The sequence below is a fragment of the Medicago sativa genome, chromosome 4, assembly GCF_051527215.1.
Source record: "Medicago sativa cultivar Bolivia chromosome 4, Bolivia_mono, whole genome shotgun sequence".
Lineage (NCBI taxonomy): Eukaryota > Viridiplantae > Streptophyta > Magnoliopsida > Fabales > Fabaceae > Medicago > Medicago sativa.
In genome coordinates this window covers 38175986-38234300 of record NC_140752.1, presented here as the reverse complement: position 1 = coordinate 38234300, position 58315 = coordinate 38175986, and the positions used below count along the sequence as shown (strand labels likewise).

General features: G+C 36.3%; 1 protein-coding gene, 1 long non-coding RNA gene and 1 other non-coding gene across 3 annotated transcripts; all 3 read right to left on the bottom strand.

The window, feature by feature from the left end:
* Positions 1–10478: 10478 nt before the first annotated feature.
* Positions 10479–12972, bottom strand: LOC146929231 (uncharacterized). Its single transcript, XR_015008246.1, has 2 exons — positions 12834–12972; positions 10479–10758 (listed from the first exon to the last, which is right to left on the bottom strand). It is a non-coding gene; the product is annotated as an uncharacterized LOC146929231 (long non-coding RNA).
* A 21642-nt stretch (positions 12973–34614) lies between these two features.
* On the bottom strand, positions 34615–35430 carry LOC146929230 (uncharacterized). Its single transcript, XM_085707255.1, has one exon. The coding sequence runs from the start codon at positions 35428–35430 to the stop codon at positions 34615–34617; it is 816 nt and encodes a 271-aa protein (XP_085563381.1).
* A 2915-nt stretch (positions 35431–38345) lies between these two features.
* Positions 38346–38453, bottom strand: LOC146929229 (small nucleolar RNA R71). Its single transcript, XR_015009152.1, has one exon. It is a non-coding gene; the product is annotated as a small nucleolar RNA R71 (small nucleolar RNA).
* Between the last annotated feature and the right edge of the window lie 19862 nt (positions 38454–58315).

Here is a 58315-nt window from a genome sequence, read left to right as displayed (position 1 = left end):
CTTCCCTCTCCGGCGGTAATTCGGTAATGTCGTCCGGAAAAACTTCTAGAAACTCTTGCACTACCGGCAAATCACCAACTCCTTTCTCACTACTCTCCTTCAAGGAAGCAAACATCATGAACACACTAGCTTCACCATCCAAGGACTTCTTCACTTGCTCCGCGGTCAAGAACTTCCCACCTTCCTCAGCTACAGGCTTAGAAAACGTTATACTCTTGGTCAAACAATTAATGTTAACACCAAAAGTCAACATCCAATCCATACCAAAAATCACGTCCATATGCTTCAATGAAAGACACACAAGATCCAACTCAAAATCAACGAGAACCTTAACACAAACCACAAACAATTGAGCTTCTGCAGCCAAAGATACATTCCCTTGCCAGACTAACACACCTGAAGCAACCTGCTACTCCCCCACTACGCTCAAACCCACCTAAAAGAATGAAACAACATAACAAGTACCTACAGTACTCTCGTACATGTCGCATACCAACAGGAAAATTCAACGAATACTAGTCTGGACAAGACTGACCACGACTCTGATACCAACTTGTAACACCCTACTTCTAATAAGCGGTAAAACGCGCGAATATACAAATATATTCTAGAAATAGATGCTACGTCATCAAAACAAAAACAACATACATGCATGTATAAATTGTCAAATCTCATAAACATAGCAGCGGAACACATATATAACATCTCCAAATCTCATGACAATAAAAACATCTCAATGATCTCATATACAACCAATATCTCAACTCCAGCTACATAATCAAAAAAAAAAAAAAATCCAACATGCAAGAACTACCCTAGATCAGAGCCCTAATCTAGACACTTGCATATAAAAAGAGGAACTCCACTCCTCGGAAACATCAAGCAAACAGTCTAAGCATCCTGCACTCCACCTACCCGTCCATAGGGAAAGGCAGGTGGTAAACCACTGAGGGTTAGCATTACATTATCATAATCCATATAAGAAGACAGAGCATTCACGGATTCATACATATCACATATACATAACCATCCCTCCTAGAACACTAACATCACATGATTATTATTCCCCATTACTTACATTTCAAGCTATCACATTATTAACATCGCATAGCAAGTATATCCAATCTCTAAACAAATCATTGACATAAGTTCATCAATTATCAATCAATGAAGGATTACTCACCTTATTCTTCACTTAGCATACTTAACTCAACAAGTACAATTCATCATTTCAAAGTTATAAGCAAGCAATCATCATTATCAAGAAATCACCACATCTCATGTATATACACATACAATTCTCACCTCATCATTATTATCAAATTAATTATCATCAATAGGTTCATCAAGTGTATAAGCACGAACAAGTAAGACATGCAATTATAGTATGATTCAATTACTCACAACCATCAATAAAATCCACCAATGTACATATACACCAATCCACATAATCACAACATTCACCAAATTTCACCGTTACACAAATTCACCAAGTCACATATTCAATCATGACACGACTCATCAATTATTCAAATGCATGCAATGTTCTAGACTCTTCTAGATGCATGTGGTACCATATCATCTCAAGGTCGTCACCTTCGATGCAACAAAAACATCGTAATCACCTCAATCGGATATAAAATCCACCACCATCAGTCATGAATGCATGAACATATGACTCGACTCAATGCATATGTTCACACAAACAATAATCACCTCAACATCACCAATACTTGTATGTATGAAATCAACAACAATTCACCACCACTTAACATATATACAATCACCAACAATATCCACAAGTCAATCAACATATAGTTGCCACATATATACATCATCAATCACCTCCACATAAATCGACATATAGTTGCCACATTTCCACATAATTCCTTATAATCCAAATAAAGGAATAAATACAACATATGATCACAAACATCATATACATAACTCAACAAACATTCATACATCGTCTCATAATCATACTAATCTATTCATAAAGGGTTCATAAGCAATTGGCTCTCAAAAATCATTTTCTACCAAGTTCGTCTCCAAAAATCACAACATTGAAAATAATTGAGCTTTTAAGTCAAAACCAAGTAAACAAGTTCCAATACCTCAACTAAGTATATCTCTAGGCCACATATAAGTGCAATAGAGTATACATTTACGTTTCACCAGCTAAATACAACGAAATCATAGGATTCACCAAGTTCATCTCTTAGTTAATTCATTTCAATGCCAAGCAACATAAAAACTCAATAGACCCCTTAAAACAAAGTTATTTCCTTCATAAAAACACCCCTAGATGGTTAGGGTAAAGCCCCTACACTTTGGAACAAGTTTGGAAACAATTGGATTGAAGAAAAATGCATTTTTAAGGTTTCTTGTCAGACAGGATCGTGGCACGTGGGTCTCCCATCGTGGCATGATTTTTCCAGAGTCAAAAATACTGAAATTTCTGGTCACCATCGTGGCACATTGGCCCCGCATCGTCGCACGTTCTTAGTTTGACAGACAACACCAGATTTTCAACCTTCACGTTTTCGCGCATAAAAATCAAACCGTTAATCCGTTTTCGATGCCGTTTTCGCCTACATTCTCCTAACACTTAGCTCTATCATAATGTACAGAAAAATTCAAGTTTCAACCATCCAAAAATCATTTTCCAAAACCTCACATCACACTCATTTTTCAAAACGGTTAACACTCAAATTTTCACACGAAAATCCCGTTTTCTCCCAAACGACTCGACTAACAAAATCACAACATGAAAACAGAAATTCTACCAAGTTCAATTCATCCATCAACATCAAAAACTCAGCCAACAACTTCATATATCAAAATTTCATTTTGGTCCTTCACATGAACAACTTAACACAACTTCACAAGTTTGAACAACAACAACAACAACAACTCTCATCATAATTCTCAATTCATGATACCCAATGCATCAATTCATCAACAACACATCTAACAACAACAACAACATCTAATCATGAAATCATCCACAATTTAACAACCACAACTTCACTCTTCATCAATTTCACACAAAAACATATCATATTCATATATACCCATTTTGACATACAAATTCAACAACAACAACAACACAATTATCATACAACTCATGTTCTCAAACATAACAACAACAATCATGCACGAATTTACACCAATTAAAATCAATTCATCGATTTCATAAAAATGGATAAAAGGGAAAAGTTATGAAATTATGAGTGAAGTCTAACCCTCTTACCTCTACCACCAAGAATCTCTAACCCAAACTTCAATTTAGCTCCTAGATGATGAATTCCTCTTCTAGCTCTAGCCTCCAACCCCATTCTCTTGTTCTTCTTCTTCAACCCTTATCTTCTCTCTATCTCAATCTTTCTCTATTGTAAAATGTTGGTGAAAAACCCTATTTTCTCTACTAACAAGAGTATATATAGGTCCTATTTAATTGGGCTTAATCCGCAATACCTTAATGGGCCTAACCCATTTCTATTCCAACCCCAAAATGTTACTACTCACTTAACGGTAAAAAGTAATACTAACGGTCACCTACCGGTAAATAAAATAAATTACTAAAACTCCTTAGCACTTAGTAAAATAACAACTCTCAGTAAGCACTAAAATTAACCCTCAACAAATTTACTAAATTACCCTTGCTCACAAAATGACCAAAATACCCCTAAGTCCAAAATGACTAAAATACCCTTCTAACACCGAATTCTACAATTCCCAACCAAAAATACACACAGAGGAAAATAATCACATATGAGCACATGTAACACACATAATAAATAATAAAATAAATCTAACGAAAATCGGGCTGTTACATCGACACCCGTGCCAAGCACGGGCTAGAATTTCGTCATTCTCAATGGAGAGAATATTGTGCTGTATCAAGTGTCACATAAATCTCAACATTGGATAAAATATTGGAGGTTGAAGAACAAATAAGTGAAAAATAAATCATATATTTAAGTCTTAAAATTTTGGATGAAAATGTAACATCATTTTCACTTGTGTGATTGCTCTTTCTGCAATGCGTCGATTCACACAAGTGTTGGCTCCCCATAAGTTCCAATGGTGATATCATATCCACTTCCACATTTTTGGGGAGCATAAGTGGTTTGTGGTGGTGGATCGCATACACAGAGAGTCTCATACTTAATGGAGAGATGTTAATGTGTTAAGTGTGAGTTAAAATAACACATCGAATGCAATAGTAAATGTTGAGCAACATATAAGTGAGATGACTCATATATCTAATGTCTTAAAAATTTGGGTGAAGTTGTGATGTCAATCTTACTTGTGAGTTTGCTTTTAACCTAATGTTATGATACAACCGAATAAAGGTTTCCACGAAAGTCTCAACATTATGATGATATGTTTTGTTAGTTTTTTGGTGTCATTTGTCTCGTGCACAAATTATTTTTTCATCTTATTTCTTTTAGGGTCAAATTTCAAGTGATTAACAATTGCAAGGAAAAAATGGGAGGATTAGTAAGTACAGGGACTAAAATTCAACCAAGGCCTATTTGCAGGGACAATAGACATATTTAAGCCATAATTAAAAATCTCCAACTTATTTGACTCGCTTTATTCTTTATAACCTCATGGACAATACACACTTTTTTTTTTGCGGTGTCATTTATTTCAATTTCAAATTTATTTTGCATCTTCTTTCTTTTTCTAATTTTCTTTCTCTTTTCTCATGAAAGAAAGGAACATAAATCTCCCTTCATTAAATCACCACCAACCCACCTTTTTTTATCTGTTGTGCCTTCATTTGACCTTATTTGACTATGTGATATAATTACGGACACAAAGAGTCGCACACTTGGGGATAGATGTTTATGTCAAGTATGAGTTAAAGTTCTACAATTGATAGAATAGTAGATGTTGAATATCATATATGGGAGATGACCCATATATACATGCCTAGATATTTTGAATGAAGATGTAATTAATATTCTTACTTGTGTGGTTTCTCATATAGACTAATACGATGATACAGCCCAATATAAGCTCCATGAGAAGTACCAACATTATAATGATTTGTTTTGTTATTTTTTGGGTGTAATTTGTTTAACTTTTTTTTATCTTAAATTTTATATTTTTGATTTCATTCACTTTTGTGCAATTTGTTTCGTCAATACAATATTTCAAATTTCTTTGCCTTTTTTAGAGTATGGGCGAAGGAGAAAGTTAGTTATCAAGTGCCAACCTAGTTGAGACGTCATGTCTTTCTCTTTATGCTTTTGCATTCTATTCATTTATTAAAAAAATCTTCACCCTTGGTCTTTTGTGGGATCTCACAAAAGGAAAACATAGATGTGTTATACTAATTTAAAAAAAAATACATGTTTATTAGACATTTAAAATTGATATTTTTTTTTTAATAAGTGTAATATTTTGGTAGTATAGTTATTCATTAATCTCCAACTCCTTCAACAAACCCAAAAAACTAACAGCAAGTTATTATTTTCCCTTATTATTTCTCTATGTTCAAACTCCTTTTTCATCTTTCTTTTTCTAATTTACTTTCTCTCTTCTCATAAAAGAAATAAAAAAACACCCCTCTTTGAAACTGCTATCAACCCACATTTATTACGATGTTCTGCCTCTGATCTTATTAAGCTATATCACCAAGTCACAAATACAAAGAATCTCACACTGAAAATGGAGAAGTTAATGTGTCATGTGTGAGTTAAACATCTATGTTGGATCATGTACCTAATGTCTTAAGGTTTTAGGTCAAAATATGGTGTTATGCCATTTGTGGGGATTCTCTTAGCCAAATGTGATGATCCAACTCATTGTATACTCCCGCAGAACTCTGAACATTATGATGAATTGCTTTCTTAGCTTTTTTTATGTCATTTGTTTAATTTTTTTATATTAATTAAAAAATTCAATTTTATATTTTATTTCAAATTCCTTCACTTTTGGTCTTTGGTGGGTAACAAACCATGGAATCCTTCACTTTTGGTCTTTGGTGGGGAACAAACCATGGAAAAACGCCAATGTGTTATGATGAGTTGACAAAATAAAAATAAAAGCACCTTCTAGTTCGAAAAAATAAATTAGAAAATCTAGTCTCTATCTCACTATGGTTAAAAATAATTTTGTGAGGACATCAATTTTTTTTAATGATTGTCGAAGATATAATTGTATTCCTTTTTACTAATTACATTCAAAGACATAATTATCAATTTTTTTTATTACTGTCAAGACATTGTTGGGTATTTGGGTATTGGCTTCATTGTTGCTAAAACAAATACTCATGTATGTTGGATACGATGTTTCAACATCTTGACACGGTTCAGCGTGCCTTGTTCATGTGGCTTGGTTTACGCAATCTTTATCTCAGTAAGGAAACCACGCCCTATTTCTTGTTCACCAAGCAGCGCGTTATTGCCCAGAATCAGCTGGAAGATTTGTTTCTAAAATATAAACAATATTTTAGGATTCCTTGGTGGTGTGCTTGGTGGTTCCTAAAAATGCTCCTACTTTTTAGGAGTTACCATAATTGTAAAATATATTTTCAAAAGAGATTTTGGAAAATATATTTTCTATAGAATATTTGTTTCAATATATTTCTGAAGAGAATATTTGATACAAATATATGTTTAGCATATGACGAAAATGCCCATGCTGTGAAAGGCTATATAAGGAAGAATTGTACCTAGTTTTATTCACCAATTCAAGAATATTGGATTGATTCTTTTAGGGTTTCAACTCGTGCTTTATTTGTGAGCCTCTCTTTGTATCACCTTGATTCATCGAGATGGACCTTTACTTGAGTTGTAATGTATCGAAACCATAGATTGTCAAAAGAATAGATTTTTAGGGTTTTGAGTCGTCCTCCCTATGTGTTCTTCTCTTGTATCGTTTGTGATGCAAGTCTAGGACTGGTTGACATGTTCACTTCTCCGAAGCTGTGAAGCAAGGAGCTAGGTAGATTGTGTACTACACCAAAGTTATGAAACAATGTGTTAGGTAGATTGTGTTGGAAGGTAACTTCTACTTTTGTTTTGATTGAGGTCTGATAAGGTCACTGGGGCAGTGACTGACCATTAGGATAGTGAGATGGGATCTCAGATCTAGGAGTTCCTAGGTTGAAGTTTAGACGGGTAAGTCCTAGGTCATATAGTATAAACGAGGAGTTTCCTGAGAGCTATTGAATAAGGACTACACTAGTGGATTTCCTTCCTGGCTTGGTAGCCCCTAGATGTAAGCGTGTTGTGCTGAACTGGGTGAACAAACTCTCTGTGCCTTTTACTTTTTTGTCGTTTATTTTGCTGTTTGTTTATGCTTACTGCTAGCATGATGTTGGAACATTAAACAGAACATCTGCTTTCTGCGCATCTGGAATTGAAACATCACATAAAAACAGCTTCTAACTAACGCACTAATATTCTACATCTGTTATATTTGCTTTGATCTGTCTGTTTTTTGCTAGCTCGATGTTAAAGAAACTTACTTAACATTCTGTTCGTAACATCGTATAAAACACATGAAAGCTAGCCTGCCGGAATTTCAATTGGTATCAGAGCAGGCACCCGACCTGCTACTGGGTGAGCTCCAGGGGAGATAAATTCTGGACTCATAGACAAATTCAAGGAACAAGGTATTTGAGTTGTTCTTTTATTCATATATATGCCTATTAAAGGGGAGTAGTATGTTTTGTTTTGAAAATCTGCCATTGAGGGGGAGCATTATTCTTAACTAGCCTGATGATGTCATGATACTGGTTTATTGAAGTATGGCTGGATGTGGGTATGTGTATTCTGGTAAACTGATGTCGTACCATATGTTCTAACATCCTGTTGTGAGAATTTATTTTTCTCTGAAATTGGTTGCTTGTGGGAGTTTATTTCTCCCTGGGTTTCTCTGTGAGGGTGGGTTCTATCTCTATTCCGCTGTATATGCCTCTGATGTTTTTGAAAATGCTTCAACATGTCAAACTATGCATTACTATTATTTTTGAAGATGTTCTTTGGAAGTGATGCTGGAGTTTGTTACTTTCTTTCAAGATGAGTTCTTGTGTTTAACTGGAAGATGGTATGATTGTATCCCACTAGTTTGTCTATATGATCTCATATTGTTCTATTCAAGAAATAATCAAATCTCTTTGTCTGTGAGAATCATTTTTGTGTGTCTTAATCTACTCATGGATCTGAGTACTCAGCAGCCGGTGGCAGTTTTACTAACCTTGTGTGGATGAAGGAAAATATAATGTTGAACAAGGTGTTCCAACATTACGTTGGGTCAATTTGAGTACAATTGATATTCTCAAGAATATTATCCTGTATAGTGGGACGCTAGCCCTGGAAAGAAAGCTGATGAAGGAATTTCTGGTGTATATCTTTTATGTTTGTGACTATCCTCTTAGTAAGGAGTTCCAAAAAGCATATGTTAGAAGAGAATGTGTCAACTTCTCTCACAACACCATCAACAAGTTTCTTGGGGTTGAAGAGATCAATATACATAAGCTAGAAGTGACTAATAATCAGGTGTGCAAGGAGATCACTGCCAATCAAGTCAAAGTGTTGCCTAAGAAGAAAAAGATTTCCTCTACAAATTGTTGGTAAACTATGCTATTCCCAACAGGATTGCTGCAGCAAACTGGTTCCCTACCACTTATTCCACTGATATTGCCACATGGTTGGGTAAGTTTATTTATGTTATAGGTTCTAAGGCTAAAATGGATTTTTGTGCTTATATCTTTGAACAAATTGTTAAGCATGCCGAACCTAATGTTGTTCTGTTCTGTCATTTCTGCAGTTATGTTGCATAGTAGTATTCTATTTGTGTGCACTCTGGAACGTTCATGTTTTTCCTGATGCCATGTTGATGTGCCCGATGATGTTGAAACATCTCATCTATCTAAATGTCGTTTTGACTCATGAAGTTCTTCCTGTAGCATGTCGTTGGTCTGTAATCCGTATGGTATTCTGTACTGTGATTGGCCTTCTGGTTCTATACATTTTGTTTGGACAATATGGTATTATGCTAATTTGTGGTCTTCTGGTACCTCCTGAAGTATATATGCATGAAGAATTTAAGAAAGACTTATAGGATACAGAAAAGGAGGGACAGACAAGACTTTAGTTGTCAAAGAAGAAAAGGGAAGACTTATGATAGCCCAGATATATGTAGATGATATTATGTTTTGAGGGATGTCGAATCAGATGGTCCAACATATTGTTCATCAAATGCAATCTGAATTTGGAATGAGTCTTATGGGAGAGCTGACTTACTTTCTTGGTCTACAAGTCAAACAGATGGAAGACACCATATTTCCCAGAGTAAGTATGCAAAGAACATAATAAAAGGTTTGGCATGGACAATACTAGTCACAAGAGAACACCAGCCGCCATTCACTTGAAGTTGTCAAAAAGATGTAAAAGGGGTTGATGTTGATCAAATCATGTACTGAAGCATGATTGGAAGTCTGTTATATCTTACTGCAAGCATACCTGATATACCTTTGTTGTAGGGGTTTGTTCCAGATATCAAGCTGAGCGAAAAGATGAGTCATCTGACTTAAGTGAAAAGGATTCTGAAGTACATCAATGGGACTAGTGACTATGACATTCTATACTCACACAGTGAAAATTCCAAATTAATTGGATATTATGATGCTGACTGGGCATGTAGTGCAGATGATATAAAAAGTACTCCTGGTGGTTGCTTCTTCCTTGGGAATAATCTTATTTCTTGGTTCAGCAAGAAACAAAATTCTGTGTCTCCAACAACAACATAAGCAGAATATATAGCAGCTGGTAGTAGCTGTTCTCAGCTAGTGTGGATGAAGCAAATGCTGGAAGAGTATGATGTTAAACAAGGGATCTTGTTGAAGAGAACGTAGTAACTCTTGAGCATGTGACTACTGAAGAACAATTGCCTGATTTTTTTTACAAAGGCTTTGGATGTCAAACAATTTGAGAAGTTAAGGAGCAAGCTAGGTATCTGCTTACATGAGGACTTATAGCAATTAATGAATCAAGACTCTGGTATTGTTGCTTTCTCCTACTGTTCTGAGAGTTTAACCTTTAGTACTTCATTTTCTTGTTGGCATATTTTGTGGCTAAAAAGGGGGAGAAAAATGGTATGGTTGTATGCCTGTATATGTGCTATTTTGCATGTATCTATGTCTGCATTTATTTTGCAGATTTTCCTATTATGAATGTATTCTCTGGTGTTGCAACATCTTGATGGTCTTAATGATAATCTGAGAATCTGTTCTCAATATTTTATGTATGTGTTCCTTGCTGATGTTCTCTGGAATATTGGGATGTGTCTATAGAAGACTGGTGTAGATGTTAGCACTTGTGCTAGAACATCTCTATGATGCTTCTGAGATTCTGGTTTTCTCAGATGATGTACATGTTGTAACACCCTATTTCTAATAAGCGGTGAAATGCGCGAATATACAACAAACATATTCTAGAAATAGATGCTACGTCTTCGAATAAACCACAATACATACATGCATAAAGATCATGTCACATCACATAGCAGCGGAACATATACATATAATCCATAAACAACTCCCAAACTCAATATAATAAAAATATATCCTCCATATCTCAAATACAACAATATCTCAACTCCAAAATACATAGTCAATAAAGCAACATGCAAGAACTATCCTAGATTAGAGCCCTAATCCAGACACTTGCAAATAAAGAGGAACTCCACTCCTCGGCATCATCAAGCAAACAAACTAAGCATCCTGCACTCCATCTACCCGTCCATACGGAAAGGTAGGTGGTAAACCACTGAGGGTTAGCATTACATCATCATAATCCATATAAGATTAAAAAGAACTTTGAAAATGAAAGATATAATCAAGGATAAAGAATGACAATTCATACATAGTTCCTCAATATTCACAACATATAAGCAATCCAAGATCATTCAATATCATTATATCAAGTTCATATCCACAAGTGTATCATACACATATCACAACCTCACCTTGTTAATCATCAATTAACAATTCAATCTGCAAGTACAATTAGCAATAATCAACCATCAAACACATCTTAATGCAATTCAATCCACCAACAGTTTATGCAATGTCTCTAGATTCATCTAGATGCATGTGGTACCAAAACACCTCAAGGTCGTCATCTTCGATGCAACAAAAACATCGTATTCACCTCAATTGGATATAAAATCCGCCACCATCAGTCATGTATGCATGAACATATGACTCAACTACAAATGCATATGTTCACACAAACAATAATCACCTCACCATCACCAATACTTGTATATATGCAATCATTAACAATTCACCACCACATATCATATATACAATCACCAACAATATCCAAAATCCCACAACATGTAGTTGTCACATAAATACACCACCAATCATCTTCACATAACATATAATAACTCTCCATAAAGGATTCACCATCAATTGATTCTCAAAAGTCATCTTTAGTTAAGTTCGTCTCTCAAAATCACAACATTGAGTTAATTTGAACATTTGAGTCAAAACCAAGTAAACAAGCTCAATTGCCTATGCCATGTATTCTCACAAGTCACATATGCGTGTAATAGAGATTACATAAGCAATTCATCGGCCAAACACGACAAATTCAATAAAAACTCAAAGTTCGTCTCACTTTATCATTTTTCACAAAAACTCTCATTTTCAAGCAAAACAAGTTAAGACTTGGTGGAACCAATCACAACTACTTTTTAAAATCATATGAACAAGAGTCTAGGCCAATTACAAGCAATCAAGCCTTAGTTCAAAAATTAACCTATGTTCGTTTGAGAAAATCCCAAGTTCACGTATTCCACAATTCCACACAAAAGTCAAGTTAAACATGATTAAGACATTGCACCGACTTTACAAGCCTTGCCTAAGCCTATATGACTTGTAGACTAAGCTTGCAATCCCTTATGCTCACAAAAGGTCACTTTTCAACATTTTTCCAAAAACCGAAACGTCACACATCCAAGTTTCAAACCATTTGAAAATTCGAACATTCAATAAAGCCAAGTATGTTCCAGTTGAAAAGTAAGTGAAAACAGTACAAGAACACCTTCAAACGGTCGCTACGGACCCCTACACGACTGCCCCCGACCCCCCGAACACTGAACAACGGGCACGTTGCCCTGTGCAGGGCGCCTGGCCCCAGGAGTGTAGCGCCTAGCGCTAGCTCTTGTGTGTGGACGCCTAGCGCCCTAGCTCAGGCGCAGCGCTCCGCAACGTGCGTTTCCGCGCGTTTCGGCCGCGGGTTTATGCCGTTTTCGCCCCAAAATCGGATGTTTAAAACCCTTCAATGTCAAAAGTGATCCGAGGCATAACCCGAGGCTCCAACACATCAAACTCACACGTTTCATGGCGTTTGAATAAGTTATACAAACCTTTGAAAATTCATTTTCTCAAAACAACAAGTTTTCTTCTCTAATCAAAACCAATTTTCACAACAACCAATTTCAACAACAACCTAACAATTCTCATCACCAATTCATAATTAATGATACCCAATGTATAAATTCAACAACAACATGATTCATATCATCAACAACAACAATTGAACATGAATCCATTCATAATTCAACAACCACAACTTCACAATTCATCAATTTCATCCAAAAACATACTATGCTCATTTCTACTCATTTTGACATACAAATTCAACAACAACAACACAATTATCATACTAATCATGTTCTTAAACATAACGACAACAATTATGCACGAATTTACATCAATTAAAACCAATTCATCAATTTCATGAAAAAGGGTAAAAGAGAAAAGTTATGAAATTATGAGTGAAGTCTAACCCTCTTACCTTAATTCTCCACAATCACTAGCTAGTGCCTCACTTGAGCTCCAACCCTTGATTCTCTAGCCTCTTCTAGCTCTCTCTAGATCCTTCTCTTCAAAACCCTTTTTCTCCTCTTGTGTTTTCTCTCTAACTCTCTCTAATTGTGAAATGAAATGAAATGAAATGTTTGTAAGACCCCAATTTCACTACCAAATAGTGTTTATATAATCTCTACTCAATTGGGCTCAACTCACAATGTTTTAATGGGCCTAACCCATTTCTATTCTAATCCAAAATGTTACTACTCACTTAACGGTAAAATACAACACTAACGGTCACTTAACGGTAATCTAAATAATTACCCCACTCTCCAACACTTAGTAAAATAAAACCCTCACTAAGCACTAAAAATAACCTTCATCAAAATTACAAAATTACCCCTGCCCTCAAAATGACCAAAATACCCCTGAGTCCAAAATGACTAAAATACCCTTCTAACACCGAATTCTACGAATCCCAACCAAAAATACACACAGAGGCAAATAATCACATAAGAGCACATAGAACACACATAAATAAATAATAAAATAAATCAAGCGAAAAATCGGGCTGTTACAACTCTCCCCCACTAAAAAGAATTTTCGCCCTCGAAAATTACCTGAAGGAAACAACTCCGGATACGAAACCTTCATTCTACTCTCCGATTCCCAAGTGGCACTCTCACCAGTCGGTCCAACCCAAATCACTTTAACCAAAACGATCTCCTTCTTCATTCCAGGCCACCAAAACAACCTCTTCAAATCTTGGTACATCTTAGTCGCTCCTGGATGAATACTCAAACTACTTCTGTGACCTTCTTCCAAAATCTGTCTCTTAAGCTCAAGAACACTTGGCACACAAACACGATCACGAAACATCAAAACACCGTTCTCATCCAATCTAAAGTCTCCACCTTTCCAGGATGATAGCTCAACTGGAAGTCAAAATCCTTAAGATACTCCAACCATCTCCTCTGCCTCATATTCAACTCTTTCTGTCAAACAAATACTTCAAACTCTTATGGTCACTGAACACATCAAACTTAGAACCATACAGATAATGCCTCCAAATCTTCAACACATACACGACAGCCACTAATTCCAACTCATGAGTCAGATAATTCTTCTCATGCACTTTCAACTGCCTTGAAACATAAGCCACAACCTGACGATTCTGCATAAGCACACCACCAAGACCCATCTTAGAAGCATCACAATACACAACAAAAGATTCCTTCGGATTCGGCAAAATCAACACTGGAGCTGACGTCAACCTCTTCTTCAACTCTTGGAAACTCTTTTCACACTTAGCATCCCAAACATAAGCTTGTCCTTTCTGAGTCAACTGCGTCAATGGCAACGCCAACTTAGAGAATTCCTCAATGAACCTCCGATAGTAACCTGCCAATCCAAGAAAGCTTCTAACCTCCAAAACAGACTTAGGTGATTCCCACTGCAACACTGCCTCAACCTTCGACGGATCCACGGCAATACCACCTTTAGAAATCACATGACCAAGGAAACTCACTTCCCGCAACCAAAACTCACACTTCGATAACTTAGCAAACAACTTATTCTCCTTCAAGACCCCCAACACAATCCTCAAATGCTCGGCATGCTCTTCTTCAGACTTCGAATACACCAAGATATCATCTATGAACACCACCACAAAACGGTCCAGAAAAGGATGAAATATCCTATTCATATATTCCATGAAGACACCTGGCGCATTAGACACTCCAAATGGCATCACAGAATACTCATAGTGTCCATACCTCATTCTGAACGCAGTTTTGGATACATCTTCCGCCTTCACTCTACTCTGATGATATCCTGATCTCAAATCAATCTTGCTAAACACTTCCGCACCAACCAACTGATCCATCAAATCATCAATCCTCGGAAGCGGATACCGATTCTTGATTGTCACCTTGTTCAACTGCCGATAATCCACGCACAACCTCATGCTTCCATCTTTCTTCTTAACCAACAACACAAGAGCTCCCCACGGAGAAACACTTGGTCTGATAAACTATTTCCCGAGCAACTCTTCCAACTGTTTCTTCAACTCACCCAATTCTGATGCAGACATCCGATAAGGCGCAATCGAAATAGGACTCGTTCTAGGCACCAAATCAATTGCAAACTCAACCTCTCTCTCCGGTGGTAACTCGGTAATGTCGTCCGAAAAAACTTCTGGAAACTCTTGCACTACCGGAAAATCACCAACCCCTTTCTCACTACTCTCCTTCAAGGAACCAAACATCATGAACACACAAGCTTCGCCATCCAAAGACTTCTTCACTTGCTCCGCGGTTAAGAACCTTCCACCTTCTTCAGCTACCGGTTTAGAAAACGATATATTCTTGGTTAAACAATTAATGTTAACACCAAAAGTCAACATCCAATCCATACCAAAAATTACGTCCATATGCTTCAACGGAAGACACACAAGATCCGACTCAAAATCAACATTACCAAAACTAACAGGACACTTAGTACACCCTAAAGAAGTAGTCACTGAACCACTAGTCGGGGTATCGATGACCATCCCTCGAGATAACAGAGTCATAACCAAACCCAAACGCTCAACACAACTCGCCGTGATAAAAGAATGAGTAGCACCAGTATCAATAATTGCAATCAAAGGAGTATTATTGATAAAACACATACCTCGGATGAGATTATCAGGATGCTCCACCTCTTCCGCATTCAATGCAAACACCTTCCCCGCCGCCTTCTTCGGCTTGGTACACTTAGTACTGATATGCCCCTTCTCACCACAATTGTAGCAAGTGATCTCCTTCTTGCACTCAAAAGCCTTGTGACCTGCTTCCGCACACTTGTAGCACTTCTCACCACTCTTGCAATCATTAGCAAAATGACCCAATGTGCCACACTTGTAGCACCTTACCTCAGCAACATTCACCTTAGAGCCTCCACCAGATTCTCTCTTCTTGCCTTTGTCTTTGTTGTACGGCTTTCCAAATCCATGCCCCTTTCCTTTCTTCTCATTCTGAGCCTTGTAGTGATTAACCTTAGCCCTTCCAGCATCATCAAACATGCGACACTTATGCACCAAAGTATCAAAATCACGGATCTCCTGAATACACATATACTGGTAGATGTCGGGCCTCAAGCCACTCTCAAACTTTACACACTTAGAGACCATAGCATCCTCCGCATTGATGTACGGGCAAAACCTCGAAAGCTCCTCAAACTTTGCCGCATACTCAACCACTGAACGGTTCTCTTGCTTCAAGTTCAAGAATTCCACTTCCTTCTTAGTCCTCAAATCCTCAGGAAAGTACTTCCTCAAAAACTCAGTCTTGAACCTAGCCCAAGTCACAGCTCCACCAGCCTCAACCCTTCCCTTAGCATTGGTCCACCAATACTCTGCCTCCTCTGCAAGCATATGAGTAGCCAACCTGACCTTCTGGTCCTCACTAGTCACCATAGCATGGAAGATCCTCTCCATGGCCTGCACCCAACTCTGAGCTCCATTCGGGTCATATCTACCCTTGAACGTCGACGGACTGTTTCGCAAGAAACGATCCAACCTTCGCTCCTCCGCCTCACCAGGATCACGACGACCAACTGCCGCCTGCTCATTAGCCTGAGCCAACACCTGAGCCATCGAAGCCAAAGCCTAAGCAATCGCCGCATCATCTCTACCACTAGCCATCTCACTTCTACACAAAACCAACCAACAGATAAGAACAACAGCACAACTAACAAGTATCGAAGGTAGCTCATTACCATTCGTATACTAACAGGGTAAATCAACAAACACTAGTCTACTAGTCTGGACAAGACTGACCACGGTTGTGATACCAACTTGTAACACCCTATTTCTAATAAGCGGTAAAACGCGCGAATATACAAACATATTCTAGAAATAGATGCTACGTCTTCGAATAAACCACAATACATACATGCATAAAGATCATGTCACATCACATAGCAGCGGAACATATACATTTAATCCATAAACAACTCCCAAACTCAATATAATAAAAATATATCCTCCATATCTCAAATACAACAATATCTCAACTCCAAAATACATAGTCAATAAAGCAACATGCAAGAACTATCCTAGATCAGAGCCCTAATCTAGACACTTGCAAATAAAGAGGAACTTCACTCCTCGGCATCATCAAGCAAACAAACTAAGCATCATGCACTCCATCTACCCGTCCATACAGAAAGGTAGGTGGTAAACCACTGAGAGTTAGCATTACATCATCATAATCCATATAAGATTAATAAGAACTTTGAAAATGAAAGATATAATCAAGGATAAAGAATGACAATTCATACATAGTTCCTCAATATTCACAACATATAAGCAATCCAAGATCATTCAATATCATTATATCAAGTTCATATCCACAAGTGTATCATACACATATCACAACCTCACCTTGTCAATCATCAATTAACAATTCAATCCGCAAGTACAATTAGCAATAATCAACCATCGAACACATCTTAATGCAATTCAATCCACCAACAATTTATGCAATGTCTCTAGATTCATCTAGATGCATGTGGTACCAAAACACCTCAAGGTCGTCATCTTCGATGCAACAAAAACATCGTATTCACCTCAATTGGATATAAAATCCGCCACCATCAGTCATGTATGCATGAACATATGACTCAACTACAAATGCATATGTTCACACAAACAATAATCACCTCACCATCACCAATACTTGTATATATGCAATCATTAACAATTCACCACCACATATCATATATACAATCACCAACAATATCCAAAATCCCACAACAGGTAGTTGTCACATAAATACACCACCAATCATCTTCACATAACATATAATAACTCTCCATAAAGGATTCACTATCAATTGATTCTCAAAAGTCATCTTTAGTTAAGTTCGTCTCTCAAAATCACAACATTGAGTTAATTTGAACATTTGAGTCAAAACCAAGTAAACAAGCTCAATTGCCTATGCCATGTATTCTCACAAGTCACATATGCGTGTAATAGAGATTACATAAGCAATTCATCGGCCAAACACGACAAATTCAATAAAAACTCAAAGTTCGTCTCACTTTATCATTTTTCACAAAAACTCTCATTTTTAAGCAAAACAAGTTAAGACTTGGTGGAACCAATCACAACTACTTTTTAAAATCATATGAACAAGAGTCTAGGCCAATTACAAGCAATCAAGCCTTAGTTCAAAAATTAGCCTATGTTCGTTTGAGAAAATCCCAAGTTCACGTATTCCACAATTCCACCCAAAAGTCAAGTTAAACATGATTAAGACATTGCACCGACTTTACAAGCCTTGCCTAAGCCTATATGACTTGTAGACTAAGCTTGCAATCCCTTATGCTCACAAAAGGTCACTTTTCAACATTTTTCCAAAAACCGAAACGTCACACATCCAAGTTTCAAACCATTTGAAAATTCGAACATTCAATAAAGCCAAGTATGTTCCAGTTGAAAAGTAAGTGAAAACAGTACAAGAACACCTTCAAACGGTCGCTACGGACCCCTACACGATTGCCCCCGACCCCCCGAACACTGAACAACGGGCACGTTGCCCTGTGCAGGGCGCCTGGCGCCAGGAGTGTAGCGCCTAGCGCTAGCTCTTGTGTGTGGACGCCTAGCGCCCTAGCTCAGGCGCAGCGCTCCGCAACGTGCGTTTCCGCGCGTTTCGGCCGCGGGTTTATGCCGTTTTCGCCCCAAAATCGGATGTTTAAAACCCTTCAATGTCAAAAGTGATCCGAGGCATAACCCGAGGCTCCAACACATCAAACTCACACGTTTCATGGCGTTTGAATAAGTTATACAAACCTTTGAAAATTCATTTTCTCAAAACAACAAGTTTTCTTCTCTAATCAAAACCAATTTTCACAACAACCAATTTCAACAACAACCTAACAATTCTCATCACCAATTCATAATTAATGATACCCAATGTATCAATTCAACAACAACATGATTCAAATCATCAACAACAACAATTGAACATGAATCCATTCATAATTCAACAACCACAACTTCACAATTCATCAATTTCATCCAAAAACATACTATGCTCATTTCTACTCATTTTGACATACAAATTCAACAACAACAACACAATTATCATACTAATCATGTTCTCAAACATAACGACAACAATTATGCACGAATTTACATCAATTAAAACCAATTCATCAATTTCATGAAAATGGGTAAAAGAGAAAAGTTATGAAATTATGAGTGAAGTCTAACCCTCTTACCTTAATTCTCCACAATCACTAGCTAGTGCCTCACTTTAGCTCCAACCCTTGATTCTCTAGCCTCTTCTAGCTCTCTCTAGATCCTTCTCTTCAAAACCCTTTTTCTCCTCTTGTGTTTTCTCTCTAACTCTCTCTAATTGTGAAATGAAATGAAATGAAATGTTTGTAAGACCCCAATTTCACTACCAACTAGTGTTTATATAATCTCTACTCAATTGGGCTCAACTCACAATGTTTTAATGGGCCTAACCCATTTCTATTCTAACCTAAAATGTTACTACTCACTTAACGGTAAAATACAACACAAACGGTCACTTAACGGTAAACTAAACAATTACCCCACTCTCCAACACTTAGTAAAATAAAACCCTCACTAAGCACTAAAAATAACCTTCATCAAAATTACAAAATTACCCCTGCCCTCAAAATGACCAAAATACCCCTGAGTCCAAAATGACTAAAATACCCTTCTAACACCGAATTCTACGAATCCCAACCAAAAATACACACAGAGGCAAATAATCACATAAGAGCACATAGAACACACATAAATAAATAATAAAATAAATCAAGCGAAAAATCGGGTTGTTACAAATGTTCCCTGCAACTGCTCAACAAAAGGTTGAGACATGTCTGTGAGACCCTGTGCAGATGTTGGTACTGGAGCTGCAACATCTTGCTGTTATTCTGAGAATTTATTTTTCTTAGAATTCTTAGTGTACATATTCCCTGCTACTTCTTCATATTATGGAACATGTTTGGATGACTTTTCTAAATTATCTGTGTGTGACCTTTGATAGGTCTGCTAGCATATATTTGCTGATAGGTTTGCTAGTTTGTGAATATTCCTAGAATGTCTTATGCCCAGATCCTGAAGTGTTTTATGTCTATGCATTAGGAGCTTGTTAAAAGGTTCAAATTTTATGTATGCATGTATTCAGGGGGAGTAATGGAATATTCCTATAAGTAGTCACTCATAAGTTCATATATTCAGGGGGAGTGATACTTCTATGTGTGCTTGTGCTAGTCCAAGCTGGGTGAAGGATGTTGAGTCAGAAGTTTAAACATCTGTGTCTGTCACTTGTAAGTGTGGGAATTTATTTTTCCCTTGCTTCTATATGCTGTTGGTGACAGTTCTCTGAAGGCATCCAAGTCTGTCACATGTAAGTATAGGAATTTATGTTTCTGTGCTTCTATGGTTGGTTGGTGACAGTACTTTGTAGGTATGGGAAATTTATTTTTTCCCTTGCCTCTATGTGTGGCAGGTACTCCTGTCTAACGTTCTGAAGGATGTTGGAACATCCTATATCTGTAGCACTGGAACTCAGTTTTCCTTTGCTCATGAGAGAACTTGCTTCTTTCTACTTCTATGTGGGAATCTATTTTCCCTGAATGTAGCATAGGAATTTATTTTTCCTATGCTCTAGTGGTAAAGGATGTTGAAACATCCTCTGTACAAGAACTTATGTTCCCTAGTTGTAGCTTAGGAATTTATTTTTCCTTTGCTCTTGAGACTATGTTATTTATCTGATCCGCTGTTGCATGTCTCTGATCCAGTGTAATACCTCTACCAGCTGAAGTTGTGATTGAAGATTCGTGAGGTATTCTATGTATGCACACTCTTCCTATTTCTAGAGTGATACTACCTACTACTTCTTCTTCTTGAATATGTGTTCGTGATGACTTGAGGAAGTGTATCTATGGTATCTCTTTGGATTCTGTGTGCTGGCTGTTTCTTCATTGGTGTGTGCTCATGCTCTTGGAGAAATGGTCTTCTGTATCCCTCTGTTTTATAAGTATTGGCCTTAATTTGTTTTAGCCAAAAATTTGCCAAAGGGGGAGATTGATGGGTATTTGTGTTGGCTGCATTATTGCTAAAACAAATATCCTCGTTCTGTAAGTTAGAACCAATGTTCTAACATGTGGATAGGCATCTCTGCAAGATGCTGGATAATGTGCTGGATGATGATTCAACATGTCCATTTGCAGTTGTGATACTTTTCTTCATGGTTGCGGATGAAGCAATGTATGTGTGGTATCTTTCTACCTTATCTGAATGGTCTAAGATTTGTTTTAACAACAAATAAATCCAAAGGGGGAGATTGTTGAGTATTTGGGTATTGGATACGATGTATGTTGGATACGATGTTCCAACATCTTGGCACGGTTCAGTGTGCCCTGTTCATGTGGCTTGGTTTACGCAGTCTTTATCTCAGTAAGAAAACCACGCCCTATTTCTTGTTCACCAAGCAGCGCGTTATTGCCCAGAATCAGCTGGAAGATTTGTTTCTAAAATATAAACAATATTTTAGGATTCCTTGGTGGTGTGCTTGGTGGTTCCTAAAAATGTTCCTACTTTTTAGGAGTTACCATAATTGTAAAATATATTTTCAACGAAAAACAATGATCAATATAAAAAAAAAATCATGGCATGATCAATTTTGATTGGCCTATGAAAACTAAATGTGTCATGATTCATTTTGATTGGCTAATAAAAAAGAAATGAGTCATGATTCAATTTGATTGAATGATAAGAAAGCATTAAATGAGATGAGAAATGTGAAGATGCCACATGTACTCTTGATTTGAAGGAATGCAAATGTAATAGAGATAGAGATAGAGATGTGATTTCTCAATTATACTCTAATCTTGTGTTAAATGCTCATAAATATTATTAAAACAAGAAAAAAAATACAGAAAAAAAAACTGGAGGGACATAAACATAACCCAGTAAAAACACACAAATGAGCATGACAACCTAAATGGACATTAAAAACATTTTAAGTCACGCATATGATACAACCTCCAATGATGAACCCTAATTAAACCAAGGTCAACTATCTGGTGTATGAACCAACCGTCGGCACAGAATAGTCCAAAAACTAACAACTCCTTGCAGCGAGGCAACAAGCAACACCGACTCTTTCGAGTCCAATTAGTTCAATGTCAATCATACGAATGACTAGGATTCCAAAGCAGTCTGAAGTCAACCACAAGGATTGTGACATATATTCAAAAAGGATCGATGTGTCACCATATCTTTGAAACCTGCAGAACTCAACAACTTTGGATAATAATCAGAGAAATCAAAGGCATGAGCACACGGCAGATACCAATAAGTAAAATTAACCAAAACAACCTTAAAGCTTTAAAAGAGTCAAATATAAAACATCGGAGAATGGGCAGTCCACCAACATGAAACATACCCACACACCACAACACTCTGCTTCTAACATGAAAACAGTTAGCTCGTGACCTTTTCGAGTCTAGCCGTCCGAACAATCGTGTCAATGGTTGGGGCTCAAAACTTTCAAAAGCAGAGAACCAAACTAGCCCATACAGATTTAAGATCAATATCAGTTACAACACACAAACGTGAATGACCTTACTTTTAAAAACCAGAGCATCACCAATAGACACCGTCGCCATGAAAGAGGCGATGCTATATCAATAACAACAAGGTACGATCAATATCTAAGAAACCAACCCGCAAACCTTCGAACACACCATAAATCTAAACAAACAATTATCCATGATAGGATCTGAAACACCACTTTAGAGGCGGCACCGTCGACGGAAAACAGACCCTTGACGTGTGAAACGACCCCGATAATAGTTTGACTGTGGTGCGGCTGTGAGAGGAAAGTGCACCAACGAAGCTGGTGTCTACATCTTGATTGCGACGATTGGATTTGAGGGAGTTGAGGGAGAGAGGTAGTGGAAGGCAGTGGAAGGCAGCGGAGGAAAGGTGCTGCATTTTTAGGTTAGAGAGATGGAGAGCGGCTCTTGTTTTCTAATCATGTTTATTACACTCTTATATACGCGAAGACAAATTTTTATGTACATATATAAGAAATTTTATATGATAAAATTTTGAAAACTCGTGACTATTTTCAAAATTTCAAAATTAATGCAATGCTTCTATTAAATAACTTTTTATATTAAATGCAAAATATCGTTCAATGTTATTTTGCGTCGCTAACCTTAGTTTGGAGATGTACATTGAGGAAAGGGTGGAGTCTTATATGAGGCATAAAAAATATACAATCTATTATGAGAAATTATTTGAGGAATAGTTATTGAAATTCAATCTCATCACAACTCTCTCTCTCTCTCTCTCTCTCTCTATATATATATATATATATATATATATATATATATATATTACTTTGATTCTAACCACAAACACCTTTTATAATAACTTATTCAGAAATATGTTGATATAAAATCGAATTAACTAAGAACAATCTGAGTGGATACGATCTTTTATTTGTTAGAAAAAAGTCGGCATACTTACCACTGTACTGGAAAAATACAAAACCAGTGTTTTTATTTTATGAGTACACTTGCTAAAAGTTTATTAAAAAACAACACTGAAGATTTTGAAGAGCACGCTGCTAAGCGGGATGCTCTTAAAGTAGAGATATATGAAGCACTTGAGAAGATGAAGGCGTATGGGAGACTATGTGCTGAAGTTAATAGAGGAGACCTCAAAGCATGATTTGTTGAACTTCTGAGCCAAATGGATTTGGCATATCTAAGGAGGAATCCTCAGAGACAGCTGCCCACCACTATTGTAGATCAGCTTCCTAAAGTATATGAGTTTCCTACAGTGGATCCAGCAACTCCTTTAGTGCCTCTGAGACCACAAGGCCTATTTATTGTTGCTGCTACACTGCAACTACCTCTTGCACCGGTGAATGTTGTATCTACATAAGATGAGATCATAACTCAATTGGCTGCTCGAAGTGCAAAACAAACTGACATGGATGATAAGTTTAATATGACGATCTTAGAAAACATTAGGAACCCATATAATTTGTCTTTTTTTGCACTTTCTTTGTAAAAAAATTTCCAACAATTTAAATTGTATTTTAATATTTCCCTCAGTATATTAATGCACATGTTACTTTTTGTTGATGACAAAAGGGGTAGTATAAGTATAATTTATTTAATCCGCTAACAATTGCTGATTCTGTAGAATTTAAATTTAATACTACTAATTGATTATATTCTGATTTATAATGCTTATTATTGTCTTAATTAACCAAGCTCAACTCATGGGGAGCTCACATACCTCACCTTCTGATGAGTTAAGTTTAACTTACATAATTGTTCATGATATACATAAGTTTGTAATCATCAAGAAAGGGGAGATTGTTGAACCAAACTGGGTTGAAGAACAATGTTTCTAAGGTTTTGACGATAACAATGCATGAGAGAACAATCTGATACTCTGATGTGTGTTCAAGTTTGAAAGACCATATAACTAAATTCTGACTTCAGGGTCGGCCTAATAATTTTTAAAAATAAGCGGAGGCCTAAAGCAAAGTTGAATGTATGAGACCTTTTTTTATTAGAATATGAAGCCTTTTTGCTTGTAAAATCTAATAAAAAATGACTTTTTGTTAGGAGGCCTAAAGCTAGGGCTTTGGTGGCCTTACCCTTAGGCCGATCGTGTCTGACTTCAAGGTCAAGTTTTTGGTTCTAATACATCAAGTTCTGAGCAAACGGAAATCATTATGGTACTCAAGAAAATCATTGGAAACTTCTGAAGACTTAGAAGATGATCTGAAGAAAGGTCAACAAAAATTCAAAACTATAATCATAAGATGTTTTGAAGACTCTGTTGAGAACAAGTTCATGTTCTCAAAGTTCCATCTTAGGAGTTGATTTGATCTTTACATTTGGGAATCAGATGTGTTTGATCAGAACCGTTAGATGCGGGAATAGATGTGATCTGGACCGCTGTTACACTTAATTAGTGGATGGTTGCATATGAAGGACTGCACCGGATCGAGTTCGCTGTTTTTTGGAGAGTTGCGAAGGAAGTATAAATTGTTTCAAATGTTGTTTGGAAACACTTTCACCATTTTCATATTCCTACAACTTCAGAAGTTCCATAACCTCCTATCAGTTTGAGTGCATTTTGGTCCCTCAACCGTTCATTTCCAAGCCCAGTTCTTTTCCAACATATAACAGGTTCGTGTTTCTCTGCATTTCTTGTTTACTTCTTCTGTTTGATTGCCTTAGTTTAGTTAAAAACCGTAAAACTGCAAGTTTTAGTTTGGGTTGCTCCGGTTATGGTGGTTTCCACTGTTTGTTTTAGTGGATTCCGTCGTGCATGAGCCGTTTCTAGGATTCAGAGTCCATGTCAGTTGCTTTTTTTCGGGGAGAAACCGTCGGTGACGAGTCACATCACTTAGGGTTACGACTCGTTGCTATTGGGAAGGTGTCGTTCCGCTGCGAGTGGTGGTTTTCTCCGTATTTCCAATTGTCGTTTTTTTTTGGGAGTTCTTAGAGCCCTTCCTTTCCATGAACAGAGCGATGGATGAAGGAAGGGTTGACTTGATCATTAGATTCATCCCCCTTTATTTCTATTTCAGGTTTGATATGGCAGGCAATCCAAATAGGAACGAGGCCGCCATGCATGAAGTTTCCTAGGTAGGAAACGAGCCTTTGGATGTGATATCATTGTTTGCGCCGAATGGGGCGGCGGAAATTCTGCATAGTTCCGTTGGGAGGAGAGTAGATTGGGAGGTAAATTTTCCGAGTACATCAGACCGAGGTTGCTTGCAGTACACGGGAAATCGTATCCTCATGTATGAGATCGTCTTCAAGGACATGGGGTTCACTCTCCCTTTTTCTGCCTTTCAAATAAGCGTGTTCCAATGGACGGAGTTATGCCCTCTGCAGTTGCATCTGAACTCCTACCCTTCATGAAGGCTTTTGAGTTAGTTTGCAGCTGTTGGCAGACTAACTCTACCTGCAAAGGGGGAATTGTTCCAGCTACCAAACGTGTGGTCTGAGTCTGATAGGTATGGTCCACAATGTTCCCTTTTCCTAAGCGAAAGTGATTAAAGACTTAGGGGTCGCTGGCAGGAATCGGGCGATGACTAAAGGAATTATTAGTACGATGAAGGTCGTTGAGATTGTCGTGGTTGCCATGGAGCGCGACAATGTCATTGCTATGGTGACCAAGCTAGAAGTTGATTTAGCTGCCCTGAGGACTAAATCTGAGGAAAAAGGCCGCAAACTTGCTTCTTTGGAGAAGAAAACTTCTGAGGATCACAAAGTTTTGGAGAAGAAGAAGAAGAAGAAGTTGGCTGAGGAGAAGAAGAAGCTTGAGACCTCGCTACGGGAAGCTGCTGGTGTAACACCCTAAAACCTTAAAGCGATAAATCATGCAAAGAATACAACTATTCAAAGAGTTTAGATGCCACATCTTCAATTTCATCCAATACATGCATAAATATTTTTCAAAACATCATAGCGTAATAATATCATAACATCTCATCAACACATAATAAATTCTCCAAAATAGCCATGTCACATGTATCAGAATACATCATCAAATAAAATTTCCAATCTCAACATAATGAGTAACAAATCTCATAAAGACATGAAAGATAAACAACAAACGATCGACACCCTAATCAGAGCCCTAAACTAAGACTCCAAAGAAAAGAGATGAGGTAGCTCCAAAGCTAGTCCTCAAGCATACTCACAAGCAAAGGCAAAGCAACTAATCCTGCAAGTTGTCTACCCATTCATACAAATAGGCAGACGGTCAACCAAATGACCGCTGGGGGTTAACCGTTCGCATAATCAATTATAATCAAATGAATAACATTAAGGGTCCGTTTGATGGTCAGGATAGGGAGACAGGATATGATACAGTAATCATATCCTGTTTAAATCTTATGTTTGATGCACCAAAGGGATAGGATAAAATAAACCATTTTCCTATCCTATCCTGACTTTCCTTTGTAATTTCCATCCTTAGTATAGGATGGGTTAGAAATTATCCTGATGAGATTAGAAGATCATTCCTTATTTATTATCTTGATATTCTGCCATTTTAAAAATATTGTTATTTTTAAAATAATGATTGCATGTATTTTCTATTATAATTAATAACACGCCATTTTTACAATATTTAATTAATTATGACAACAATTTTTTCATTTAATTATAATGATATCCTGTTTGTTATCATGTGTGCACCAAACACATGATAGGATTAATGTTTATCATGTCATTATCATATCCTATCTCTATTCAGCTTTATATCATATCCCGTCTCTATCCTATCCTGACCATCAAACGGACCCTAAAGGATTTCAATATACACATAGACATAAAAAAAATCCTATCATCCTATAAAGCCATCAACATGTGAATAATTAGCATAATCAAATCAAATCATCATTTCATTTACAACATTTAGGTGTACAAACATCATCATTCATTCAAATTCAAGTACACAACTTCACAAGTTATACAGAATTCACCAACACATAATTTCACCAAGGCACATACTTCACATAACTCATGTGTATGTAATTCTCTTGACACGACTCTACATTCATGTGTTACCATTGGATGTCGGAAGTAATTTTACCGGTTGATCCCTCTACATATCTCTGCATATTTCTACATATAGGACTTATGAATGCATGGATGCCAAGTATTGACTCGATAATTCACAACACCAATTTACTCTACATATTCTCCACATATCTCTGCATATTGCATTATCAAACAATACATCCATACATCAAATATTGATCAATTAATAAATCACCTCTACATATTCATCATCAAGCATTTACCTCCACATAAACAATTGTCAAGCATACATCACTACAAAGAAACGACAACGTCTCAAAATCACACTTTGCATAAAAGACGAACAACTAACCATATCATTACATTCATCATATTGAACACCTAATCAACATTGATTCATTCTTATTCTATCCTATTATCATGAATACAAAGTCATTTGCAATTTATCCGATTATAAAACCTCACTTTAACAAAGTTCATATATTTTCACAAAAACCATCTTTTTTCGAATAATGCACCGAAAACAAGACATTCATATTCAAACACATCAACAAGCATGTACATATCTTCACAGTAGTTCATACATATCCAAGTCGTAGCTTGATTCAGTTTAATTCCAAAAATTCACTAAGTTCGTCTCATTTTCCCCTTTTTCAACAAGAAGGTCATTTTCAAAGTAAAACCAAGTTTAAGCTCATATACACCTTGCATATTCATTATAAGGTAATAGTTACAGTAAACAAATCATAACCCCATCATTTTATTTGAGAAAAACAAGTTTCGGAAAATTGTTCGTTCTTTAGCATTTTCAAATAAGTTTCAATTCGATTCACAAAAATCATTTCAATCCAATCCAATTGATGTTCTAGTAGGTTTGGAAGTGAAAACAGCAATCAAACACATCAAAAGAAGCATTTAGGAAAGTCCAGAATGACCCCCAACTTCCCGGGACACCCAAAATCATGGGTTATGTCTTGGGAAACTCGCCATGGCAAGCTCCAGCTCGCCTAGCGAGCTGCAGCAGTTAGGAACACCTAGATTTTGAGTTTCCTCTCGGGAACCTATTCCAATTTTTCATAAAAACCCCGATTTTGATCCCCTTTGATCTAAATTCATCCCCCAAACATTGTTATTAGTTAGTATACATCAAAAGGCAATCAAAACACCTACAAACATGAATTCATAACCTCATTTCATCATAAAATCATCATCAAACTCAATTTTCACCAAAAACTCATATTTTCACATTTTCATTCAAACTTCATAAAAAACAACAACAATTCAAACCCCAACAGCATACAAAGGTATATCATCATATATCAAGTGATTAGGAACATGTTTGAACAATAATTACTCACAAATTCATGGTTTACACTTTAATTGAGCAAAAATCACCAAAATAACTTATTTCAAACATCAAATAAGAACTTGAACATATAAACACATCAATTCCATGAAATATAATATACACATAACTACACTTAAATTAGGAGCACAAAATTCAACATAAAAAATTACAAAAATCATAATTCACACAAAAGCACTTATGACCCATAAGCTAAAACTTAATTATAAGTGATTATATGAATACATCTATCTATCCCCCTTACTTCAAAGCTTCAATTCCACTGGCTATGGCATCACTCTCCCTTCTAGCTTCCAATCTCTAGCTTTCTTCTTCTCCAAGTTCTTCCTCTTCTCTTCTCTCTATTCTTCCCACTTTCTCTCTCTAACCTCCCTTTGTTATGAGATAAAATGTTCTACCCCTAATATTCCTTCATGAGTTAAGGATATATACTACTCTCCAATTGGGCTATGTTTCTAATATACACAATGGGCCTAAAACTCTTACTAACAAACTCTAAAAAGTTACTACTCATTAATCCGCTAAAACACCGAATAATTATCATCTCTAAATAATTACCCTAACTCATTAGTAACTTAGTAAAAATAACAATTCTCACTAAAACTCTAAAAATAACCTTCCTAATGAAATTACTAATTTACCCTTAATCGCCAAATGACCAAAATACCATAGTATAAAAATGACTAAGATACCTTTCTAGGCTACAAATCTACTAATCTCAAATCAAATACACACAAAGACAAATAATCACATATAAATAAATATAATAAATAAATAAAATAATCCAAGCGAAAAACGGGTTGTTACAGCTGGGCCCAGTCAGTACGATCCAGAAGACCTGCATGGTCTGGATTGTCGCGACCTAGTAAATAGGATTGCGGTGCTGGAGAAGAGTCTTGTAGGCGTAGCTAGTCATGGTTTTGATAACACGGTGGAGCAGCTGAAAGTGGTGAATTTCGAGGTCGAGCTATGTGTCGAGGAGATTCATTTTCTTAAATTTGTCGAGAACGAAGTGTTGGTGACTCCTCCTGAAGAAGAAGAGGACGAGCATGTTGGAAACCCCCAGGCCAGAACATCCTTATAATTTTTTTTTCTTCTTTTTGAACAATATTCTCATTTGATGTGACCGGTCTTGCGCCAATGACAATGTGTGCCCTTCGTGGTTAGCACCCAAAAGGCCTTATAATTTATGTTTTATTTTCTAAGTATGATGTGCGATCCGAATGCTCGTTGGATAAGGCTTTATACCGAAATCTGTTTTAATTTCAAGTATTAGAGCGCGACCAATATCCTTGTATTCAAGAACGATCGATCTGTATGCTCGCAGTTTCGTGTTTTGATTTGGATGTATGCTTGTTGGGTCAATTTGTAAATAAACATGCAATTTTTAAATCAAAAGTAGATTCGGTAGGTCGGAGGTGGGATCCTACCGCCCGACAGTCTTTGCTTGATGAAATGAAGTGATGAGTGTTGGTTTACCGAGGATGGAGATCATTGAATGGCTGGTATTCAAACTTGTCTTTAAATTGTCGTTTTAACTTAAAGGTGTACCCTTCCTCCCCTAAGTATTTTGTTTCGTTTGCTTAGAAAGTAAATACTTTGTGTGTTATTTTACGAGGGGGTCTGAGCGTGAGAGTTCTAACTTTTACGCGGGGTATGTGTTAGAAGCGTTTCACATCCAAGAGATCGTTTATCTGAATGTGTGTCCGAAGTTGTGATTCGAACAAATAACGGTGTAGGAGGGAAAAATTTAATTTAAGTTCAATGCCCCGAGGCGTGAATCACCCATTGCGAGCTGGGGTTCTACCTAACAATGTCAAGCAGTGATGTCGTAGCTGTGAGCGAACATACTAAGGAGTAAACGAATATGTTGTGTTTAGATTTCATTTATCCTTTATTTAATTTTGGATTCAGAGTGGCATGAATCTTTTCTTCAGTTGTAAGTGTTCGCTTGTGATAGCGCATAGTTCATTAGTTTGAAATTTGTATATACAACAAAGTTGTTGGTTCGATCACCTTCTAACTATAATACCTTTTGAGTTTTTCAGTGTTCCAAGTTCTAGGAATTGGACCCTTTATGAGGTCCTCGAGGCCGTAAGTGTAACAACCTAAACTCTAAAAGCGATAAATTACGCTAATTATACGGCATATCAAGAATCTAGATGTTACTTCTTCAATAAATCACCAAGCATGCATAAAATAACAATTTTCTCAAAACATCACGGCGGAATAAAACATCATTACATCGACATTTAAATAAACATTTCCAACAGTCAACCAACATAAATATTAGAATCCAAGTAGCCATGTCGTAAGTCATACTACATCATCAAATGTAACGTCATCTCAACAACTAAGTCAACAACAATAAATAGTCATGAGACTCAAAGCATAAAGACGTCCTAATCAGAGCTGACACACTAGACTCTGAAAAATGCGGTAAACGAGGAAGCTCTAAGCTTTCCTCAAGCAACTCACCAAAGCAACTACTCATGCATGCCGTCTACCCATCCATAAGGATAAGGAAGGCGGTCAACCAAACAACCACTTGGGGTTAGTCCATGATTCATAATAAGTATAATCAAACATAAGCATTCAAGGATTCATGCATAGAAAATATACATACCCAACATCCATAGAATACTAACTCCACATGCATATTATCCCACATTCCATCATGTTATCAAACGACCACTTGGGGTTAATCCATAATTCATAATAAGTATAATCAAACATAAGCATTCAGATTCATGCATAGCAAATATACATACCCAACATTCCTAGAATACTAACTCCACATGCATATTATCCCACATTCCATCATGTTATCACACTTCTATCATGGCATAGCAAGCATATTCATTTTTAATCAAGTCATCGACGTAAGCTCATCACTTAACAACATCAATCATATAAATCACATAACCTCTTGCCTAATCAACTCAACAAATACAACTCATCACTTCAAAGCATATGCAAAGAAATTATCATTATCAAAGGAATCACCAAATCACACACACACACACACACAATTCTCACCGCATTACCATTACCAAAACAAGGCTTAAATAAGTAAAAGGTCCCTGTAAGTTGGTGCATTTTTGGTTTTAGACCCTGTAAGTTTTTTTGTTGCGAGACAAACCCTGTATTTACCAAACGTTTTGGATATAGTCCCTGCCGTTCAATTCCGTGAAAAAAACGATGAGCTGACTAACGGAGCAATACGTGGCACTTCGTGAGTTAGCACTAGTTGATGACTGGGGTTAGTATAGGGACTAAAACCAAAAACGCAATTTAACATAGGGACTAATTTAAAAAATGTAATTTTCAATTTTTGAAATTCAAAAACATAAAATCCATTCTTCCTCCTCCTCTCTCTCTCTCTCTGGTATTTCTTCCTCTCACTCACTCTCTGTCTCTCTTCTTTCCTTCTTCTTCCTCTATTTGGGCCCAACATTTCCAGGCGAATCATTCAACAATGTCTTCTCATTCCATTTATCAATCATTATCTAATGAGTTGCCTATTTGTGGTTGCAACAAAACCATGAGGATGTTCATATCCAATTCAATTGAAAACCCTAAAAGGAGATTTTGGAAATGCCCAACATATATTGTGAGTTTGCCATTGTAATACTTTGTTTTCATCTCAGGCTGTTAATAGTTGTAAGTTGTACATATGGGATGATGAGATTGAAGGACATCCTCCATATGTCCGTCCTATACTAGCACAGGCAACTGAAGCATCATCATCTGCCTTGAAGAAGCTTCCTTGTGACTGCAACTGTGAAGAAGTAAAGAAATATTTTATCCTGCTGATGAAAGATATGGGAATCAACGAAAATGAGAAGTTAAAGAAGAAGCTTGAGCAATCAAGGAAGAAGAGCAACCTGTTTATGATTTTGTTGATCTTGTCTTGGGTATTTTTTGCTTTGTTTGTAATGAATTTAAGCTGAATGGTTAAGTTGTCAAAACTATGTTCAAGTTGTGTATTTTGGTTTGTAATGGTTTGGTTTATTTCCTTTGGAGTTTGATTGTAATTGAAACATGGGTTTTAGTGGTTTAATTGAATTAATGGAAGGATGTTTGTTTGTTGCCCTTTAAAGTATTTTGTGTGCTGAATATGATAACAAAAAAACATGATTAAGTACTAACAAGCAAATAGATAACAGTAGCTAGGCATTAACCTGCCAAATTGATTGTTAATGACATGTCATATGGCTATTAACAAAAGCCAGGTTACATCAAAACATGGAAAGGTTCATAGCAAAATTACTTATATATTAAGTAGACATGTTTAAAGGAAAACAAAATTAGACATAACGTAGACATTTCATAGCAAAATAAAAGCCTAGTGCAGTTCTTGTGTCATCCCCAAAATAAAAGCGTAGACATGTTCATAGCAAAATAAAAGCTTAGTTGCAGGTCCTGATCTACTCTGCAGGTCTTCTGTCATCCCCATTCACTCCTTCTCCTTTCTTGAACTTCTGAATATTGTCCCTCCCCTTCACAAGTGCTATAAGCAGATCTCTAGTGACCATCTCTAACTCCTCTGGGGCAAGTTTCTTAGTTCAGCCATCATTTGCTCTGTCTAATTTTCTGATGGATTTCCAACACTTTTCACCCTTTTGCCTCAAACCTCTGCTATTTTCTTATCCCAGTTCAACAGTTCATCAATCATTTGTGTCACTGCTTCATTGCTCTGAGCTGGTGGCAATGCCTTCAGTCCATTCATTATAATGTCCACATCATTGTTTTGTTGACTTTCTTGAGATGACTGAATGATGTTGGATTGAGTTGGCAGAGTGTTGTTTGATTGAGTAGCATCTTCAATTTGTTCATCATCAACTTGAGCATTTGGAGCATTTGGAACTTCAGTTGTAATTGGAGAGGTAGCAACAGCTTCCTACTCACATTGCAACAAAATTTATAAGCAAAAACCAATATTATTTAAACCAAAGTCTTCAGTTATTCATAATGTATTAACCTACATAATACACTTACATTTATAACATTCTGAGAGCTACTACCTATTTGAGGTAGTTTCCTAGACCTTTTGACTGGCATGTCAGCTGGATGAACCTGATCATCAATTACCAATGGTTGAGATTGAGTACTTCCAACTCCAGAGACCTTGACAGTCTTCAATTTCCTGCACCTATTACTGCTTCTAACATTTTTCTGAGTCTGAGTATTCTACATGCTTGAGTGTTGCTTAGTCTTCTTCACCTAAGTGAACACAATTGTATTAGTTTATAATTCCTATTTGCTTTGTATATATAATTACATCATTTAAAGAGTTGAACAATACTTAACTGGTTTAGGGGGGATTTTTAGCAGATGTCATAACTGAGGCCACATTTGGTTGAGATTGACTAGCCTCAAAAGTTGCTGCAAGGTTTGCAGCAAGGGCTTCAAATTCTGGGTCTATATCATGAATGTTTCCATCATTAACAGTTGGGTCATTCACTTGAGGAACTTGGGATGATTGATTACTTGGGCCATTAACATTTGCTGTCTGAGCAGGTTGAGGAATTTCAGCATTTGAAACTTCAGGTTGTTTTCTTTTAGGCTTTCTCTGTGATGAGAAAAAAATGTTTACATCATATAATTTCATCATATCCTAAACATGAATATATTATAAAAAGGTACTAAGAGTAAATTTACCTTTCTTTTAGCAGCTTCAGGGTCAGTGACTTGACTAAGGCAGCTTCTTCTATTGTGACCATTTTTGTTACATTTGGTGCACCTATAACAAGTAGTTGTCTTTCCCTTGTTAGGATCCTCATCTGGTTCCCTTCTTGAGTTTTTTAGGCCTACCAGGACCTCTTTTGTATGAGGGAGGAAGCATTTCCTCAACCTCCCCTTCAAGCCATATGTCCTCTCCATTTATAGGGCTTATATTGTTATCATAACATTCAATATATTTAACCTTTGAGTAATAAGCATCTACAAAGTCTTCAGGTTTTTGCTGCCTATACCCTAATGCAGCTACTGCATGCCTACAAGGGATACCCACAAGCTCCCAAAAATTACAGTTGCAACTTCTCTTGGCAATGTCAACAATGAATATATGTTTACTGTGAATATGCCCCACCTGAAATATCTCAGCCTTGGACCATATATCAGTCCAATTACCACTCTTTTCAACCTCTTTATCTAACCTATATTTAGGCTTAGGGCATATATTTTGATTCCACCTATCAACTTTTTGTCTCAGAACAAAATTCATATTCATCAAATAATTCCTTATCCATTCACACATTGTTAGCACAGGTTTGTCCCTAGCTACTAGTATTGTGCTATTAAAAGCTTCAGAAATGTTGTTCATTAGCACATCACACTTAGGATAAAAAGAAAATGCATGCTTAAACCAAGATTTGGTTGGGAATTTCATAAGCCAGTCCCATGCACCCTCATTGATAGCTTTTAACTCTTTCATCTTGGCCTCCCACTCTTGAAAATAAGTAGCCTTAGCAGCTCCCATAATAAGGTCTCTAATTAGTGTACCTCCTCCAAATTTCTTCTTAAAATTGGCATATAAATGCCTCAAGCACAGTCTATGTTCCACACTCTCAAACAATTCATCAAATACAACCATCAAACCCTATGATTCATAAATGATAACAAGGAACAAAGTAAGTAAAAATACATGAAATTAAGAATGGAAACAAAATTAATAAAGGAACAAATTAAATCAAAATAAACAATCACCTTCTGTTGGTCAGAGATGAAAACCCATCTCTTATCTTGACCAATATCCTCCAATAATAAGGTTAAAAACCACCTCCAAGATTCCTTTGTTTCAGTTTCACAAACCCAAAAGCTAGTGGATGATATTGATCATTTGGGTCCCTAGCTACAGCAATTAAAAGTATACCTCCATATTTGGTCTTCAAATGACATCCATCTACACCTATGAAAGGTCTACAGGCAGTAGTAAACCCTTTTTTGATACCATCAAAACTGAAATAAAAGGATGAGAACCTTGGTTGTAGTTATGGACCAAGCCTTTCCATGTTGATCCTGCATGTGTTTCCTCGATTAACCCTCTACAATTCAGCTGAGTACTTCCACAACAGGTTGTACTGTTTTGCAGCATCACCCTCAATCTTCTCCTTTGCAATTGCTTTTGCCCTCCATGCTCTGTTCATGGTTATACCCACAGCGTGTGTGGTAGCCATATCAGTTACAATACTTTGCAGAGTCAGAATTCTTATCACTTGTTGACATCTTCTTGAACACATCTTTTGATACCCACTTTGAAGTTGCAGATCTATTCAAAGTTGCCCTGCAACACGTGTGCTTTCCATGCCACCTTTACACTCTAAAAGTGTGCTTATCCCCCACTTTACTTACAAGTGCCCAAAAACCACATTTGACCTAGCATTCTACCCTTACTCTCTCTCTATAATTTTTAATAAATTTTATTTCCCACCCATTTAAAACTGACCACTCAATAATAGCCTCCTTAAATTCAGCCAATGACTTAAACTCCAACCCCACTTTGAACTTATAACTCTTTGATAACTCCTCCATGTAACGCCATATTTCTATTAAAGCGATAAATCACGCGAATATAACAAATATTCAAGAAATATACGCTACGTCTCATCAAAATAACAACAGTCATGCATATATATATATATATATATATCATCTCATTGATGAGTCATAATTTAGTCTAGTTTTATGCATTATTTAGTATCGTTTTATTTAGATTTGGTTTTATTTTATTTTATTTTAATATTATTTCCTTTTTGAATCTTTTACTTCAAATTGCATTTTATTATATTTTAGGAACGAATATATGGTGGAAGGTGTCTTGGAGCAAAAGAAAGAGGACTGGAGCAAATACAGTACAAGAATACGAAGATACGAGACAAAAATATGTCTCTACCAAGTCAGAAGCTTGGCACGGCCCGTGCCAACATGTGGCACGGCCGTGCCACCCTCCAGGACCACTTTTGCTGCTTTTCTTCAAGCCCAAGTTACTCCGTTGCAGCTTTACTATTTTGCCCTTATAGTAGCTTAGTTTCTAAGTCAATTGTAAAGCTATAAATAAAGTAGCACTCCATCATAAACATTCATCTTTTGTTCTTGGAATAAAAGTTCACTTTTATATTATTGTTCTTTTACTTTATTGCTCTCTCTCTTCTTCCCCCATGTCTACAATGAACGTTAGTGAGTAGACTCTTCTTTGTCTTGGGATCGTTGGATAAGTCTAATGACGTAATCCGGATCAAGCCAAGTCTTAAACCCTAATTATATGTTACCTTAATTTCTTATCTGAATTCACCGTTTTAACATGAATTAATTATTATCAAACTGTGGAAGTGAACGCGGAGGGTTTGATAATGGTTAATTCATCATCACAGATATCAATTCATAAAGCGAACGCGGAGCTTTGATATCCGAACAAGTGAATTTAGACAAGGGTGGCGAAACATGAGAATAGTCTAGCAAACCTTGGGACACATAAAGTTTCGATCTTCAAGGGTCCCAAAGGCAATCACCCATGAGAATAGGTGTGGTTGTTGGAGGGATACACTCACTGACTTCGAGAGAAGCTGTGATATGCTAAAGAGAAACTTGTCCTTAGAAATTAGGATTAACGCATAATTATAAGTTTAAGGCTTGCTTGTGAAAAGATTCGTTGTTATGATGAACCAATAATCCCAAGGCTCTTTTATTATTATTGTTATTTATCTTCAGCAATTAACCCCCAATTTTATAATCTTTCTCCTCTTCTAATCATTCTCTAAAAAGTTAATTGAATTCACAACTCCCTAGCGGAACGATACTCTTTCTTACTACTATTACTTCGATAGGCCGTGCACTTGCGGTTTGGCCCTATCAAGTTTTTGGCGCCGCTGCCGGGGAGTTGTTGTAATTTTATTAACTTTTTAGTAGTGATTAGACTAAAAAAAAAAAAAAAAAATCTTTTTCGTTGTTTTATTTTATATTTCTTTCTAAAATTAAAAAAAAAAATATCTTTTGCTTTATTTTATTCTATTTTATATATTTCTTTCTAAAATTAAAAAAAAAAAATCTTTTGCTTTATTTTATTCTATTTTATATTTCTATCCAAAAAAAAAAAAATCTTTTTCTATTTCTTCTTTTTCCTTTAACTTCTTGGGAAGACAATAACGATATGGCTAAGGAATGCACTCTCATAGAGTATGCAATCCCATCTTCAAATGAGTTATACGATGCTATTGTGTACCCAACGGTTGAGGACAATTTTGAAATAGAACCTGAACTTATTGAGTTAGTGCAGCAAAATCAATTTTTCGGATCACCCACTGAGGATCTGAATCTTCATATTTCAATTTTTTTAAGACTCAGTGGAACTGTGAATGCAAACCAAGAGGTCGTAAGGCTGCACTACTTTCCTTTTTCCCTAGGGGGAAAAGCTAGTGCTTGGTTTAATTCATTGAAACTTGGTTCTATCACTTCATGGCATCAAATGAAGCAAGACTTTCTTGCCCGATTCTTTCCTCATTCTAAAATTGTTCACTTAAGAAAACAAATCATACAATTCACTCAGAAAGATGGAGAATCTCTTTACGATGTGTGGGAGCGTTTCAAAGAAATGCTTAGACTTTGTCCCCATCATGGTTTAGAAAATTGGCTTACTATTCACACTTTTTATAATGGCCTTTTGTATCCCACAAAAATTTATGTTGATGCAGCTGCAGGTGGAGCTTTGATGAACAAAACATACACAGAAGCATATGCTTTGATCGAGGACATGGCACAAAACCACTATCAGTGGACCTACGGAAGGGACACCACTAATGTTGCTCCTTCACCCTCTCAGAAAGAGGTAGGTATGTATGAAAATTCTTCCCTTGATCATCTAGCTGCTAAAGTTGACGCACTCACACAAAAATTTGATAAAATAAATACTAGTGCTGTCACACCTGCCCCTGTATCACCTCTTTGTGAAGTTTGTGGTGTATTTGGCCATATTGGCATTGATTGCCAACTAGGTAGTGTTGTTAGAAGTCCTGAGCAAGTAAACTATGCTCAATATAATCAAGGGTTTAAAAATAACCAATTTTTTTTTAAACCCCTCAAAATCTTTTTGGACAACAAACAACACCACCCAGTTATGCAAACAACCAAAGAGTCCCTCAAAAATTCAGCTTGGAACTTTTTTTAGAAAATTTTCTTATAAATCAATCCAAGCAGCTCCAAGAGCTTCAAAATCAAACTGAATTTATGAGTAATTCTTTTGCCAAACTTACATCGAAAGTAGACTCCATAGTTACTCACCGCGAGATGCTAGAGACTCAAACATCTCAAGTGGCTACTCCCTCTCAATCCTCCAAAGTCCTCCTAGACCAAACCGAAACCAACCCCAATAACCATATAAGTGTCATTACCCTTAGGGATGGTAAACAATTAGAGGACCCCATTGTGAAAGAAGGAGAGATAGGGTGTGATGAGCCTCAAAGTGAGAAAGCCATAGGAGAGAATGAAAAGTCATTTGTTTCACCATCTCATGAGCCTGAAATTCCATTAACACAAGGGTTTGATGAGTCCAAGTTAGATGAGCAGTTTATGAATCTTATTAAAATCCTTCCAAACAAATTGCCACCTAAGCTTAAGAATCTAGGAAGTTTTTCCCTACCTTGTGTCATAGGATCTAAAACCTTTGAGAAAACCATGTGTGATTTGGGAGAGAATGTTTGTTTGATGCCATTATCCCTTTCCGAAAGATTGGGTATAGGATAGATGAACCACTTTCTAACCGTCAAGCTAATGACTCTAAACAAGCGCTTCGTGGGAGGCAACCCATGAATTTTATTGCTTTTATTTTTGTTTTGTGTTATTTTAATTTGTTTTGTAGGTATTTGTCCAAATATGATGCAAAAAGGGGAAAGAAAGTTGAAGCCATTGACCAGAAACAAAAAAAAAAAAAAATAATCCAAAAAAAAAAAATCTCAAAAAAAAAAAAAAAAAATTTGAAAAAAAAATATATTTATTTATTTATTTATTTTTTTATGTTATTCAAAACAACCTCTTTCATTCTTCCTCCATAACTCTCTTCAAACTTCACCAAACCATAATCTCTCCACCAATCTTCATCAATAAACTCAAAAACCTTATTTAAACCCCAACCCCATCACTAAATCAACCTTTCGCACACAAAACCCTAACCTTCACCCAAAATCCACACCAAGTCAACTAAGGTCAATTGGAATCAAAGAAGAAAGGTAAGTAGACTGAAGACTTCAGAAGTGGTGCAACCAAGAAGCAATCAACAACTCATAATCATGGGATCCAAATCAAGGATTCCAAGCAAAGAAATAGGTACAATTCTCTAATCTCTAGAACTATCTATGCTTGCATTAATGTTATGGATAGACTAGGAATGGATGAACATATGATTAGGCTGTTGAATAACACAACCCTGTGCTTAGGTACCTTCAAAGGGTAATGGCTTGCACCATATAAAGTAGGAAAGAGGTAGGAATGATGAGGATTGATGAGCTGTTGTTGTGGGCTATGCTTTATAACCATCCTATTAACATTTGCCATTATTTGCTTGATTATCTTGTTTTAATTGTTAAAAAGAAACCGGATGATAAGGGTGATATAATGGTAGGTGGAATCATCACTTTTATTGCTGGGAAGTTTGGGGTGAGTGTGAATTAAGGGATCAAGAGGATAGAGGGGAACTATTATCTAGACTTATATACTACTTTGTCCTTCCTTAGAACTCATGACCACAATTACCAATATGAATGGAAAATTATTAGAGCTTATTGTTTGATTATTCTATCTAATCCGGACTTAAATAATTCGGAGGTGGTGGAAAATTTGCTTTATGTTGGTACTAACCCACAGGTACATAATGATGGTGATGATGGTGGTGATAAAGCGGAGGTAGGTGCAAACTTGCACCATGAACAAGAAGCCGGTGGAAGCTATAATGATGAACGGCGGGCATGGATGCAAACCAAAGTTCAAAGAATAAAGCACCGAGCAACAAAGACAAGGTGTTGAAAGAACCAATGTCCAAAGGAGCAATCGAATAAATGAAGAAAACAATCAAATGCTTCGAAACGTGATGCAACACCTTCACCTCCAAAGTCCACTATGGACCTCAATAAAATTGTGAGCTTTCCTCTTCCTCTACTCTTCTCTATTCTAATAATTCTTCTTCTTCTTCTTCTTCTTCTTCTTCTTCTTCTTCTTCTTCTTCTTCTTCTTCTTCATCATCATCATCTTCTTCTTCTTCTCTTTTCTTTTCTTTTGAATCATTGAGGACAATGCTTCCCCTAAGTGTGGGGGGGGCCTAATAAAGTGTCTAGAGTCGTAGTGTTCCCAAACTCCTTGAACTTTATTCTTTTTGTTTTGTTTTTATAGCAAGAGGCATGACTAGTAGCTTGTTTTTAATGTAAAATATGGCATAAATTTTTTTGTTTTGTCTCTTCTTTAAAGGTTGTTTCTTGTACATGAAAGTAGTTTCTAGTGTTTCTTGTGTTCTTGCTATACCCACGTCTTGTTTTATTGTGAAAAATCTCCAATGAGAAAAGCACCCAGTTGCAATCTTTGAGCAAGTGTATGAATAGGTATTTTAAGGAGCACGTTCTATCTTTAGTGTTAACTTAGACCCTTTAAAGTCTTCAAAGTAAAAGTAATATAAGTTTGTGTGGGAAAATAATCAATGTTCTTAATTGTTATATTCTTAATTGTTAAAGTTATAATGGGGTGGGAGAATGGCACCAACATGTGGGGGAAAGGACAATCCCTAACTTCCTAATTGTGGTGGTGACTCCCTAATTCGAACTTAAAGTAAAACAAATTCATCAATGCTAGGGGGAAAGGACAATTACATCCGAGAAGACTTCCTACGCGGAGATGAAACAAATAATAATTTTGCAGCACTGCTTAGGGTGATTTTGAATCTAGGGGGAAAGGACAATTACATCCGAGAAGACTTCCTACGAGGATAGATAGCCCCTAAGCATCTGCAGCCCCTTGTGCTTAATTGATAATCTAATTCAATTTTAACTTAAATTCCCATCACTCTTATATGAAATGAAGAAAGGACTTTTCTCGGTTACTTTAGCATTAAGGATAGAACCTATTCCTCATAATATCTATCTTATACAGGAGCAAGAAAAGGGTTGGACTGCACACACACACTCACTTGAGACTTGATGTTGGGTAGAATAGGTTCATGAGAAATATTTGAAATTGTAATTAGTGTACTTGAAGCAAAACCTTTCTTTTGAGACATGTGTTCTTAATATTTCCATAATTAATCTTTTGTTGCTGCTATGTCTATTGCCTTTTGCTTGAGGACAAGCAAAGATTCAAGTGTGGGGGAGTTTGATGAGTCATAATTTAGTCTAGTTTTATGCATTATTTAGTATCGTTTTATTTAGATTTGGTTTTATTTTATTTTATTTTAATATTATTTCCTTTTTGAATCTTTTACTTCAAATTGCATTTTATTATATTTTAGGAACGAATATATGGTGGAAGGTGTCTTGGAGCAAAAGAAAGAGGACTGGAGCAAATACAGTACAAGAATACGAAGATACGAGACAAAAATATGTCTCTACCAAGTCAGAAGCTTGGCACGGCCCGTGACAACATGTGGCACGGCCGTGCCACCCTCCAGGACCACTTTTGCTGCTTTTCTTCAAGCCCAAGTTACTTCGTTGCAGCTTTACTATTTTGCCCTTATAGTAGCTTAGTTTCTAAGTCAATTGTAAAGCTATAAATAGAGTAGCACTCCATCATAAACATTCATCTTTTGTTCTTGGAATAAAAGTTCACTTTTATATTATTGTTCTTTTACTTTATTGCTCTCTCTCTTCTTCCCCCATGTCTACAATGAACGTTAGTGAGTAGACTCTTCTTTGTCTTGGGATCGTTGGATAAGTCTAATGACGTAATCCGGATCAAGCCAAGTCTTAAACCCTAATTATATGTTACCTTAATTTCTTATCTGAATTCACCGTTTTAACATGAATTAATTATTATCAAACTGTGGAAGTGAACGCGGAGGGTTTGATAATGGTTAATCCATCATCACAGATATCAATTCATAAAGCGAACGCGGAGCTTTGATATCCGAACAAGTGAATTTAGACAAGGGTTGCGAAACATGAGAATAGTCTAGCAAACCTTGGGACACATAAGGTTTCGATCTTCAAGGGTCCCAAAGGCAATCACCCATGAGAATAGGTGTGGTTGTTGGAGGGATACACTCACTGACTTCGAGAGAAGCTGTGATATGCTAAAGAAAAACTTGTCCTTAGAAATTAGGATTAACGCATAATTATAAGTTTAAGGCTTGCTTGTGAAAAGATTCGTTGTTATGATGAACCAATAATCCCAAGGCTCTTTTATTATTATTGTTATTTATCTTCAGCAATTAACCCCCAATTTTATAATCTTTCTCCTCTTCTAATCATTCTCTAAAAAGTTAATTGAATTCACAACTCCCTAGCGGAACGATACTCTTTCTTACTACTATTACTTCGATAGGCCGTGCACTTGCGGTTTGGCCCTATCACTCATCAGTCGCAACGGATATAATCATACATCTTCAAATCAATACATATGCCATGGTCAAATAACGTCAACATAAAAATTCTCCAAATCTCAACAAGGACTACACCTCAACATAAAATAATCCAACAGAATAACAAAACTAAAGGACACCGACTCAACCTAATCAGAGCCCTAAAACTACGACGCTAAAATGATAACGGAGGCTAGCTTCCACTATCCAATTACAGCATCAAGCAACTCACCAAGCGACTAAATCTGCACAACGTCTACCCATCCATACAGACAGGTAGGCGGTCGAAATCACTGGGGGTAAGCATTACATTAATCATAATCAACAAATAATAAACATAGCATTCAAGGATTCATACATATCACATATACATAACTATCCCTCCTAGAATTCTAGCATCACATGATTATTATCCCCCATTACTTGCACTTCAAGTTATCACATTATTATCATAGCATAACAGACATATTTAACCAAATCACCAACAAAAGCTCATCATTTATCAAGATCAATCAATGAAAACATTACTCACCTCATTACTCATCTAGCATGCTTAATTCAACAAGTACAATCTATCATTTCAAGTTATAAGCAAGCAATCATCATTATCAAAGGAATCACCGCATCATATATATATATACATATACAATTCTCACCTCATTAGTATTACCAAAGTAATTATCATCAAATAGATTCACCAAGTGTATAAGCACAAGCAAGTAAAACATGCAATTAGAGCATAGTTCGATTCTTCACAATCATCAAAAAAATTCACAAATGCAAATATGCACTAATCCACACAATCACAACATTCATCAAAATCCACCAATGCACAAATTCACCAAGTCAAATATTCAATTATGACACGACTCATCAATTATTCAAATGCATGCAATGTTCTAGACTCTTCTAGATGCATGCGGTACCAGATCACCTCAAGGTCGTCACCTTCGATGCAACAAAAACATCGTATGTAAGAGTACACCTCCTCTTACAATTCACCTCAATTGGATATAAAATCCGCCACCATCAGTCATGAATGCATGAACATATGACTCGACACAATGCATATGTTCACACAAACAATTCACCACACCATCACCATCATTTTGCATACATGCATTCACCAACAATATCACCATCAAAATTAGCATGTATGAATTCACCACCAACAACCAACATTTAACATGTTCAACAAACAACATAACATAAACATGTTCACCACCATTCATTCATCAAATGATTATCACCAACATTTAGTATATATGCAATCGACAACGATTCAGCACCACTTAACATATATACAATCATCAACAACATTCACCATTCAATCAACATATAGTTGTCACATATTTACATCATCAATCAACTTCACATAATTATATCAACATTCCATGAACTTCCATAAATCAAGTGAAATGGAACAATACGACACTTTCATGATATAAATCATATTCAACCATCAACAATCACTCACATATCCTCAATTAATCATATAAAACTATCCACAAAAGGTTTATAAAGTAATCGGTTTAAAAGAACCATTTTCAACCAAGTCCGTCTATCATTATCCCATTTTCAAAATAATTGAGCTATTGAATCAAAACCAATCAAACAAGATCCAATGCCTCAACTAAGTATACCTCTAGGCCACATATAAGTGCAGTAGAGAATACTTTGGCGTTTCACCGGCTAATTATAACGGAATCATGAGATTCACCAAGTTCGTCTCTTGGTAGCATTTTACAAAACCATACATTTATAAAACAAAACCAAGAGAGAACCTTCACACCATAAGTTGAATACTCTAAAACACCTTAATTGAACTCATAAAACTCAAGTTTGAGGTTAGGAAACAATCCATAAGGTTTGGGCCGACTTAGAAATAGTTATGCGGATTTTTCGAAAAATTTCATCAAGACCACCTTGGAGTATTTTCATCATAACTCAAAAACCAAAAATCATTTTCAAGTCAAACAAAAGCCTCTGGAAAGCTAACAAAATTTTCTACAACTGTCATGTTCACACCTAAAGCCAAATCAAAAAGGAAAATGGTGAACAATGGCACGCAAGACAGGTCTGGGCGCTGGGCGCCAGGATGCTGTATAAGCGCCAGCTCAAGCGCTGGCTCTCTGGAACTGGGCATCTAGCGCCCCAGTTCAAGCGCCAGCCCTACGAAAAGTCTGAATTTGGGATGTTTGGCATCGGGTTTCCTTCAAAATCACCCCAAAAGTGCTTATTTTGATTCCCCATTCACCCAAAGTGTTTAACAACTTATCCCAAAGCTCAAACACTTCAAATAAGCTCTTTTCACAACACTCAAATTGGCTTATACAACAATTGAATTGATTTTTCTTAAAACACCAAAACTTCAACAACAACAACAATTCATCTCTTCCAACAACTCAATTCAACAACAACAACTCAACTTAATACATACCCAATGCATTAATTCAACAACAACATATGTCAAGATAACAACAACAACATTTGAACATGAATTCATTCACAATTCAACAACCACAACTCCATTCATCATCAATTTCACACAAAAACACATCATGTTGATATATACCCATTTTGACATACAAATTCAACAACAACAACAACACAATTATCATTCAATTCATGCATATCATCTTATCATCAAAATTAAGCACAAATTTCTACAACTAAAATCAAATTAATCACTTAACCCAAATAAGCAATTATGCAAGGAATTAGGGTAGAAATTAAATTAAAGGATTATGATTAAAGTCTAACCCCCTTACCTCAATTCTTCAAAATCAACACTAAGGCTTCACTTTAGCTCCCACAACTTAAATCTCTAGCTCTCCTCCTTCAACCCTTTCTCTTCTCTTGCTCTTTCTCTTTCTACCTCTTCTCCCAAATGATAAATGTTGGTGTATGAAGGTGAGAAAAACACAAGAAGGGGGGTTGAATTGTGTTTTGAAAAATTCTTCGTTTCTCCTAAACTGAACACACTGATCAGAAGCTAAGTGAGTTAGCTTCTGAAGTGGTAATCAGAATCTGAATGCAGCTGATAAAAACAGAGAAAGAGAGAAGAAAGACACAAAGCAATTATACAGGTTCCTTCCACAAACTGGAAGTAGTCCTGTCCCCCTTGCACTTCCAAGGAGAGTTCACTAGAATGTAATATCTGATTACAATTGCTCAAGCATACAGCAAGAGACTTCCTTTGCTCAAGCACACTTTGCAAGAGTCTTCCTATGCTTAAGAACACAATCAAGAGACTTCTATGCTCAAGCACAACCACAAGAGACTTCTAAACAAACAAGTTTACAAAGAAAAATGTCTGAAGTTGAACACTTGATATACAATCAGAGGTGCTCACAATACAAATCAGATAAGACTCTAAGACTTAAGAATTTCTAGGATAGAACTTTGAGAAACAAAAATTCTAAGTGAATGCAGAACAATTTCAGTAGAGGTTTGGCACTTGTAAAAATGTTGAGAGTCTTTCGTTCAGCATTGCCAAATCTCTAAGTCTTCACTCCTTTATATAGAGGTGTGAAAGAGACATTGTGAAATTGCCAGCACATCAAAAGAGTCGTTGTTGAAGTTTGATCAATCACCAATGATCTTTTGCCTGATTTGGTTGTTGTCATATGAAGAACCAATTTGAAATCCATTCCCATTGTGAAGGAACATCTTTGCAGGCATAGTTGTTATTCTGGAGCTGTTTTCTTGTCTTGTAGCGTGGACACAAAACAGAGTAGTGGAGAAGGTGGTTGTATAGTTTGTACAAAGTATCATGTCAACTCTCTTTGAAGATAAGCTTCCAGTGCCTTCAAATCTTCACCAAAATGATTGTTGCAACGTTCCACTAGTCTTCTGCATTTCTTTCGAATCCAATAGATAGCTTTTGAAGTGTTAATTCTTGAATCTTCAGCTTGTGATGATTATCGGCTTCTGATGAGCTTCAGCTTCTGATGAAGTTGCTTCTGAACTACTTGCTTCTGATGAACTTCAGCTTCTGATGACTTTCAGCTTTTGATGACGTCATCATTCTTCAGGAGCACTTTTGGTCTTCAGGAGCACTTCTCTTCAGATGCTTTAAAGCTTCCTTCCCTTGATTCCATAGCTCTCATTTGTCCTTCAGAACCTTTAAGTGATGTAAATTTTTAACTATGGTCCTGTACACTTGAACAAATATTAGCTAGTCCAATTGTCAATTTTTAATACCTTGTTATCATCAAAACTCTTTAAGGTTCATTGTTAAACACATTTTGTTCCAACAATCTCCCCCTTTTTTATGATGACAAACAATAGTATTTAAAACTTGATCAATTGTTGTTAATCTAATTAATAAGTTGACTTTGGGGTTCTGAGGTTTGTAAGCTCAGAGTCTGAGGTGTGTAAGCTCTAACTCCCCCTGAGTCTGATAGTCTTTAAGGTGAGGTTTGTAAGCTCCCCCTAAGTTCTATCCAGGTTAATTAAATTCTTTTAACGCACTATAATATTTCAAAATGGAAACAAGTAGATTATAGATAAGAAGAATGGTTCACTTAATTTTATTTGAAATTTGATAATCCTTCTTACGTTCATAGCTTATACCTCTCAGGTAAAAAAAAATGATAGAAGTTTTTCAAAATAATTTTCAAATATCATTAATAGGGCTCAGAGCCTTTAAATACTATCACATATACTCCCCCTTTTGTCACTAGCAAAAAGAAAAAGCGTATTAAGACAAAAAGATAATGAGAAAAACTCAAACATGGAGAGAGTATAGACTATAATAAAACAATCAGAGCAAAAAGTATTAGAGCAAAACAATAATATAAATCAAAGCAAATATAGAACAAAAACAGAAGCATAGCATTCAGAAGCAAAACAGTTCAGATTCTATAAGCAATCAGAAGCATAAAACAAAAACAACAAAAAAAACAAAGGTGTGCATCCAATGGTTAGGTTGTTGCATCATAGCTTTCATGAGAGCAATTTCTTCAGACTGTTTCTTCAGTAGCTCTGCTTGTTGCTTCACAAAATCTTCAAGTGCTTGCTGCCTCTGAAGAAGAGAATCTTCCTTAACCTTTGATTCTGTCAGTTTCTTCTTCAGCGTCTTGAACACATTTTCTTCTCTCCATATGTACTCTGATTCTGGATAGAAAGGCTCATTAACTAAGCAAAGAACTGGACCTCTAGCTGGCTCAAATTGTTGCAGATTCATCAGCAGTCTTCTTACAGTAGCAGCTTGAGTCCAGATACATTTCTTGCTTACAGTATCTATTAGCTCAGAGGCTCTGTTCTTCAAAGATGCCCATTTGGCCTCTGATAGACGTTTGGCAAGTGCACCAAATACTATCGAAGTAGTAAAAATATCGATCCCACGAGGACTGTTTTTAACTTCAATAATTCAATTGCGTTATATAATTAGGATGTATAAAAGTTATTTATAGTTTGCCACTAGGCAGAAGATTTGGTTTTATTTTAATTAAATCAAGTAACAGAAAATAAAGATTTGATTAAGAAAATATGAGAGAAAGATGAGATCAGATCCTTCGAATCCTCTAAGTTCCCCTAATTGGTCTACTGCACCTATTTGTTATGAATCCTCTTCTAATTTACGATGATTAACAAAGTAGCCCTAATCAATCCCTTGAGTTAGGACCCTCTTCTTAAACTACAGCCCCTAATTCCTTAAGTGGTCTAATAATTCTTGAAGGTTTTACCGAACGTTAACCTATTATCACTAACAAACGATTATCTATTCCTAGACTAACCCTGTTTATTAGAACAATTCAATTAAGTCTAAGTCGAAAGCCATGGTCAGTGGTCATTCGTTCTCACAAAATCAAGTTATATGTGATCAAGATATAAAAAGCATTAAGAACAATTGAATTGAATAAACTAGAATTGAATTCATAAACAAAATAGAGTTTCACAGCAACATGTGTCAATTAGGGTTACAAAGATTCATCTCGGATCTAATCTCTAAGAGATTTAGCTACTCATAATCGAGTTTACAAATAGCATAATCAATGATTGAAATAAAACATACTTGAATTGGTAAAAGGTTGAAGAAATCGCCCTTCTAGCCGTCTTCGATGTCTCAAAATCGCACTTTGCTCTCCAAAATCGTAACCCTTGTTCTTCAGATTGAGTGCAGTATTTATATAGGCCTGACCCGTCAAATTCGTGCCGCGCCTTGTATATAGGCGTGCCGCGATTTCCCTCAAACAGGGATGTTGTAATTTCGCTTCAAAAATCGCAGCACGGCTTGAAATTGGCGTGGCGCGATTTGTTTCAAACAGACTTCAATATTTCAGCTTTTTGCACTCTAGAACAGTATAAATTGCATGAGAACTCTATCAAAATGTCACAATAAGTCCTAAAAATTACGTAATGACAGCATGTCATCACAACCCCAAACTTAAACCATTCCTTGTCCTCAAGGAATTTGCTTGCAACAGTGACAAACGACAGTAAAATAACAGTTACCTGACAAAACGATAGTACCCAATATTATACCCTAATTTTGGACCTAAAAATACTTGTTCAAAATTTTCTTTCATCTCTGATACATGTCTATTACTCTTGAAGAATTGCCAATTTGCTATTATTTACACTGACATTTCACTCTGCTTTATCTCTCAATTTAGTTTTACATGTCTCTTCAACTGTGTATTTGTCCATGTTTTCTTGCATTTCAAGTCATCCAAAATATCTTTCTTACATTTCAAGTCATTTGAATTTGTCTTTGATCAATTGCATATTTCCCTGCATTTTATTTCAATGTTATTTGCAAAATTCATGAAAAAGGGTATTTTAGTCATTTCCTGTGTCCAAACTCATTTTAGTCCTTTAAAAAATTGTTTGAGTCTTTTCAATTGGTTTGAATAAGTCTTGCTTCAATTCCATGTCAAAATCCATTTCAAAAATTGCATTTGAAGTCATTTTGAGTCAGTTTAGCCCCTAGGGGCATTTTAGTCTTTTCATATGTTAAAACTCTGTTTAATTTCTAAAAATTGCCTCTAAGTCTTTTCAGTTTGTCTAAATAAACTCTTGCTTTAATTCCTTGTCAAAGAACCATTTTAAAATTGCATCTGAATCATTTTTAGGTCGTTTTAGTCCCCAGGGGCATTTTGGTCATTTCACACGAAATTTTGGCAGAGAGAGGTTACTTTAAAGTACCTCATTTAGGTAATTGGTTCGTTTTAGTCCGTTTTGTTGTTTTTAATCGTCTCACTTTATGTTATTTTCAATTTAAGTTTTTTAAACCAGTTTTAGTCAATTTTTTATTAAGTCCTCAAAGTCTTCAAATTTGCATTTTAGTCCTTGAGTCCAACTTTTTGTTTTTTTTAGTCTTTTTTAAGTCAATTGCAGAATAGTCCATATGTTGTCCAATTTTATTTTTAGTTTTTTATTTGCAGGTTGGTCCCTTAAAGTTCCAAAATTGCAAAGAGGCCCTCAAGTCCAAAATCCAGTCCAGTTTCGAATCAAACAGGTCCAAACACAGGTGTCAGCAAGCTATTGGCTCAATCATCACACATGTCAGCTATAAATAGGCCACATCATCAATCACAGTGTCAGAATCAATCACACAGAGTCATTCATCTTTTGCCAACTCACCAAAACACAGTTACAATCCTCTCTTTCCACGCGCTACACGCGCCACCCTAACAGAACCCTAACAAACTTTCTTCGCCACTAAAACCACCGTAACAAACACAAATTCACACCAATTCAGTCACAAATTCTTATCAACTTCACCATACGAAGCTCAAATTCAACAACTACGTAGCAAAAAACAGTTCGAATTAAAAGTGGTTTTGTTTCGTAGTTCTCAGAGATTCGAAGCGAATCTTCATCATCGAACAAAAGCCTCTGCAATTCCAACACTGAATCATCCAAAGTACGAACCAGTGTGATCACAGAGACGAAGAGGTGAGAAGAAGAGGAATCGAAGAAAGAACCAGTGAAATAACAGAGACGAAGAGTGAGAAGACGAAGAAACTTCGATTTATTTTCGGAGTTTCGATCAAAATATACCTCAGAGACGAAGAAGAAGCTTCAATATCTTTCTCCTCTTTCTTTTGGCTCGAATCTCCAATTTTCAACAGGTATATTCAAAGAACCTTCTCGTTTTTCACTTTAAATCATCATCGAAAGTTCGTAATCAAAAATAAACGGTGAAACTGAATAGATCAACAAGCTTTAAGACTCGTCCTTTCGAAAAAGTTTGAAAAAGATTGAAAAAGTTCAAAGTCGAAACCCTAACATGTAGATCTAGGATGATTCACCGTTTATTTCGTAAGATCAAGTTCAGATTCATAATCAGTATGAAAAATAGCACAAGTTAGGGTTTAGATCCAAACAGATCGGAGAAATTTGAGTGTCGCCGGAATCTGGAATTCACGGCGGTGACAATGAAGATTCCGACGAATCTTCATCAACTCCAGCCGTTTCATTCCAGAAACCGGCGGTGGAGGATGAACGTTGGAGAGGAGAGAAGTGAGAGCTTCTCTCACTAGAAAGAGAGAAGAGAGAGAAAGACGAGTGGAGAATGAGCTGGATCGGTCTCCAGGCATTTATATAAGCCTTTGGACCGGTCTGGTTCAATTGGTTCGTTCCCTTGACCGTTGGATCTAGGTTTGATCCATCTGGATCAATCCAACGGTCCCTGAAGCTTCCTGAGGATCCAGGATCCATGTGTGTGTGGGTTGGGCCTGTGGTTGTACTGGATTTCGTCCTTGCATGCTTTTTTGTGCTATTTGAGTACTGCTTTTTAATATTTGCACCCCTGCTTCATCAAAAAATCCTTTAAAAATTCCTAAAATTTTTGTTCAATGTTTTCTTGTTATTTTTTTTTTTAATTTTTGATATGTTTTACATGTTAATCTTGCTGAAAAATATAAGAAAATAATTTGTTTCTTATTAATGCAATTTTTTCCTTTTCTTGAAAGAAATCTTGTCAAAACTTCTAAAATTTTTGTGAATTCTTTTATAACCTTGCTTGATGTTTAATTTTGGTCTCTTATGATGTTTTGACACATAAAGTTGGACAAAAAAATAATAATGGGTTGTGTGTTGCCTTATCTTTTGAATTTTAGGTTAAGAATTTGTGAAAAATGCTTAGTTTTTGATTCCAATTTTTAGTGCATGCTTGTGAGTTGGGATGTGGGGGATTGGGGATTGATTTGCCACTGTTTGAATGTGTTTCTTATTGTATATGAATAGGTGTGGTTGATTACTTGCTTTACAAGTCATGTAAATATTTGTGTGTGAAAGAAAAGTGCAAAATAGGCCTAGAATGTTCCATAATTGCTTGGCTTGATACTTTGCCCTAATCCTCATTGTTAAAGCTGAAATGAAACTTTTAAAGATTGATTGAAATGTGAGGGTTATGAGTTATGTATTGGCTTTGCATTTGTGGTAAAGTTTTAGGCATGTTTTGCCTTTGTTTTTGGTGTATCTTGGAATCTTGTGATGTTTACTTGCTTGAATTTTCTTACCATATTACATATTGTGCTACTAACCCTTTCATCACATGCTTCATTCACTTCATAAACATCCCCATCTCATCTCATATTCACCTTTATTTTCTTACAATTTAATTTTTTGCCAAGAACTAGAATGTAAAAGACTTAGGAATTTTGTATTTTACTTCATGCAATTTTAAATTCTTGCAAGACCATAGAATGTAAACTAGGGCATGATGTAAAGGACTATGGACTCTAATGATGTGCACCGACACAAGCACCGACACATGCACACACATCACATAGATATCTTTAGGTATATGCTTAGGTTATGTATGTTTAGATGTATGTTTAGGATTGTATGTTTAGACGAATGCCTAGGGTTTACACTTAGAAAAATCAATTTCCCAAAAATTTGAACAACATCACCCAAATCATTTTCACAATAAATCTTGGGGTTCAAAATCCCATTGTATTTTCCCTTTATTTTCTTAATCAAAATTTCAATGAATTCTAATCATACTTTGACTTTCTCTCGCAAAATAACTAATCAAACCCCACTTTTTTCTTAAATCTCATGCCTTTAAGGCCTCTCAATCTCCATTCTTCAAAATTCCAATTTTCAAACTTAAAATCAACCAACAAAAACAAAAATATTTTTGGAAGAGAACTACGGTGGATTTGATCCCTTAAACGGGTACGTAGGCAAGGAATCAAAATTCCTTCAATTCAAATAAAATAAAAATTCAAACGCTTTCTCCTCCCTCTAATTCTTCACTTAGAAAACTCTTAGGCTTAATATCACTTTTCAAGATAGCATTTAAAAATAAAGCGCGCGCGTAGAAAGTAAAGACGGTTCCTATAGGATACTATAGTCGTTATGGGTGCCTAACACCTTCCCGTAGCGAAAACAACTCCCGGACCTCGATTCTCAAGGGTTTTGCTTACTTTTTCCCCTTCCCAAGAAAAAATGAGATATCACCGGTTAAAAAGGTTCAGACGTAGTCAATGTTTGACACCCGAAAACCAAGATAAAACACCCAAAAGTTCATTCTCCTTCTAGCTAAAGATGAGCTAGTTTGACTTGTTCGCATCCACCAATTCACAACTCCTCGCATCAAATTGAAATAGGGTTCTACCAGTCGACATGCAGGTCTACATATTACCATACGCTTGAAAAGTTTCTAAACATCAATCAAAGTCAATATCATTACACACTTTTGAGGTCTTTAGGGTTATAACGGGGCTTAGGTGAAAGGTGGGATATATTTGGATAAGTAGGCTACACAAAATTTGAGTTAGGCATTCCTACACGTGTAAAACAAGATTAAATCCCCCAATCCCTATTTGAAACAAAACTTAGGTACCTAGAGAACATTTTCAATAACTTTATCAAAAGTTTGGGACACATCGTGTTTGAAGTTACTCGGATATGACATTATGTGCCCCTTTTTCAATTTCTTTCCTCTTTTTCTTTCTTTTTTTTTTTTTTGATACACCTATTTTTGTGTGTATGTTTTTCATTGTTTTTCATTTTTCATCACTTGTTTCTAGTACCCCACCCCAAACTTAATAGGTTACAAATTCCAAAGGCAACCCCAAACTTAATATCAAGCAACATCCTACATAGCCTAACTCAAATTAAAATTTCAAGGTAATCATCCTAAAAAGGCTCTAGGCTTCATTTGTAGTTTGTCACCGAACAAAAAGTTCTAATCCTACCGGCTCACAATTGGTTAAGAAAGGATAAATTCAATAAATGAAAACAGGGTAGGCTTCAAAAAGGCTCACAGGACCAAGCACTTTTGCCTCAGTGTGTAATTAACAAAGACCAATCAATAATAGAGAAACAATGCAAGTTCTAGAAATGTAGTTGCATGGAAAACTAATCTAAATATAAGTAAATTGAAAAACAAAATTTGGCAATGAACCTTATGGCTGAGATTTCTGGGAGTATGTGACTACCTAGCAACGCCGTACACTTCGCCTTTGAATCAAGTCACCCCTCCTTTAGAACTTTTGGAATACCGTTTCATCAAACACCTGTTACTAAACTGGAATAGGTCACATGAAACAAAACAAATTCATTAATTAAACAAGTGCATGAGCAATTACAATAGGGAAATAAGTTGTTCGCGGACTTTTGACATTGAATGGAAAATAAAAACAGTACGAAACAGAAACAAAGTACTAAAAAGAAAAGTACAACGAAAACACTAAAACAAGCAAAGATGAACCCTCAGTGGTCCAGTCCCATGTCCACATCCTCATCACTGCCAGTCTCAGGTAACCCATCAAAGAAGGCTGGCGGGATTTGTCAAATCTCTCGAAAGAGCCAGTGATCGGCTTCCTATGTATCTGTGCCTCTGCAGCAAACTCAGTGGAAAACCTAGGACGGTTTACCCACATAAGATCAGAGGTCTCATTCATCCAAATAGCAGAAGTAAACATGTATTCCAGAACCATAGGATGAACCGGCGGATAAGAACCATGTTGACTACCTTCTCCTCTCTCCATTTGAGGTGGCTGCTGCTGTGGGGGTGCTTCAGGTGCACCACCTTTCTTCCTCATAAACTCCTCATACTTCTTCATAAAGACATCCATGGTCTTGTCGGTGATAGGCTGAACAGTAAGAGTATGCAAATCACCCTCAAACTCTTGCAATAATCGAACCATTCTCTTGCGTCATCAGAAATAAACCGGTTAACATTTGATGGTGGGACAACGTTTCTTTTGCGTTTGTTTTGGCTAGATGAAGGTTGGGTGGTAGTTGTCTTAGGCTTGGTTTGTTGTCTAGTTTGTGGTTTTGAAACATTTTGTGGTTTGGGTGCCATTTGTGTGAAAGTTTGAGAGTGTGTGAAAAAGGGTAGGTTGTTTTGGTTAATTGAAATGGATGAAGATGAAGAATGTTGGATGAATTGGTGTTGGGATATGCTAAGGAGATAAAAAAATTGATGAAAAAGGGTTGATTTTCGTGGGTTAGGGTTCCTAGAGAAAATTGGGCAGAGTAACTAGGAAAATGGAAAGAGGTTTATGCTGAAACTGCTGGTTCTTTAATAGGCTCTTGCAAAATCGCGTTACGATTGGGAAATCGTGGTGCGATGGCAGTTTGTAACGGTTACCTTTTTTAAATTATCACAAGGATCGTATCACGATTGTCACCACCGTGACGCAATTTGGCTGAGGCAGAAATCGTACCATGATCCCCCAATCGTAATACAATTTAAGCGGTCAAGTCTAGGCAGTTTTACTTCAAAATCGTATTATGATTTGACAATCGTAACGCGACTTTGAAGACATAATAAAAAAAAATTAAAGTTTGCAATTTTTTCCTGGACTTCCACTTTTAAGAAACAAGAGTTTTTGAAGAGGAGATTGTGACACAACATCAGTATTGTATCACAATCTTCTTGGCAGGGCTTGCACACTAAAACTTTGAAAGAAAAATTCCTGCCTGTTTTGTGTTTCGTTGTTGAAAATATTTTTTTTTATATTGAAAACAATAAAAATAAATACTACCTGAAATTAAATCTAGTGGGTTGCCTCCCACCAAGCGCTTTCTTTTACGTCATTGAGCTTGACGCTTCAACCACTGTTAGGGTGGCAAATATGTCAGAAAGAACACATCATCCTTCTTCTTCCTCTTGTTTGCTAGGAATTCCATGAATTTGTAACAAAGAAATAGATGATCCCATGTGCTCACAGTTAAACCTTTGGAATTTAAGCTCTCCCACCTTAGAGAAAGACATGCATCCATTTGCACACGAGTGATTTCCTTAATCCCCGTTGGTTCAGACTTTGGGAAAATATCAACACTCCACACTTTGGGATTTTCTTCCACCACAACCTTGTGACACTCAGTCTCCATCTGAACTAGCTTCCTCTGAGACTCAAGTGCTTTCTCAACAAGATCACCACACTGAACATCAAACTTCTGAAATGAAACTTGATTTGACACCAAGAAGTCATCTAAAATATTCTGAAGTTGAGTATTGTAATCGATGTTGATCACCTCTTTCTTCCCTTCACCATCACTACATGGTTGATTTGCCTCATAATGACCACAACTCGAGATTTTGTTGTCCAAAATTTTGATCTTAAAAGATAGCATATATTTTTCATACTGCAACTTAGCAATCTCTTCTGTGTCATAGAGGAGTACCCTGTCTATCATAGCTGCAAAACTTGGATAAACTTTTCAGTAGCACAGTACAATGAGAAGAAAACAAAGAGCATAATATTTTTTTTAATATATATATATATATACAAAAATATAAAAGATAGAAATCCTAAATAATAACGTAATTGCCTTGTTGAAATAAATCAACAGTCCTCGGTAACGGCGCCAAAAACTTGATAGACGTTTGGCAAGTGCACCAAATACTATCGAAGTAGTAAAAATATCGATCCCACGAGGACTGTTTTTAACTTCAATAATTCAATTGCGTTATATAATTAGGATGTATAAAAGTTATTTATAGTTTGCCACTAGGCAGAAGATTTGGTTTGATTTTAATTAAATCAAGTAACAGAAAATAAAGATTTGATTAAGAAAATATGAGAGAAAGATGAGATCAAATCCTTCGAATCCTCTAAGTTCCCCTAATTGGTCTACTGCACCTATTTGTTATGAATCCTCTTCTAATTTACGATGATTAACAAAGTAGCCCTAATCAATCCCTTGAGTTAGGACCCTCTTCTTAAACTATAGCCCCTAATTCCTTAAGTGGTCTAATAATTCTTGAAGGTTTTACCGAACGTTAACCTATTATCACTAACAAACGATTATCTATTCCTAGACTAACCCTGTTTATTAGAACAATTCAATTAAGTCTAAGTCGAAAGCCATGGTCAGTGGTCATTCGTTCTCACAAAATCAAGTTATATGTGATCAAGATATAAAAAGCATTAAGAACAATTGAATTGAATAAACTAGAATTGAATTCATAAACAAAATAGAGTTTCACAGCAACATGTGTCAATTAGGGTTACAAAGATTCATCTCGGATCTAATCTCTAAGAGATTTAGCTACTCATAATCGAGTTTACAAATAGCATAATCAATGATTGAAATAAAACATACATGAATTGGTAAAAGGTTGAAGAAATCGCCCTTCTAGCCGTCTCCGATGTCTCAAAATCGCACTTTGCTCTCCAAAATCGTAACCCTTGTTCTTCAGATTGAGTGCAGTATTTATAGAAGTCATGGGCCTGACCCGTCAAAATCGTGCCGCGCCTTGTATATAGGCGTGCCGCGATTTCCCTCAAACAGGGATGTTGTAATTTCGCTTCAAAAATCGCAGCACGGCTTGAAATTGGTGTGGCGCGATTTGCTTCAAACAGACTTCAATATTTCAGCTTTTTGCACTCCAGAACAGTATAAATTGCATGAGAACTCTATCAAAATGTCACAATAAGTCCTAAAAATTACGTATTGGCAGCATGTCATCAGCCTCATAGTCAAGAGAAAGAGTGGGAACTCTTCTCAG

Bases quoted from the DNA above. Each gene is read 5' to 3' on its own strand.
- LOC146929230 (XM_085707255.1), bottom strand. From the start codon at position 35,430: ATGGTTGTATTTGATGAATTGTTTGAGAGTGTGGAACATAGACTGTGC.